This window comes from Myxine glutinosa, chromosome 11 (genome assembly GCF_964187855.1).
Source record: "Myxine glutinosa chromosome 11, kmMyxGlut1.1, whole genome shotgun sequence".
Lineage (NCBI taxonomy): Eukaryota > Metazoa > Chordata > Myxini > Myxiniformes > Myxinidae > Myxine > Myxine glutinosa.
In genome coordinates, this window is record NC_136271.1 from 42004490 (window position 1) to 42076578 (window position 72089).

Genomic DNA, 72089 nt, shown 5'->3' on the forward strand with positions numbered 1-72089 from the left:
AAAACAATCATTCATTCACTGAGCGTCCCATGCAGAGAAGATAGGTTGATGTTCTGTACATACCTATGTCTCTGGAAGTGCCATCACATCAGGAGGATGGAGTCATTCTCTTCTTTGTACATATTCTATTCTTAAAAGAACTCATAAAAACATCTACACCCTTTGATGATTAATTTTCGAATTTATAACCTAGCAACATTATAATGGTCATGCAACTTTCATGTATAGCTCCCATCACTCTCACCCAGCTTTTGTTTCCCTAGTTCCAACATTTACATACTATCGAACCACCTTTAGAGGCCATTTTTCCCCGCAGAGCAGGGGTTGGCCTTTTTCGGGCATCGTTGTCCCCTTTTTGAAGCAATGTTTTATGGCCGGATGCCCTTCCTGCCACCAACCCTGTTAGTCGCCTCTTGCGACACACAGGGAATTCACCAACCCTGTTAGTCGCCTCTTGCGACACACAGGGAATTACCAGTGAGCTGGTACTCAATTTGCCGACCTCAGAAGGATGACAGGCTGAGTGAACCCCCCTGGTGTTAATTCAGCAATCAACCGAGATTGGAACCCAGGATCCCAAGCCTGCACCCTAACCGCTAAGCCAACACCAGGCTAAGCTTTTACATACTATGTTAAATCTTATACTATATTTATCATCAAAAGGTTTGTTTCGTCAAGATATTTATTTTTCTCCATTTAAATGAGCCTTTTCGTTCTTGTAGAATTCCCAATCTACATCGTACTTTGCTCTGTTATTTGAAACACACCTGTGTTTGGCCTAAGCTTTAATGACGACAGAGGATGTCTGGCAGTGTCATAAATCGATCTGAGACTACTAAGTTCCAATGCATACATCTGAGGGACACAGAGCAGATGCATGCATGGCATGTGCAGGTGTCAGGAGTGGACGGCTTGGAAGGAGGAGGTTGACAAAATTTCCACCATGTTGGCAGACATATTACAATGTCCCTAAGCACCTCGTCATGGCACGATTTGAAGGTGCAAATGTGGAGCTGCACTCATACGAATTTGTCAGGCCACGATTAAACGACGTTGTCCATTTGAAGGAATATATTCTCTTAAGTTCCGATCTGTCAATTGAGAAGCAGCAGCAGCAGCAGAGTTGTTGTCGTTACCAGGTGGTGATAATACACCCCAATGGCAGAAACATGATTACCATTACACGCTTGCTGTCAAATTATCTGCTTCTCAGGACTTCCAGAAGTTATTGGACTCATCTAGAAAATGTCTGCAAGCATTCGTATATTGTTTCCTCGATGGGATATTTCCGTGTTACTTTCCTTTCCCCATTTCGCGCACACTTCAATCGGCCATCCAATCTTCACCGGGTATATATATATATATATATATAATATACACACACGTTACAGGATTCGGAAGACGTAGTGGAACCAAAGCTTTGCCTGCAGCCTTTCGGGCGCAATACGATAACCATGTGATGAGCAGATGTGCTCAATGTTTACTGCATAAAAGATGGATGAAAGCGAACGTCTAACTCTTCCAATAAACACCTGCCAATATCGCGATAATCCAGCAATAACTGCACGATACATTGCTCACCTATTGCGTCACTCTTACTCCCATGATTAGATACTTAAGAGCTGCAACACTTCTTCAAAAGAGATGCTCATGTACCTGCGTGTAATTAAAACATTCATTTACATAAAAAAAATTTTTTTAGTTCACTTGTTGCTTTTAAAATGCACCTTTAAAAGCTACCTGGACTGAAAACAGCGAAAATAAAGGAATCTTTTATAAACAGGAAAAAAACGGTCTTTTTAATTAGCCAGTCAGTTCATTTCATGTAGTGCTTTCAATTATCTACAGCAATTAAAAATAATGGAAGCCAAAATTACTTGCTTTAATTTCTTGCTTCCTGCACATTAGCGAAGCAAAATATAATTCTGCAAATGCCCCCATTATTTAGTTGCAAACTCTGCAGGATGGGATAGGCAGACTAAATAATGATGCTTCTGCAGAGGCGAAGAAGAAGCCTCGTCATGCTTCTCCAGATTTGATGGATTTCCCATTGCGCGAGTGTCTGCATCGCATGAAATCTCTCAGGACGAATAGATGCTCCACCAGGAGAACCGGAATGATTGGGGTATTAGGTGCAATCTCTTTCCATAATCAATGGCCCTTTTGTCAAGCGTGGCACGCTACATCTACTTTTCTGGGCCAATTAGAGGGATTGTCTCCTAATGCTTGTGTAAAAATGGCCGCCACTGCATCGATGCGCCATTGATCCTGCCAGAGACTTTTATCATTTAAACTTCACCTTGCCTCAGTGCAACCCTTTTCCGTTGCATTTTACCAAAGCTAACTTTAATCAACAACAAAAAAATCTAATCAGGGGTAAAGGCTTTACGCTAATACCTCCGAAGTACCTTGTTTGAATTCCACTGCTTTCACAAATTTGGAATTGTTTAGGATTCCATTTCCATGAATAACTCTTGCCAATCCACAATCCAATTCACCAACAAATCCTAAACCATGTTCCTTTACTTTTAATCCATAAAGTTTGTTCCCAAGTTTTTGTTTATGGGTATTAAAAACAAAATTCAGAATAATTGCTGCCAGCGCAAGCTCCATGAGGATGCAAATCGTGGTTTGAAATATTCTTCAGAAATACTTTGTTAGCTCACCTGGAAGGAAGTTCATGTGAGCTTATGCGATGGCACGTCGTCCGTATGTCAGTCTGTCAGTCCGTAAACACTTGCAACTTCTTCTCTGAAACCGCTGATGGGATTGTGACCAAACTTGGCACACATGATATTTGTTGTGTTGTGACTAAAGTTTGTTTACGGCATTAAAAAATGTCGGGGTCGAAGGGGGTTTACCGGGATCAAAGTGGATCCAGGAATGACCGCCAAAATAGGTATTTGCTTTTTTTATTTATCAGAAACTACACATACAATTTTGTTTAAACTTTACCACAACCTTCACCACCGTGAAGTACCAAAGTTTGTTCACGGCATTAAAAAAAAATCTGCCCCTTTGGGGGTCTACGGGGTAAGGGGGGAGGTTGCCCCCCAAAATAGATATTTGCTTTCTTCTCAGAAACTACACACACGATTTCGATGAAACTTAACCACAGCCTTCACCACCCGTGCTGTACCAAATTTGTTCATGGCATTATAAAAATCTGCCCCTTTGGGGGTCTATGGGAAGGGGGGGGCGGGTTGCCCCAAAAATAGGTATTTGCTTTCTTCTCAGAAACTACACATGCAATTTCGATGAAACTTCACCACAAACTTAATCACCCGTGATGTACCAATGTTTGTTCAAGGCATTAGAAAAATTGGGGGTCTGAGGAGATATATGGGGTTGGGGGAGGGCATTGCCCCCCAAAATAGGTATTTTTTGGTTTCTTTGTTTAAAGTCTTGCGATTATGTTGGTATGATTCTACATGCTGCATTGTCGTCCAGCAACCATAGAAATTGGTTTAAAATACCCTTAGTCGGTGCAGTACACTGTTTATTATACCAGGTGAGCGCCAGGGGTATTGCCCCTATGTTTTGTTTCCTTCAGGGAATCGCAAGAAAAGTTATGCATTTCTACAGGTTAACTGTAATCATCTGTTGCTGTTTACAATTTGTGTTACACTTTAAAGAGAGCAACAAGATAATGAAGCACTGAGAATCAATTGAACTCCAATGTTTACCTTCTCACAAGAAAAGTAAAACTTTCTGTAGAATAAAAGACTTCAGTTATTTGATTTAAATCTTCATTTTTTTCAATCTTGTCCTCCATTTGCCCTCTGTGGTTTAAAAGTGGGCATGCATTTACCAATGTGTTGTGCAGAGCATGTCTCTTGAGGTTGTGTACATTTGTTGTATACAAAACAAGCTAATTACTGTATATAAAGACTTCTCTGTTCCCTGACCTCTCACACTGCTGATCTATGGCCGACCCCACCGCACCTCCATCCCTAACCTTTACCTATTGGCCAAAGTCACAGACACGTTATGGCGAAACAGAACAGGTCTGGTTTCACAATGACACACAACATAAAGTAAAAGAGATGTTCTGAGGTTGCACACGTTGACTTTATCAGACATAACAAAACATGTTTCATACAACAAATATGGTAGTAAAGTTGGAAAGTGTATTTTTGGGGAGAATTACAAAAATAAAAAATTAAGATTAACATATAACATCAAATTCATGAAGCATCTAATCCCAGAAGGAAGACTGAGAATCAATGATATTTGTTCAAACATGCTCAAAAATGGGAATATCAAACAGACCCACACAACAGAGTCAAATCCTGTCAATCAATCTTTGTGAATATATGTATATATGGCTTGCAATATGTGAGGTGTGCAGTGCAAAGTAAATAAAGAATGGTTTTTATCGTTTGCCCATCAATATAAATGGCCTACACATGTTGGAGTCTCTTATGTTTTCGTCGTTGTGCCGTGGCTGGATGTAAGCGATGTTGTATGGCTGAGGGCAATGTTGCGGAAGTATGTTTCTGAACGATCTGTGACCTTTAAAAAAAAGTAAGTCACGTATGTTGGAATTTATAGTAAATTGCAAATAAAGGTCATGATGTAAATTGAATGCAGTTATAATAGGTTTTTCACATATTTAACTGCATGTGTACTTTGGGTGAAAAATAAGCTTTTCTTCTCCCCGATATTGTTTGTGTTTACTTGTGTGTCTGCACATTACTTGTGTTTCTGGAATCCAAAGATATAGTCTATTATATACAGTGCCCTCCATAAGTATTGGAACAGTGAGGTCAAATTTGTTATTATTGTTATCTACTCAAGAAATTTGGATTTGAGATCAAAAGATGAATACGAGGCAAAAGTACAGAAGGTCATCTTTTATTTATTGGTATATATATATATATATGTGTATATATATATATATATATATATATATATATATATATATATATATATATATATACACACAAAGAATTAAGTTAAGCACCCCTACACAACGACTTAAGGTAAGCACCCCCTAATATATATTCTTTGTGTATATGTATACATTGGCATATATTCTAAGGTATGTGAGATCAAATAATGATTGGTATGACATTAGCAATTATCCATTGATGAAATTGAGTGATCAAAGTGAAAAAAAGTGATTGGTTGAGTCAGTGATCCGATCACGTGGGTCCTACACACGTTATTGACGCAAAGATCGCTAGAGGTCTTCTCAGAACAATGACTGTACGTTAGAAAACATAAACGTCATCCACACTGTCCGTGATGGACCTATAGCTCCATACTTAAATTGAGGTGAAAATATGCCTAAAATTCCCAAAAAATTTCACCTTAAATTATTCAGAATAAAATATTGAAAACGGCATGATTGTTATGTTTTTATGTGACCATAATATCACTTCTCCAGAAAATATAGCAATATCATGGGTATATTACACTGTTTTGACGACAACAAACTTGTAATGTGCGAGGTTGTAAAAAAACGGGGGGGGTGCTTAACTTAATTCTTTGTGTATATATATATATATATATATATATATATATATATATATATACATATATATATATATATACGTAGGTATCATATTTCAATGTATATTTATTGGTATTTCTGATATTTTTTATCATTGTCGAATAATAGCACTTTTTATGTTCAGTCCCCCCATTTTAGGTAACTCAAAGGTTCATTTGAAAACTCAAAAGGTTTGTGGTTAAGAATGGGAGGATGCTCCCTTAACTTTAAGGAACAATTTAAGGAAAAAGTTAAGGATTATTACCTCCGCCACCAAAGGTGGATGGAGGTTATGTTTTCACCCCTGTCTGTCCGTTTGTCTGTTTGTTTATTTGAGAACATGATATCTCAAAAAGTTGTGGACGGATTCAGACAAAATTTGTCAGAGATGTAGCGTATGTGACAAGGATGAAATAATTATATTTTGGTGAAGACACGGATTCGGATTCAGCTACTAGAATCTTTTAAGTGATTCTTCACCATTGGGAGATAGGGCCAAAAACTATACATAGCAGGATATCTCAAAAAGTTATAGACGGATTTGGACAGAACTTGGTGGAGAGGTTGGGTGTCTGACAAAGAAGAATCGATTAGATTTTGGTGAAGATTCGGATCCGGATCCGGCTAATATAATTTTTTTTAATGATTCTTCACCATTGAGTGATATGGCCAACCAGGTGGAGATATGTACGTTCTCTACTGAGTGCCGTTCTAGTTCGTATATGCAACCATCATCAAATGAAGGATGTCCTTAAGGGAAAAGTTAAGGAAATCCTTAACTTTTCCCTTAAGGATGATTTATGCAACCGGGCCCATAATCTCTGCCCACCTTCGGTCACGGAAATAATAAAATTCTCAACGAGAATCAAATTAATTTTGCACAAAAATCATTTTATTCCTCGTTCATCCGTGAGCACGTGTTCCCCATGCAACATATCACAAATGTCATTTAAAATTACGTGTTCATTATGTGTTCTTACTTTCGGATGTCTCTTCCTATCTCTAATCTGATAGGTTGCCTAGTATAGCAACTGCTCCAAAGGATTTCCTTAACTTTAAGGAAATATTTATCCTTAAGGGTTGTTTATGCAACAGCACTTAAAGAAATCCTTAGCTAAGGAATTACAGCGTACCTTAAGGGAAATGTTTCTTTGAGGTTAAGGGAGTTTTATGCAACTGGGCCATGGGCCTCATACTTCAGGCCTCTGGTAAGTGCAATTGGAATATATTCAAACGATGTAACCACAATGTATTATATTTGCACATGGGCAGTGAACATGTTTTTGTTTCAAACGCGGGTTATTTTTTTATTTTTTGGAGCAATAGAAGCAGCCATCTGCTTTCCACTATTTTCTGTTTAAAAACTCCACCAGAGACCACACAAGAAAAAACATGTCTGATTTATTTAAGGGTCTTTATCTGAATAATTACAACTGGCTAATACTGCAACTGGCTCATCAGAAATAAGGTACTGTATGTATATTGTAACATATATCAAAGAAGATTCATCAGTAAGTCTGTAGCCTGACATGAAAGACAATGACAGATTGTGGCAAAATTATTTGATTGTTATGAGAATTTTTACTTACATTTTAACAACAATTTAAAACAGTTATTTATACATTTTATAACCTGTTACAAGATTTATTTCGTTTGGCAAATCAAAAAAAAAATTCCTTTGTGTTCAAATTATTTTCTCTGTTTTTGCAAATATATTTCAGGAACTTCTTGAAAGAAGCGTGGGCTTGCTTAGAGTGTTCAGAATGCTTACAATGAAAAGTGTTGCTTTTCCAGATCACTGAGCAGCTAGCTAGATCGTCGTCTTCTCAAAAAGCACAATGTTGCTAGCCAAGGCGCTCTTATATTGAATAAATCTTTACGCTCCGTGGAATTATTGATTGAAAATGGGAGTTTAACCAACCTACGCAGTCCAAGTTTCTTCGCCTAAAGCAGTGTGTTTGGAAGTTAAAGGGTCTCAGAAAACACACAAGTGGGATCCCTTAATTGTCAGTTTATTTTATCGTTTATTTATTTGCAAATTCCCAGTATGCCCTGAAAGAAGAATGTGAAGTGTCATTACCTTGATATTTTTCAGACCCTCCATACAGCTATTTTAAAGAACCATCGCCATGTTTCCGAAGTGTTCTTTTTGCCACTCAACAATCGCCTGCATTGATGTTTTTGTCCTCTTACAATTAGAGTTTAGTGAGTTTTAGTTGGGCAGCTAGATTACATCAGTGCTAACTGATAACAAAATGCGAATCTAGCCATCATAAAGATCATCTCAAGTACGTATGCGCCTCGATTTCATATTTCTTCGTGGAAGGTGACCCACTGACTTCTACACATCAGGACATATTGTTCTTGGTTTTTCTAACTGTTGAGAGACATAAGCTGTGTTAAAATAGTCAAACTAGTACTATTTTGAGGAAATTAGGTAATTCTTTATTCCAAACAAAGGTTGAACGAAACCAAAATGGTGCGATGAATCATCAGACCTTGATAAAAGGACAATCTCTTTCTGTCTCAAGTTGATCACATCTCAAGTCTGGGCTCGAAAATTTCATTGATCACTGTATCATTGAGTATGCAATTTTTTTTTTACCCCATAACTCGGTGTCATACATGGTGTTTCAATAATCCTATGGAATTATATGGCACATGCATGATCAACATCCATCATCATGATATGGAGACTACAAGCCCGCTGATTGCTCAATTGAGGCAGATTGTTGACTACTGTGATTGAATGATGACGAATCACGAGATAATTTTAATGCAATTTCCGTAATGGATTTTTCCATCATTCACAAGATTATTTTTGCAATTATTTTTTAAAGTTTGAGTTAATTTTATCTACTCGGATTTAAGGATTTGATGGCCTGCCTTTCAGTCAAACACAGGCATTAAACACTTAGTGGAGACATGGGTGGACTGTTACTTTCCAGTGAATCAAAGCAGCCTGGGGCCTGTGCTGAAGGACAGTTCCCTTGGTTTCTATCACCTTGCAAGCTCAAGGGTACATTGTCAATATCACTTTGCACCTGACCTAGTGCATGAGGGATTGACTGCCTTGACAAGTGCTGCTTTCCTTGTGGATGCATGTGGGAGATGGCTGACTTATCGTAATGAGCTTTCAATTGTTCTGCTGTTTGTGGTACAATTGACTTGGCTCTGAAGTCATGGGAAACTTCCGAGTTTACAGGGGACCTCTCACAGTACAGGTCCTCTGAATAACAAACGTTCTGTGGGAGTGGTACGTTCTCAAAATCAGCATGAAATGGTCGGAATCTCTGAGATGAAAAACGTGCATCGCAATGCCTAGCATATCGTGGAGGTCTTGGGAAGGCCCAAGGAGGGGGTGGACGAAAGGGGGAAAATCGCATGCGAGGAGGCCAAAATGCTGGATATCCAGGGTTTGGAAAAGGGGGTGGATTGAAAGGAGGACATGGATATCCATATGGTGCAGACCTAATAGTCTGAAATGGTGGTGGGGGTGGTGGTGGGGGTGGTGGTGGGGGTGGTGGTGGTGGTGGTGGCAGAGGCGGCTGGAGTGGCGGTGGCGTTAGTACTGGGCCGTGTCGGATGGATAAATCAGTAGAAGGTGTCGGAAGAAGACCACGGCTTTGTTTTAAAAGGTAGTTTGAATGAACCATCTCATCATATGATGATGAAGTGTGAAGGCGTTTAAGTGATGGCCTGCTCATGTTTTGCTGCTGCTGCTGCTGCCAGTCCAATTCTGAACTATGACTCATCTCCTGATAACTCTCCATCTGTCCTGTATCCAGCGTGTGTGTGGCTGTTGAGGCAGGTCTGGAAAAAGGTGTTTTCACCAATGATTCATGCTCTTTATTATATTTACTCGGAAGCTTTGATTGCAGGCCGTGCTGGTAATCAAATGTCTGATAGTCACCCAAGTTAAAGTTGTTGTCAGATTCTTTGCCCATCTCTGGGTCGCTGCTCCAAATGTGTTTGCTACAACTGCTCTTTACATCTTGCTCTACAATCTGTCCTGGAAAGGTGGCAGATTCGCGCAATTTGCGATCAATATTTTTACTCAGAAGCCTTTGAATTTCTTGCAGTAAATCAAGTGAAAGCCTCTGACCATCACCTTTGACACTTTCTGTACAAGCATCGTCACTTTGCAAAGAGTTTTGGGGCAGATAGCCTTCTTTTGTTAAGGTTAGCCGATTAATTCTCGGATCACCGACGGAATTTGATCTCACGACATCCCATTTTGCAAAATCAAAGCAATCACCACTTCCTTTTGCTTTGTCTTTCGTTTCCGGGTAAGAGGAATGGCTTCGGCTTTTGGTTATCGGAGCAATGGCAATGTCGGTTTCTTTAATAATGCGTTTCCCATCGTTTTGGTGGAATTTCGTGGCTATTCCTTCATTTCTCTCCAAGCTAAGTTCCGAACAAGTTTTACCATCTTGAAAACTGCCTTCCTGTGCATCCGCAGCGCCCCTCTTAGGAAATGTCGCCGCACAGTCACCCATCTCTGATGGACAGGAATACTCTGCCAAACTATGTTCAAATCGTACATTTCTGATCTCAGATTTATCAGGGCTCTTCACACTCTCAGGGCTTGACAGATCTGCTTTTCTAGCTGTTGGTGTTTCATTATGCATTGCTTTTTCAGCAGCAGGAATGGCATAATGGCTTTCGGTGGATGTAGATGACTTCGGAGCCTGCAGGGAAAAATAAATCGTGAAAATATTGATTGCTCATGCAACACTTTAACCTGAACTCAACAATTCTATAATGTAAGACAGACCAGAGATAAATGAGTACTAGACTGGCGACGATAAGCTGACGTTTCGGGCATTAGCCCCTTGTCAGACATTCTAATGGCACTGCAGAAATATATACCCTTCTGATCTGTACCATCCATCTGGATGAAAAAGAGGGGTTGTTGGGGAGAGATGCTGTCATGGCTGTACCTTGACATGGAATGTGCTGTGGCAGGTTGATTTACCAATGTGTTCGCCGTCCCTCGTATGGACGATAAACAGGCATCCCCGTCTGGTAGCATTCATTAGTGGACGTTAAAGATCCCATGGTGTCCTTCACGAAGAGTAGGCGGGATTTATTAATTTTTACTGGCACCATAAATAAATGCAAAATTCCTGCCCTAACCAGCAGGAGGTGGTGTATCAGCGGCACAGCCACGTCCTCGGCCAATGATGCTACCCCGCTCAAACTAACGAGTGGCGCATCAAGAGGGATACAGTCACGCACACACACACACGCACGCACGCACGCACGCACACACACACACACACACACATATATACACTATACAGTCACGTGAAAAAGTAAGTACACCCCGTGTAAAGTTTTGACTTTTTCAACATATTTCAACATACAGCTATTTGATCTTCATTTCAACAATATTGATAGATAAAGGTGATATAATATAACAAATATCATGAAACAGTTACATTTTGTAGTCCATTGTATAATTTAAATAAACAGAAATGCAAATTTCACATGTGGGAAAAGTAAGTACACCCCTACATTTATCACTACTTCAAATACCTAAAATTAGAATCAGGTTCCTAAAATTAGAATTAAAACTTCAAATACCTAAAGCTGAATGCCTCAACTCTGTGTTTGGCTCTAAATCTTGTGTCCCAAACCCATCCCTCTCTGTACCCACCGTACCCAGTCGTACCCAGCTGCTCCTGGACTCTGTGTCCTTTCCTCGTGACAAGGTGGAAAAGTTTCTGTCAACCCTCGACTCTGATTCTGCAACTGGTCCTGATGGCATCAGCCCACGGGTCCTAAAATCATGTTCTTCCGCTCTTTCACTCCCTCTCTCTGTTCTCTTCACCCTCTCTTTTGCTCAAGGTCATCTGCCATCTGCTTGGAAATCGGCCAACATCACCGCTTTGCACAAAAAAGGTGCAAAAACAGATCCCAGCAACTACAGACCAATCAGCCTTCTCCCAATTATCAGCAAAGTCATGGAATCCATCATTGCTTCAGATATGAAATCTTTCCTCTTCTCCAATGGCTTGATCTCTGATCATCAATTTGGTTTCAGACCTGGTCACTCTACTCTGGACATGCTGCTTCTGCTTTCTCAACAATGGATGGAGGTCCTCAACGCCAAACAGGAAATTAGAGCTGTCTCCCTTGACATTTCACGTGCCTTCGATACGGTCTGGCACCCTGCTCTGCTCACCAAACTCTCCTCCTTTGGTATCCATGGAAATCTCAACGCATGGCTGGCGGACTTCCTCTCTGGTCGTAGTCAACGTGTGGCCCTGAATGGGTTTCTCTCATCTCCTCTTCCTGTTCAGGCTGGAGTTCCCCCAAGGTAGTGTTCTGGGCCCTGTGCTTTTTCTGGTCTTCATCAATGATCTCTCTGACTCTCTTGAAAATCCTCTCTATCTCTTTGCTGACGACTCTACTCTCTGTCGCTCCATTCCTCATCCCTCAGATCGGCAGTCTGCAGCCTCCTCACTCTCTGCAGACCTGGACAAAATCACAGACTGGGCAAACAAATGGAACATGTCTTTCAATCCTGATAAATCTCACACTCTTACGATGTCTCTCCGAAAAGACCGACTGGAAAACCCTCCCATCCACTTTCTGAATAATCCTCTCCAAGAAGTTCTGTCACTCAAGCTTTTGGGTCTCACTATTTGCCATGACCTTTCCTGGGAAAACCACATTTCAAATCTGGCCTCCAAAGCCAGTCGCCGACTGGGCATCCTCCGTCGTGCGAAGTCCTTCCTTGGCACACCTGAGCTCCTCACCACATACAAGGCTTTCATCCGCAGCTATATGGAATACTGCTCTCCCCTCTGGTCTGGTGCTCCTGCCTCACACCTAGCCCGTCTTCACGCTGTTGAAACCAAAGCGTTCAGAATCATTGGAATCTCCCGCGATGAAGCTAACTCCAAGGGCCTTTCACTCACTCACCGCAGGCAGGTTGGTGGTCTTTCCGTCTTCTACCGTCTCCTCTCTGGCCTTGCCCCCTCCAGCCCTCTCTGGGCTCTGTCCCCCAAATATTCCTACAGGTCGCACAAGATCTGCCTGCAACCCTCTTATGGTTAAACTGCCAAAATCAAGACTTTCTGCTCACCTTCACTCCTTCATTCCTCTTTTCTCCCGCCTCTGGAACAAACTCCCTCACTCTCTTCAATCCCACTCCACCCTCCAGGTCTTTAAAACAGCTGTTCACCACCATCTCATCCTCCCCCATCCAAAACCTTGATCTTTTCTACCCCCGCTAATTTCGGTCCCCTTGTGTTTTATACCTCTCCCCCCCCCCTCCCCCTCCCACGCCTCCTGCCCCCAAGCCCTCTCCCTCCCACACTTCTCCCTGCTCTCAAATGTTGTGGTTGTGTGCTTCCCCTTCTCTCCCCATCTTGTCTTCCGCTCCCTCTTTTTGTATATTTTGTTTGTCTGGTTGTTTTGTTTGTTTGTTTGTGAAATAAATGTTAGCTCTTTCATGAGCCTCGATTCAGTATACAAAAAAAAAAAAAAAAGTGCACCAGCTCAGGTGCAAATGCTTAGAACATCGTCAGAGAGGATCTTGGAGGAACCTGTCTTATTTAAACCTCAGACATTTAGTTTGGTTTGCTCTTTGTTGTTGAAGTGTGCGGTGTCACCTTGCCTAGATCAAAAGAGCTCTCTGGGGCCTTCAGAAAGAAGGTTATAGATGCCCACGAGTCTGGGAAGGGATTTAAAAAGATCTACAAACAATTTGAAATCAATCATTCGACTGTCCGGAAGATGATCTACAAGTGGAAAAGATTCCAAACAACTGCCAAATTGTTCAGGCCAGGCCACCCCAGCAAGTTCAGCCCGTGAGCAGACCGCAAAATGCTGAAAGAAGTCTCGAAGAACCCCAGAATGTCATCACGGGACCTACAGGTAGCTCTTGCCACTGTTGATGTCAAAGTGCACGAGTCTACCATTAGAAAGAGGCTGCACAAATTTGATCTACATGGGAGGTGTGCCAGGAGGAAACCTTTGCTGTCCAGAAAGAACATCAGGGCAAGACTAAAGTTTGCCAATGAACACCTTGGCAAAGACCAGCACTTCTGGAACAATGTGCTCTGGACAGATGAGTCAAAGGTTGAGCTATTTGGCCACAGTAACAGAAGACATGTTTGGCGAAACCCAAAGACAGCATTTGACCACAAGAACCTGATACCAACTGTAAAGCATGATGGTGGAAATATTATGGTTAGGGGCAGCTTTGCTGCATCAGGGCCTGGGCAGCTCACCATCATATAATCCACTATGAATTCTTTATTGTACCAGAGGGTGCTTGAGGATAATGTGAGGCCATCTGTCGGAAAGTTGAAGCTCAACCGAAGCTGGACCTTTCAACATGACAATGACCCTAAACATACCAGTAAATCCACCAAGGAATGGCTGAAAAGAAAGAAATGGAGGGTTCTGGAATGGCCAAGTCAAAGCCCGGATCTAAATCCCATCGAGGAGATGTGGGGGATTTGAAACGAGCTGTGCATGCAAGAAACCCCTCAAACATCGCACAGCTGAAAGAATTCTGCATGGAGAAGTGGGCAAAAATTTCTCCCAGTCGATGTCAGAGACTGGTAGACAGTTATAAGAAATGCCTACTTGAGGTTGTTTCTGCCAAAGGGGGCAATACCACCTATTAGAGCCAAGGGTGTACTTACTTTTTTCCACATGCGAAATTTGCATTTATGTTTATTTAAATTATACAATGGACTACAAAATGTAAATGTTTCATGATATTTGTTATATTATATCACCTTTATCTATCAATATTGTTGAAATGAAGATCAAATAGCTGTATGTTGAAATATGTTGAAAAAGTCAAAACTTTACATGGGGTGTACTTACTTTTTCACGTTACTGTATATGCAATTTTGCCAGGATACTAGCTCATACTAGCCTATATTTTACATAGGTATTGTGCAATTCTAACACACATAGGTACAGCCATCTAAATGCCCCTCTGTAAGGATGGCATACACAACCCCCTCATTGGAAACATGAGAATGAGAGTACATAGTCTGATCCATCTCCATGATCAATCGTACCCAGAATGAACAGCCCAAAGGCTGTGCCATCTCTGTGAGAAGGAGATATTACATTAGTTGTGTATTCATTAAAAAGGATCACCTTAATTTACCCCAAAAATACCATAGTGAGATCATGAAACTACAATTGGCTATTAGCCTTTTTCATAAAATTATAGAAGTAATAATTGGGGTTAAAAAAACAAATAAACAAACCAAATGCAAAGCAGATTCTTTTGCCTTGTCTCCTTTTGCTGCTTTCTTTAATTCTCCAGCAGCAGATTCTGAGCCACCGATGGCACACACACTTGTTTCATGATGTTTGCACTTCCTGCTGGCTCGTGAAGTGATCTTTTGCTCTGAATAACCAGGTGTGCTGCTTTGTTCATCAGCAGGTTCTCTTCTGACACGCACCTGCACGAGAACTCCCAGGATGCTTTCCGAGTATGTGGCATCTAGGTAGAAAAACTGCATTAGTGAATATTTAACTTGAGAAACAGAACAAAGAAAATGCTTAAAGTTAAACAAAAGTTTGAAAATCACTATATTTGAACTATGTTTTAATTTACACGTCCTGAGGCTCATAGAAAAATAAATATTGTCACAGAGACATGATACAACACCAGACTTATCTTCAGACAAACAGCTGGTGACCTTGTGGAAAGTGACACAACTTCCCTTGTGCACTGTGTGCCAGCAATGCCAATGTGACATGCCGCTTTACGCTCTGCACTCATCCTGACAGTTAAAAACATTATCTCCTCCCCCCCCCCCCCCCCCAACTTCTTCGCCCCTTTCATCCCCACTCCCACTTGTATTGCTAACCTACGGGGTTTGTCCATGGCCTCTGGTCTCTAAATACTCAGCATCAGCAAAGGTCAGAATCAAATTGCTGGCCTATCAGTCAGAGCAGGCACTCTAACCACAATACCACCGACTTTGGTAATATATGACTATATGGAATAATTACAGAATCTGGTAATACATCATTATATAATTTTTCACTTTAAAATCTAAAGTAAAATAATGCAATACGGGGTTTTGCATCATGTTCATTTCATTTGTTCATCATTTGTTCATCATTTGTTCATCATTTGTTCATCATTTGTTCATCATTTGTTCATGCATCGAAAGTATTCGTATACATAATCGAGGCTTGTGGAAGAGCTAGTACACTGAACGGATCAGGGCGTAACAGGAGGCAAAAGGAACAGTAAAGAGAGGAGGAAACACCAACAGCAGAGTTGAAGGTCTAGGCCCTAGATAGTGGCAGACTTAGACAAGCAATGGGATCAGGGTGGTTTAACGAGGGTAGAAAATATCATGCTTTTGGATTGGGGATGATCCGAGATGGTGGTGAACAGCTGTCTTGAAGACCTTGAGGGAAGAATGCAGAGTTTGAAGAGAATGTGGAAGTTGGTTTCACAGGTTGGAAAAAAGAGGAACGAATGAGTGGAGGTGAGCAGTGGTTCTGGATTTAGGTAGTTTCACCAGAAGGGGAATGATGGTGGACTGTGTGAGCTCTGCAGAATCCTGTGGTGGACAAAGCACGGAAAGAGTGGAGGGTGCAATACCAGAAAGGCGGAGGTAGAAGACGGAGGCGAAGTTTTCACCTTCACTCTTTCATTCCTCTTTTCTCCCACCTCTGGAACAAACTCCCTCACTCTCTTCAATCCCACTCCTCCCTCCAGGTCTTCAAAACAGCTGTTCACCACCATCTTTTATCTTCCCCCATCCAAAACATTGATCTTTTCTACCCCTGTTAATTCACCCCAGATCCACTTTTTTGAAATACCGACTTCTTTCCTGGAAGTGCTAGCAGTGTCCATGTCCAATTTTACCTCTCCCACCCCCCCCCCCTCGCCCTTCCCATGCCTCCTCCCCCCCAAGCCCTCTCCCTCCCACAGATCTCCCGATGTCCCTGCTCTCCATGTTGTCTCCCGCTCCCTTTATCATATGTTTTATGTGTCCGTTTGTCTTTTTGTGATCAATGTTAGCTCTTACATGAGCCTCGATCTTGTATACAAAAAAGAAAAGAAAAAAAGTGATAGACCCATAGACTCGGCTTCAGCGTGGGAGATTCCAATAATCTTGAAGGCCTTGGTTTATACGGCATCAAAATGAGCAAGATATGAGGCAAGGGAGCCATTCCAGAGGGAAAAGCAGTACTCCATCAAGCTGCAGATGAAGGCCTTGTAGGTTGTCAAATGTTCAGACTGGTCAAGGAAAGACCATGCATGATGAAGGATGCTCAGTCAGTGGCTGACTTTGGAGGCCATATTGGAAATATGGTGTGCCCAAGAAATATCATGTCTGATGGAAAGACCCAAAACTTTGAGTGACCTAACCTCTGCAAGTGATTTTTTTGAGGATGTCGATGGGAGGGTTTTCCTGATGATCGTTTCGAAGACAAAGTGTGAGTGTGTGGCATTTGTAGAGATTGAAAGACATATTCCATGTGTTAGACCAGCTCCAGATTCTATCAGGGTCTGCAGAGAAAGAAGAGGCTGCTGCCTTCCTGGCTGGAGGATGAGAAATGATACGGCAGAGGGTGGATCATCACCCAAGAGATAAGCAGGATTTTCCAGGGAAATAGAAAGATCATTTATGAGGATTAGGAACAAGACGAGGCCAAAAACACGATCTTGGGCCACTCCAGCCTCGACAGGGAGAGGAGATGATTTCTACCAATCTATATAATAATACCGTAAGGACTCGACTTTGTTATCCCTTTTACGCCGCACCCAGTGAGCCGATGCCCACGGCACTAATGGATTTACGATCTACGAACCGCGCTCTTTGTTTATCACGTACAGCCATACTCGAAAAATCTGAATTAGCCGACGTTGGGGCCCAAAAGCATCCGATTAACTGCCGATACGACGCCATCTTACGACGCCATCGTATTGGCGTCTGCTGGGCGAAGGCGAAGCAAGCCGTCCGCTGATTGCACAGGCGAAGGCGAAAGCAAGCCGTCCGCTGATTGGACAATCCTGAGCATGCATTTGTGCCGGTGTCGGCGATCGTTGTTCATATACGCACTCTTCATTCTCATCTTTCTTCCTAATTCTTACTCGGACAAGCAAATCCCCTATGCCATCCATAATGGTACCCTCTATCCATACACCATATCCTCCCTTCCGTGGATGTTCCACGGGTTTCGGCTAGTATTCAGTATTTTGCCAGAGCAGTTTGTTAATTTATCAAGCAGAATATAGCAAATTATCCTCAGATATAATAAATCACAATTGCACATGAAAGAATAACATATCATTTGAGTGGTATTTTATCTTGCTGATATATATATATATAGTATTTATGTAAAATGGAAGTAAACAGAATTATTGTGCATGTTCTAAAACTCAACTTTTGAATATAAACTTTCCCATTTTATTCCATACACAATGTGCAAAGGGCTTTAGAGACGATGACAGCTCGAGTTGTGAAATTAAATATCATTTGCTTGGGGCAGGACCCCGGAGACGCTTACACGTTGTTGCAGAACAACAGTGCACACAGTCAAATTACTTTCATGAAAAGGTATCTTTTATACGTCAATCTGCTCCGTATCTTCCTATAATATCGATATCTATCTGCCTTACTTGGGGTGAATAAACGGGCATTTTAGACAAGCAGGAAACACAGCAAAACAAAATTCAAATCCGACTTACTGGCCGGGCTTTGTGGCAGGAGGTTCGCGGGAACTTCATTAGATGAGCCGTATGGGACAATGTACAAATCTTTAACAGCCTGAGAGCTGGCAGAGATGACGCCGCAGCGCTGACGTTTGCTCAGATATGTGAATAAGGAAGAATAGCCTTCCTGCTCGTCTTCAGAGGCAGGGTGGAAGTGAATGATTGAAATCCCCTGCAGAGAGCGAGAGAGGAACAGCTTGAGGGCAAGCCCTGAGGTTGGCCAAGTCAACCACTATACATAGACTTGGGGCCCCTAAGACTCATTAGTATCGCAACGAAGCTGCAGAAGCAGCAGAAAGCGACCCAAACCTGGATACCTGCCAGGGGTAAGATTGCACGTGGCATGTACATTTACACTGGATAAAGCATGTGCATGGGCAGTACATATGGAATGTCATGCCAAGGACAAGTGCATTGAAATAATATTAACTATTAAAAATCAGGGCGATTGTGGACTTCTCAAAGTGGCAAAGACAACACCGCCGAAAGAAAAACACTTACGCTCAGCATTTTAAACATCTATCTTGGACAAGTGTTTTTTTTTTTCTTTTGAGAATGACTTTTTATATAAATTGGTGAAAATACAAAGCATTAGCTCATCACATGCACTTGATGTCAACTATCAAAGTACGTCATGTGGTCCTGATAACTTTAGAGTACCTATTTTTTTATTTTTTTAAAAACATTTTATTATTATTAGCTCATCAGGAACGTAGTTCCGTGGAGCTTATGTGATGGCACTTTCGTCCATCCGTCAATCTGTAATCACTTGAAACTTCTTCTATGAAACCGCTGATGGGATTTATTTATTTATTTAATTATTTTTTGTATACAGAGTCAAGGCTCGTGTAAGAGCGAACACATTACACATGAGACCAGGCACAGACCCATAAAACATGCAATAAATAAAAGGAGCGGGAGACAAGACGGAAAGGGAGAGGAAAACATACAAGAACAACAACACGAGAGAACAGGGACGTCGGCAGATGTTTGGAAGAGAAAGGGCCTGTTGGGGAGGGGGAGAAGGGAAGCTGTACACGATATAAAACAAATCGACACACCTAGGAATTTCAGAAAAGAAGTTGGAGAATGAAAGAGGTGGGATTTGGGGTGTTTTAACGGGGGTAGAAAAGATCAAGGTTTTAGATGGGGGTAGCCATATAAGAGATGGTGGTGAACAGCTGTTTTAAAGACCTGGAGGGAGGAGAGGGATTGAAAAGAGTGAGGAGTTTGTTTCAGAGGCGGGAGAAAAGGGGAATGAAAGAGTGAAGGTGAGCAGAGAGCCGAGATTTTGGCAATTTCACCATAAGAGGGTTGCAGGCAGATCTTGTGTGTCCTGCAGGAAAATTTGGAGCACAGACAGAGCTGGGGGAGCAAGACCAGAGAGGAGTCGGTAGAAGACAGAAAGACCACCAACCTGCCTACGGTGAGAGAGTGAAAGGCCCTCGGAGGTAGCTTCATCGCGGGAGATTCCAATGATTCTGAAAGCTTTGGTTTCAACAGCGTGAAGACGAGCGAGGTGTGAGGCAGGAGCACCGGCCCGGAGGGGAGAGCAGTAATCCATTTAGCTGTGGATGAAAGCATTGTATGTGGCGAGGAGCTCAGAAGTGCCCAAAAGGACTTCGCATGACGGAGAGTGTGAGACTTTGTACAGAAAAAAGACTTCGTACAGAAAACATCCAGACGGCGACTGGCTTTGGAGGCCAACTTGGGAATGTGGTTTTCCCAGGAAAGATCATGGCAGATAATGAGACCCAAAAGCTTGAGTGACAGAACTTCTCGAAGAGGATTCTTCAGAAAGTGGATGGGAGGGTTGTCCAGTCGGTCTTTATGGGGAGACAAAGTGAGAGTGTGAGATTTGTCAAAACGGAGAACTTGCCAAATAAAACACAAGCATCTTTACCCCGAAGACCAAAATGATGGATTATTTTTCCAGTTGTTGTGTGTGCTTTCAGGTTTCATCAGCAAGAAAAAAAAATGCAAGACTGTCTCAATGAACTTGTATGCTGTCATATAACATGAACAGTGCTATGAAGAAAAAGGAAGTAAAATGCTTCATTTACACACAGGAAAGCTTCTCCAAGTAATAATACTCATCCACCTGGCACATCAAATCCAAAAAAACATGTCACGATGGGTTGAGAGACATCTTTCTTTCTTTTTGAAATACGTTGACTGAGGCCTGTAGTAGGGCTGACACGCACCACGTGCACACACACACACACACACACACACACACACACACACACACACACACACACACACACACACACACTGAGGAGACAAACACTTAACACAGCCACTGAGCTTGGGGGAAGTGGCATCACTGACGTCACTTCCCAGGATACTCTGGGTACCAGCAATGTCATAACAATGGCACCGCTTTTCTCACAGTACTCAGCGGGACATTTCCTCAGGAGGAATTTCCTCCTCCCCATGGATGTCAACCGATGGGGATTGTCCGTGCTCTACCTTTTCAAGCCAGGAAGCAAAACGTACCGTTTTAAAAGTCTTTCGTGTGACTTGAACCGGTCCAACCCGGATGGGTGTTTATTCGGAGACACTATCTCCTTACTGGATGGCCGTTGGCTCCCTACAGGAGCTCATCCTTCCTTTGCCAGGTGTTGTTTTTGGCCACAGGTCACCCACCCCACCTGCAGTGTTTCACAGTCACCCACCCCACTTGCAAAGCCAGTGAGGGTCGTTGGTTTAGTTGGCAACAACCAGACCATGCTGCAGGTACCACTGAGTTACATGTTACCAGAGGCAGTCCCAAAAGACTGACATCTGAAGAATTCCTTCAGCTTACTTATTGCCTTACTGAATGAACAAATGGATAATCACCAGGAAACTATCATCAAGGTTTTGACCCTTTATTCAGAGAATCTCTCCAAACAGCAACTCCACAACATAAGTTGAGGTAGAGAAAGGTACGGAGAGAAAAGAGAGACAGGTATAGAGAGAGGGAGAGGAGTACAAGGAGAGAGAGAGAGAGATCAAAAGACAAAAATCCGGAAATGGAAGGACAATGAGGAATATATATATATAACAATTATGAGGTGAGGCCAATAAAGCACCAAATGTGCAGAAAACATCAGCCACTGTTCACTAAATAGATGATACACTAGAACGGCACTCGGTATAGAGAGCATATGGCCGAATCTGGATCTGGACTTGAACTCAAGCTCAAGACATAGATGAATATTCAAGTCAATATGGCTGCGAACCACGGGACCGATGACGTCATTAATACACTTTTTATGAAGATCATGCACAATAAGTTTCAAACTGATCGGATCAAGTGTTATACTTGTCTAATTATGATGTCAAATTCAATACTCTCTCCTCTGGCAAGGGTAAAAATATGAGGGCTGTACCACATGACCGATGACGTCATTGTTATTTTTTTTTTCTCCACCAATTTATCCCGAGATGACGCTCAAGAAATTTTTATCCTGATTGGGTGAAGTTTTGTACTGGTCAAATTATGACGTTGTAGGAGTTGCGGATGACGAGAGGACGAGGCCATTTCTGGTTGTTCAAAGCTCCTTTATTCCAACAGAACTCTCTACGCGAACGGAACTCATACAGCTTTTATAACGCCAAAACCCTCTTCGGAGGGCGTGGCTCCAACAACCGCGCGCACGCCACGCCCACACCATCAAAAGCCCCACTGGCCCGTGCCCGTGGATTATGTCCCAATAAGGTAACCGCTACAACGTCATAATGGAGGCACCTATGACATCATCATTAACATATGCTATTCCCAATGGGGAGTTCTTTACAAAGAGCCATGTCTCTTTTTTTTCTACACAGCGCTTTCGGAGATATAGAGGTGCAAAGTTTTTCGTTTTTTCCAAGATGGCGCCCATGATATGGCTATTTCCAAGATATGATCCAGGATCATAATTATCATTTTAAAAATTCTACAGGAGGAGGCGCAGCTATGGTGGAACATTTCTGTTAATCGGACCAACTGTTGCAGAGAAAAGCATACTTATTCTGTGTAGACAAACAGACAGACAGACAAATGAAAAATCACTCATAGAGCGACACTTGGCAAAACAGTACATAGTGGAATGGCATTCAGTGGAGCATCCTTTTGACCTCAAAAATAGTTGGTGGTTGAATTCAGTTAGCTGATATGCAAATCCTTTTCAGATTTCAATTTAATCGGATGAAAATTGAGGATTTTAGACATTTGAAAAGGTTGTTGACTTTTGGTCGATGTTGACACTTTGACCTATGTTGATCTCAAAAATAGTTGGTGGTTGAATTCAGTTTGCTGATATGAAAATCCTATTCAAAATTCAAGTCAATCAGATAAAAATTGAGGATTTTAAAAATTTGAAAAAAGTGGTTGACCTTTCGCCTATGTTGACCTTTTGACCTCAAAAAAACATAGGATTTTGTCAGACCACGAACTCTACCATTTGGTGGTTTCGTGAAGATCGGTTTAAAATTGTGACCTGTAGGCAAGTAAAAGTGAGCGGACAGACACAAACTGGGGTGATCAACATACTTGTCAAAAAAAAAAACTTTTAACAAGTAACAAACGAAAAATCACTCAGAGTGACACTTGGCAAAACAGAACAAAGTAGAATGGCACTCAGTAGAGAATCCTTTTGACCTAAAAAAAAATTATTGTTGGTTGAATTCAGTTTGCTGATATGAAAATCCCATTCAAATTTCAAGTCAATCGGATGAAAATTGAGGATTTTAGAAATTTGAAATTGTTGTTGACCTTTGGCCTATGTTGACATTTTGGCTTAAACTGATCTCAAAAATAGTTGGTGGTTGAATTCAGTTTGCCGATATGTAAATCCTATTCAAATTTCAAGTCAATAGGATGAAAATTGAGGATTTTAGATATGTGAAAAAAAGTGGTTGACCTTTGGCCTATGTTGACCTTTTGACCTCAAATACATATAGGATTTTGTCGGACCACGAACTCTACCATTTGGTGAAGTTTCGAGAAGATAGGTTTAAAATTGTGACCTGTAGGCAGGTACAAGTGAGCAGACAGACAAACACACAAACACACACAAACCGGCGTGATCAACATAATAGCAAAAAATAATAATAATAATTGCCAAGAAACAAACCCAAAAGCAATACCGTCTCCTCTGGCGAGAGTAATGAAATAACAATGTTGATGCCTCATAGAGAACTTCCTGTAGTCTCATACTTGCCAGTCAAATTAGTCAGTGAGCTACATTTAACAATAGGCCTCAAAGAAAAGTTTGGCACAAACATAATTTAAACTGACAAAAAGAATACATGAAGAGGTTCATGACAGATAGATCCGATTACTATTTTTTATTATTTCATCACATTAATCTTACCTTTGTTGCCACAGTCTTCACTTTCTCCAGGTAATCCCAAACGATGTGTGGAGATATTCTTCCTCCGATTAAGATGGAGTCCGGTAAATCCTGTAAAAATAAATAACACCCAAGATAAATGGTGGACACAACTGAAGACTGAAGCACAGGTTATGATTGTTTCCACACACACAATGATACACTGATAAATTAAAAGTTATTTCTTAAGTCACACATTTTAAGTAGGGAGGCTGATAGAATACGAATAAATAACGATAATTTACTTTACCTTACTAAATTATCATTCCTATGTAGTGAGAGATTTCCACCTCGGACCCAAGTGAGCACTAAACTGCCCTCTTTAACTTTTCATGTGTGTATATGTATGTATGTATATGTGTTGTGTGTGTTCGTGTGTGTTTGTATGTATATGTGTGTGTATATGTGTGTGTATATGTGTCAAGTTGTAGATTTGTTATTGCCTAAAGTTCAGTTATAGACGTTGGTTGCTAATGTGTTATGATTTAAATGTTGTTTAAAAATGCTATTTTCATAAAGTTAATAAAGGGTTTTTGCTTCGTTTTAGTTTTGGATGAGGAAAGGCTCGCTTCGGTCGTGCTGGACAAATTGTATACGTGTGCTTTTTCGAGGCTAGATAAGGCCGGTCGTAAAACCACGCCCACATGCGCGTGATTTTGCGTAACGCTAGCAGAATGTTTAGATTGCAGACATAAACCTATCGTTAACCATATATATTTTGTATTAATCACAGCGACGCATGACTCTGTATAAACATGCTTTGAATTACTCATGTAAACAAACCCATAAAATATATGGGTTTGTTTGGCCAAGCATGCACTCTTCTCTCTGTGAGTTACATTTCTGTTTTCTCGGAGCCCAGAGAAACATTTGGTCCGAATGATAAGGAAGGGCTGACTCCCCCGAATGACAGCGGATGACGGTGGGGGCTAGGGATAACGGTGGAAGGGACTCTCGCCAGTCGCTTTGTCCTCTCGGAGATTTTCTGATAATCGTATTCATATATAAGTGAATGAGAATCAATGTGTTTCCAGGAAGGCTTGACGTGGCATGAAGCTGGTTCTTGCTGTAGATGTCTTGTCTCCTCCGGATCTGTATAAGTTGGTTTTAATAAAAAGCTGCGTCATTCAGGCTATTTGTGGACTTCCTTTCCAAACGAAGAGCTGCTTCTTCACAGATGGTACCAGGAGTGGGGTCAGCACCGGACGACGGGAAACGGAGCCCGAGGGACAGGAGGAAGGCTGCCTGAGGCCGGCGCCGGCACGCGGATTTGATTAAAGGTGGGAGTTGTTTTATATCAGAGGGCTATTATTCCAAATTCGTACCTTCCTCCCTCGAGCGGGTTCAGTCTCCCTATCTCCGCGCGGCCTGCACTCGAACAGAAATTGTAAGTAAAGGCTCATTTTAGGCCTCAGAATGACGTGGCTTTGTTAAAGCCAGGATAAACAAGTAAGGATACCAGTAAGGACTTAACAGTAAGCTTAAAGTTACAGTTAGCACCAGGAGGGGAAAATGAGGTCGGACAGCCATATAGGTTGAGCCAGGTGGCCAAGATTTTTCCAGGAAGGAACAGCCCAGAGACAAGATGGGGTATGCCATTGCATGCCAGGGAACGAAGGGCTGTGGCTAACTTAGAAGGGCCATAAAAACATGGCCAGTAAAAGGATTTGCGCAGGATATCGGTGAAGATAACGTTCGGTACAAGGGAAGGGGGAAAAGTGAGGTCGGACAGCCGTAAAGGTTGAGCCAGGCCGAGAACTTTCCAGGAAGGATCAGCCCAGAGCAATAAGATGGGAAGCAAGCTAATGAAAGAAGGGGAACCCCTTAAGGGAACCCCGGCATCTTTCATGTTTAAGAGGCATCATTTTGCCGCGGTAAGACCATTAAAGGACTGGGCTGTGTTAACTAAAGATTTAAATAATCCCTGGCCAGAGGACAAGTAAGTAAGCAGTTAAACAAGTAAATCAGCGAGTGATGCCGCTGGACCAGATGCCAGACCAAGACCCCCCACCCCCCCAAGCCCTGAGCCCTGTCCCAGGGCCACAGGCGCCACCTCTCCCACCCCCGCCCCTGTTCCCCCAGGGGTTAGACCCCCAGAAAACTAGACCAGCCGCCCCTCAGGTTCACCTTAGCCCGGGCAATCCTTTTAGAGGACAAGAAATTAATGGGGCGGACAGCGGGTTCGCGGCCCCAGAAGGGCTAGGAGTATTGTATTGTACCCCTCAGTGGAAGGGCTCACGGAATCGGAGAACTCACAGCCTACAATCGAGATGTGTCCCTTTAAAAAACCATTTGAAAGAACCAGATTTGGCGGCTATGCAGGAGCGGGTGAGAACCTTGCTGGCTGAACAGCCCGGTCACGTACCGGAACTTATGCGTTTGTGGATACAAAATACAGGCGCAGATTGGCGGGACGTCTGCCACATGGGAGAGGCTGTATTGCCAGCGCGGGTGTGGGACCAGGCCAAAGTACACGCACGCTGGCCGAATGTAGCACCAACCCCGGCCCAGACCCTCGACGATTGGGGGGCCCTGGTCGACCTGTTGTTGGCCGGGGTACACATCGCACTAAGGCTAACCGACCAATTAGATGAAGCGGCCGAGCAGTGGGACATGGGCGACGATAAGAAGGCCGATGTAAAGGACGACATGTTGCAAATGCTTGCCCAGGAATCCATAAGGGCCCCCTCCCCAAAATTTGGAACCCACAAGGGCCCCCTCCCCAAAACTGGAACATACAAGGGCCCCCTCCACAGCCGCAGAATTGGGCCGTGCAAAAGGACCCCCCACCCCCCCCCCCCCAAGACCTGAGCTCAGTCCCGGGGCTCAAGGCAACACCCCAACACCCCCCGCCCTGCCTTCCCTTTTTCACCTCAACCCACCCCCGTCCAACCCGTCCCAAAAAATCCTTTTCCTTGAATGAGAGACGTAACATGAATGAGCAAAGATTGTACATGAGAGTGGCTGGAGAAAGGCATGATTTGAGTCGATCTGAGTTTCGCGCAAAGTCTGGGAGACTTATATGAGTATATGAATGAGGAATGAATGTATATTGGGATGTTAATTGACGTGTGTATCTGGCCAATGTATTTGTCTGTCATCTGTTTGGGAGTTGTTTGGGAAGCGAATTGATATAAATCGGGTCAGGAAAGCACTCGGAGTGCCCTTGTCGACCTACTGTTGATATGAAGCGGTTTCTTGGAGATGGTTGCAGGATGGGCTGCTTTGTCTTTCGAGCGGCAGTAGGACGGAGGTTTGGAGTTTGTGGAACTGGAGGTTCAGAGTTTGGGTCGAAGTGTGGGTTTGACTGGAATCGAAGAGTTCATTCAATGGCAGATATTGTGGATTGTATGTGTGGGATGTATCGCTGAGGCAGCTCACCTTTGGAATTGGTGTCGTGTGGTGCATTTGGGGTCGGGGAGGTGGAGCGTCGGAGATCCTGTTTTTTTGCGATGTTTACGAGCTAGGGATGAGTTCTGACAGCTCACTGTTATGACGGCCCTCATTCGAGAGCGGCGTGCAGTTTTGGTTGCCACGGCTACGAGCCTCGCAGGAAACCGCGAGGCGGGAGTGTTGGGATTCGTGTGGAGGCACGAGGGTGCGCGCCAAGACGGGGGGCGGCGTGGCGTCGTCGCATTGAGATGGTTGTGCCAGGTCGATCGGCGATCTCTGAATTTAAATCGGATTTTTGTCATGTGTGTTGTGAAATTAACGTCTATCCGAGAATCCTGGCGATGTTCGTTTAATTAAAGTGTGGTACAAACCTGTGTTTCCGCCGTGCGGCTCCGTGGAAGTTTGGGTAGAGGGATATTGTGCGTTCGGGCAGGAGCCGAGCGAGCCGCGAGTCACGGGTGTGCTGTATGAGATTTGCTCAGAGTGCCGGCGATAACTCGCCCACTCTCAGAGGAGGAGGTGTGCCCAAATGCATTGTGGGTCATTTCGACTTTGCTGGATGTCGGACGTTCATGTCAGTATCTTGTCAGAATCTTCTTCTTCATGTCATGTCCTTCATCCTTCATCTTCTTGTCCTTCATCTTCATGTCAGAATTAGACATGAGTCATGAGCCATGTCAGAATAGTGGGCACCTGCGACATACATGCCATGCAATGTCACAAAAGGAATACGTTATTTAAAATGGATTTATATAAGGGGAAGAAACGATTTCCAAACTAAATTCGATTTCTAGAATGATTTTCTAAACGCTAAAATAAACGATTTCAAGACAGAGTAATTAATTTCCGGTGACAAGTTCCAACAGGAAGTCTTGTTCATACAGTAACAGTAAGTGAGGTACAGTGCGGAGTGGCGGCTGGAAGATGCATCGAAGGATTTGTGTTGATCGATGCGCCGGACAAAGGGTTTGCTGGCGAGCGATGCTGGTAAGGTTAAGTTATTAAAATTCAATAATTTGAGCAGAAATGTCACGTTTTCAACAGAACGCTTATCCGAGGAAAGAGGAATATCGAGGTTTCAACTGTCGGTATGTGGTGTGGCTGGTGCCAAGGTGTGCGGTGGTCAGGTGTGTAACGAAGCCATTTGTCCAGTGTCAGGAGTGGGATGGGAGCGGAATGAGTGTACTTGGGAGGATATTGTTCCAGGTACAAGACAAGATGCTCTTGCAATGACGGGGGGCAAGGAGACACCTAGATGTGCGAATAAGGTACGTCGAATGGTTGTCGGAGGTTGTGGTTTCATTGCTGTCTGTTCTGTGGAGTTATATTTCTGAGGCATGGATTTCAAGGAGGAAGTGTGTGCCCCGAGAAGATTGTGGGTCGCAGATTGGGCACTCTGGGTGGACACGGGGGTTGCAGTTGTGTGGGCGCGAGGAGGTTTGTTGATGAAGCGTTGTGCGAACGAGGAGGGATGTGCGAAAGGTGTGCACCAGGTAGAGAGGTGCTGCATTGTAAAGCACGCCTCGTACGGACGTTCCTGGGCGGATTGTGACGGTTGTTGGATTCGTAGAAGTTAGCATTATGCTATGTAGAGCCACATTAATGGTCATTTGTCCATTGTCGCCGGACTTGCATTACTTGTGGGATAATAAAGCGCTGGTTACCCCAATTTGAAGTTTGACCTTTCGAAGTTTATTTGACCTTTGTTCGAGATATGTAAGGGTAAGAGGTCAGAGGCAATTCACTAACCTTGGAAGAACGACAGGCGGAGTCAGTCTACAGGGTGTTGCTTTAACGACAGGATATAGAACTTAAATCTGGAGAGAATATCGGGACATATATTGTTGGATAAAACTGAAATCATGTACGTAATTAATGAACAGAGAATATCGAGTTCTGTTTGTCGTTGTAATTGTCGTTGAGGTCCCGATTCAGGGGTCTCAAGAAATAAACAGACTTCCGGTGCCGACCGGAAGCGTCAGGTACAGTACGCTTGAGTTTAATTTAACCGGGCCGAGCACAGTGACGTGCGTGATCGAGCAATGGGGATAGTCATGGTCAGTGAAATGCAGTGAAATGCAGTGAACATGCCCGATTTTGGCTTTGCGAGGCTCCGGATAGAAATTGGCATTTCGATGCTGTGGATTATATTGTGCCTGCCCGGAAAGGTGATGTCCTGTGCTGGGGCTGGCGACATGCCTCTGTTATTTGTCTGTCTGTCGGTCTGATTGTAAGTCTTTGGTACTGGGAGGGCTAATTGAGTGCTTAGGCGTCATTGTTCCATGGAGGCAGGAGCTGTGAATCACAAAATGTAAACGGGAACTTTGTGTAACTTTGCACCGGATCCACAAACAGAGAGATGGACAGGACAACAATGGAGTTTATATGGACGGGTTTGGGGCAGGTTCAATCTGACGATTACAGAGGGCTTTGTTCTGTTCACGAAACATGTAAAATTCATGGAGTTGAAGTGGTTTGCAAGAAGGCAGCAGAGTCAGTACTGGGATGCAACCTCGTCCAGGGGTTTTGGTCCAGCCTGCAAGGAGTCCAGGGGCTTGTTTCAGGGCTGGGTCGCCAAAAATGGGATGCTGTGCCCATCTGGATGTAAAATTATCCATCAAGGACGGGGTATAATGTGCAGTGTGACTGATTGGAGGTAATAAGGATTTGTGTCGATTTCTTGATTCGAGTTGATCTGGAAACAAAGACAGATGGGATTAATGTGTATATCAGGAACATTTTGGAAAAGAAATATGGATATATGACATTACTAAAATATAACCAAGCAATTGAGAGTTCTTGGGTTAATGGGATATAAATAAATGCATCTACAAGTTGATGGTTTATAAAAATTTAGTTCTGGATGATACTTAAACGATGAACAATGTTGGCAATATACAAAGAATGTGACTTGTTTTTTGGGGGGAAAACATGTGGTTTAAAATTGGTTGGCTAAGTTTTAAAGATGGAGATGTTTCGCAGAACTCTTATGATTATTTATATGAGTGGTGGACTATTCCATGGCGAAGCATTTTTCAGTTTATTGAAAGTTGGATTTTGTAAAATAATGGTTTAATATAACCACAGTAGAAAATAATATACAGATTTGGGACATTTTGTAAACTTTCGAATAATGAGAAGATTCATAAAATTCATTTTATTTATTTCATGGAAAATATTTGGGTTGCAAGGGGAGAAGCATGGTATGGTATAAAAATAAAGAGGGAGTATCCAGGAAAAGGATGTTCAAGTGAACTTTGTGCTGTGAAAAGAATGTCGAGTTAATGGAAGTGTTTTGTTCGATTAAATTTGTTCAATTTGTGTTCAAATGACCATCGATGTTGGGGGCAAAGTTATGGGTGGATTTGTTGAGTGGTTTTGGGCAAACGAAGATTAATTTAGATTTATCATAGTTAAGTTCGAGGAAGTTGATTTGAAGCCAGAATTTTATTTGGATGCAAGAAAGGAGAAAGGAGATGCTGTTGTCTACTCTGAATGACAGGTGGTGGTATCCAGGGCGCTGAGGAGTTTGTTCACGTTGTAAAGTTTGTTTATTTATTTGTTTATTTAGTTTGTTTATTGTAGAGAAGAGTGCCTTTGGGATTCCGGAGCCAGAGTGGATAATTTGAGGGTAGTAGGTGGAGTAGAGGACATCTTTGCAGTGCTGTAGGTGGTCCTTGTAGGCTTGGGAGTGAACTGATTTGGGTTTAATAGGCACAAGCTGGTCTAAACAGGGTGAGGAGGATGGTGTGATTGATGATGTCAAAGGAGGCGTTGAGGTGAGGAGGATGAAAATGTTGAGGTTGCCGGCGCCAGAGGAGAGAAAAGGTCGCTGGTGATTTTGAGGAGAGCAGTTTCAGTACTGTGGCTGGAGCAGAATCCGGATTGGGATGTTTCATACAGGTTATTGGCAGAGTGGTGATGTTTGAGTTGAGTGGCCACAGCACGTTCCAAAACTTTTGACAGAAAGGGTAGGTTGGAGATGGGTCTGAAGTTATTTAGGGTGTCAGGGTTTAGTCCAGGGTTTTTCCAGAATGGGGGTGAAGTTTCATGAGTTTTTGGGGAAATCGGTATGTGCCAAATCGGTATGTGCCAAATCGGTGTGCCAAAGGTTTCTGTGTGGTGGACACACTCGTTGGCTGTTGTCTTGTGTGACGTGGAGGGAGATGTATGTGGCTGCGTGTGGCTGCCTGGAATCGGGAAGGCGGCTACAGTGGTTGATATTGGTTGTGGATTGTCCGGGGTGCTTCGATTTGCATAGGGGGTGAAGATTGGGATATTACATTATTTTAAGTAAGTATTGGCATGAGTAATTACATAAGTAATTATGAGTTATTATGAGTATTAGTTATGAGTAAGTGATTATTACCTTCGCAAAAGCGGAAGGTTATGTTTGATCGCTGTGTATTTATTTGTATGTCTGTGTGTGTGTGTGTATGTGTATGTTATTCGCATAACTCAAAAAGTATTCAACCGATTCGCATGAAATTTGGTGGGATGATAGGTTATTATCCGGGAACCATTTGATTAGATTTTGGAATCGATCGGGTCAAAGGTCAAGGTCAAGGTCATGAAAAGGTCATGGATGTGATTACAATATCAAACTTTTGGCGGGATAGAATGGTTTAATTTGAAACAAATCTTCCCGCATGACAACGTAGGTGTGGCTTTGCTACACAGATCTTGTAGTCTTTTATTTTGGCAACAAAAGTAGCTGCGGCGAAGGTATGCGCTCTACCGAGTGCCCGTTCTAGTTTTAGTAAAGTTACATGTTTCGCTGTGTTGTGGATCTGGGGACAAGCTAGTTTGATGGGTACCCTGGGGTCTTCGGCGTGTCTATGTGTTTGGCTATCTGTTACACCGGACTCTTGAATGGGTTTTCATGAGACGAATTTCAGACATAACAGTGAGAATCTATTTTGAGCGAATCACAGTGGGTGAGGAAAACATTGTGTGTGACCAGACACCAGAACTGACCAGAATTGAAATTGGAAGTAGACCAGGTTATTTCTATTATTTGTTTATTCGTGAAAATAAATAAATAATAGGGGGAGGTTAATGGAGGTTAATGGAGGTTAATGGTGGTTTGTTTGTGTTAATGGAGGTTAATGGTGGTTTGCTTGTGTTAATGGAGGTTAACGGTGGTTTGTTTGTGTTAATTCTAGTTGAAACTCTAGCTGAAGTAATTTTCGTTTATTTTTATTATTTTATTGATTTTTTAATTTGATTTGAGATTTGAGATGATTGATTTTTATTAATTTTATAATTTTATTTTTATTGATGTTGGAAACAGGTAATGGGATGCTGAGAGAAGGATTGAATTTAATTTGAATTGGACTGGATTAAATGGGATTGAATTTAAAAATTGAATATTGGATAAAATTGGATCCACTTGAAAAAAAGTGGATTAGGAAATTGGAGAAAAGGTGTTCTATGAAACTATGAATTGAATGAATTTAATCTATGAATTGGAGACCTGTAGACCAGGCGTTCCCAGGAGACTTGTGGACCAGGTGTTCCACCAGAGGAAAAAGACCAGGTGTTCGTGGAGCACTTCACCTGCAAGAACGCCTTGGAACCAAGGTGGAAGGGACCAGTCCAGGTGTTGCTGACTACACCAACGGCAGTCTTTTGCGAGGGCAAGACTTCGTGGATCCACGCCACGCACTGTAAGTTGGCCATACAAGCACCAGACACTAAAAGTAGTGGGCTCAAACTCTTGGGATCGCCATAGATTAAAGAAGTTGTAAAATTTAATTTCCATTGGGAGTTGTTTATTCTGATTTAACACTGAAATATATTAATGTTGATTAATGCATAAATGAAGGGGGCAAGTACAAAGATGCATAGAAGGAGTGTCTTTGAGGGGTTGGGAGTTGGGAGCCTATGGGAAAAGGTGTTTGGTTTCTTCTTCCCAGGAGCGGGCACAGTCATGGATAGTTTCCGGATAGACAAATTGGCTTTGGCCCTAGAAAAGGTGGCAAACGACACCGCTACGGCTCATGACATACTATTGGATCGATCGGATCGCGCGCGAAAATTCTTATACATTTAGCTGGCTCACTGACTGGTTCCAGGGATGGACGGGCACCATAGTGAAGTGGTTATTGACCGCACTGGCTGTGATAATCGGGGTAGTAATTTGGGGGGCACTAATGAAATCTCTAGTCCTCCTCTGTATGAGAAAGTATTTTACAGGATGGAAAGTGAAGAAGCCGCCGACAACGACTATGGCTCTGACCACAGAGGCCGTCGACCTGAAAGGGTCCTTCAACAAGGCAGTTGCGACCAACGCTCCAGAAAATTGTATTGAATTTTGTGACGACTGTGATACTTGTGCGGATCCCATGTGGGAACTGGCTGCTGCCTGTAACGGTGTATGTGATGACTGTGATACTTGTGCTATAAACCCCTTGCGTGTACTGGCTAACGCTGCTTATGTATTACAAGCTGACAGCTGCACGCCCCCTTTCAACCCAACTATGGATCTGATTGCGACGCTGGGCCTGGCGGTCGAGGGACCCGACGTGGATATCCTAGACCCGCAAGCCGACCAGGCGCCCAAGGGAGACTTTGACATAAAGGAAGTTCCTCTCTTTGCTTCAAATGTTTTAAGTTCAAATGCTTCAAGTGAATCGGATTTTTACGCTCTGTACCCTGATCAGGAAATTGAGACACAAGATACTGACGACATTTTGTATTCCCCAGAACAGCAGCACGTGAGGGACCTCATGGGCATGATCGTTGATTAACTTCGAAGATCTGCAAGGACTGGGTCTGCAAAGGGTGGGGGGAGCAAGTTCCGCAGGGGAGGTGGTGGCCCTCTGGCGGAGCAGAACCTCATCTGGACCAGACACCTTCGTTGTGGATCCGAAACGTTAATGGACTTTCATGTTCTGAGCCCTCAGGCTCCGAGCACGCACCACACGACACGTTCGCCAAATGCACGGGCGAGGCGCTTTGGGCGCACGATATGCCCTTGGGAGATACCCGCATTACACAATTATTTTTCAATAAAGCCCGATGTGGCACGTTGTCTCTTAAGATACTTTGTCTCGACGAGACAAGAGGAAGGAATGTCAAGTTGTAGATTTGTTATTGCCTAAAGTTCAGTTATAGACGTTGGTTGCTAATGTGTTATGATTTAAATGTTGTTTAAAAATGCTATTTTCATAAAGTTAATAAAGGGTTTTTGCTTCGTTTTAGTTTTGGATGAGGAAAGGCTCGCTTCGGTCGTGCTGGACAAATTGTATACGTGTGCTTTTTCGAGGCTAGATAAGGCCGGTCGTAAAACCACGCCCACATGCGCGTGATTTTGCGTAACGCTAGCAGAATGTTTAGATTGCAGACATAAACCTATCGTTAACCATATATATTTTGTATTAATCACAGCGACGCATGACTCTGTATAAACATGCTTTGAATTACTCATGTAAACAAACCCATAAAATATATGGGTTTGTTTGGCCAAGCATGCACTCTTCTCTCTGTGAGTTACATTTCTGTTTTCTCGGAGCCCAGAGAAACATTTGGTCCGAATGATAAGGAAGGGCTGACTCCCCCGAATGACAGCGGATGACGGTGGGGGCTAGGGATAACGGTGGAAGGGACTCTCGCCAGTCGCTTTGTCCTCTCGGAGATTTTCTGATAATCGTATTCATATATAAGTGAATGAGAATCAATGTGTTTCCAGGAAGGCTTGACGTGGCATGAAGCTGGTTCTTGCTGTAGATGTCTTGTCTCCTCCGGATCTGTATAAGTTGGTTTTAATAAAAAGCTGCGTCATTCAGGCTATTTGTGGACTTCCTTTCCAAACGAAGAGCTGCTTCTTCACATATGTGTATATGTGTGTGTATATGTGTAGCCTGGTGTTGGCTTAGCGGTTAGGGGTATGGGGTGTAAAATCCTCGGCTTGGGATCCGAGGATCCTGGGTTCGAATCCCGGGCGATCGCTGAATTAGCGCCAGGGGGGTTGACTCAGCCTGTCATCCTTCCGAGGTCGGCAAATTGAGTACCAGCTTGCTCGGATGAATGATCACGGTGTGTACCCGGTTCAGAAATAGGTACACCGTATCCCTGCGCATCGTAAGAGCGTGACCAACGGTTGGCGTCAGGAAGGGCATCCGGCCATAAAAACATTGCCTCAAACAGGGAACCATGATTGTCATGGGGCCCACAAGGCTAACCCCCGCTCTAGCGGGGAAAATGGCCTTAAAACGATCATTCATTCATTCATATGTGTATATGTGTGTGTATATATGTGTGTATATGTGTGTGTATATTGTTACGTGCTCCTCCCCGACCCCCTGGTCACAGTGTACCTCCGAGCCCCGAGAGGAGTCACGGCAGAAAAATGTGTTATTCTGTGTGTCAAAGATCAATGGAGAAGCCACCCCAATTGTTAATCACAAACAAATATTGTATTGAGATCACACGAGAATAACGGTACAACAACAATAGTATTCAAAAGTACAATCAATATGTCCTATGATGGTACCATCAGTTTTGCAATATATAACTCACTGTGCTCCAAGTGAGTGTAACAAGAACATTCCCCAATGTCTCTTATTCCCGGCTCCAAGCCGAAGTTGATTCGCTCCAGCGATCGCTAGAACGATGTCCAAATGACCAGAATCCCGTGCGGATGGCCAGGGCAATCACACAGCCGAAGCTGTACAAAGGCGCCCTCAAGGCGACTGAGAAATCCAAAGGCGCCCTACAGGCGACCGAGAGACCACACCCTCGGGTCTGGACGAATTAGCCTTCAAAAATCCGCGTCACACACACGCCCCAGATCGACGTCTGAATGCGGTGAGAATTGTCGAAAAGAAACGATACCGCGAGCGAAGCACAAATCCTGCGCAAGTCAAAATGGCCGACGACCCGGTCTCGTGGCGCACGGCACGGCGATGATTCTCTCCTGAATCGATCGCAAAACCTGACATGCAGGTTGACCGGTCACAGCGATGACAACTCCGTCGTAGGAATTCCTCTCCCGGAAACCCGAAAGTTCGCTAGTGACTCTGGCTCGCCAACGTTCGCTTCAGAACCCGGAGCAACTCGGCTTTCTTGTCCGACTCATTCGCTCCGCCCTTTTTTCTCTTCTTCCTCGTCATCTTCCGGTTCCCGATCCGGTTTCATTTTTAAAACATTCCTTTTACCTTTTGACAATAATAATTGCTATTTCCCTCAAACAACAATAATAATAATACATGGAACCAGAAATGTCTCAAGTGGATGAAAGCCACCACAACGGAAGTGACGAATCCGTAACAGTGTGTGTGTGTGTGTGTGTGTGTGTGTGTGTGTGTGTGTGTGTGTGTGTGTGTGTGTGTGTGTGTGTGTGTGTGTGCGTGTGTGTGTGCAGGTCTCTCAATAAAAAAAAATTTATACAGACTTTGGATATCGAAAACTATACTAACCTGTAGTTCTGAGCTGCCTTATAGGTAACAGCTGACTGATGAGTGCAATTATTACATCACATGCGAACGCCATCTGTTAGGTATTAGTAACAGTCAACATTGCCCCCCCACAACCCCCACCCCTCTGCGATTTCATTAATTCTTCTGAACTATTCAACGATAATAAATGCATACTGTATATATGTCAAGTAGTAGATTTGTTATTGCCTAAAGTTCAGTTATAGACGTTGGTTGCTAATGTGTTATGATTTAAATCTGGTTTAAAAATGCTATTTTCATGAAGTTAATAAAGGGTTTTTGCTTCGTTTTAGTTTTGGATGAGGAGAGGCTCGCTGAGGTCATGCTGAACAAATTGTATACGTGTGCTTTTTCAAGGCTAGATAACATAAACCTGTTGTTTTTACCATATGTATTTTGTTTTAATCACAGCAACGCATGACTCTGTATAAACATGCTTTGGATTACTCATGTACACAAACCCATAAAATATATGGGTTTGTTTGGCTAAGCATACACTCTCCTCTTTGTGAGTTACATTTCTGTTTTCTCGGAGCCCAGAGAAACATTTGGTCCAAATGATAAGGAAGGGCTGACTCCCCCGAATGATAACGGTGGGAGGGACTCTCGCCAGTCGCTTCGTTCTCTCGGAGATTTTCTGATAATCGTATTCGTATATAAGTGAATGAGAATCAATGCGTTTTCAGGAAGGCTTGACTTGGCATGTTCTTGCTGTAGCTTGCTGTAGATGTCTTGTCTCCTCCGGATCTGTATAAGTTGGCTTTAATAAACTGCGTCATTTTTCAGGCTATTTGTGGACTTCTTTTGCAAACGAAGAGCTGATTCTTCACAGATGGTACCAGGAGTGGGGTGTCAACAGACGCGGAGGACGGGAAACGGAGCCCGAGGGACAGGAGGAAGGCTGACCTGAGGCCGGCGCCGGCACGTTGATTTGATTAAAGGTGGGAGTTGTTTTATATCAGAGGGCTATTATTCCAAATTCGTACCTTCCTCCTTCGAGCGGGTTCAGTCTCCTTGTCTTCCGCGCTGTCTGCACTCGAACAGAAATTGTAAGTAAAGGCTCATTTAGGCCTCAGAATGACGTAGCTTTGTTAAAGCCAGGATAAACAAGTAAGGATACAAGTAAGGACTTAACAGTAAGCTTAAAGTTACAGTTAGCACCAGGAGGGGAAAATGAGGTCGGACAGCCATATAGGTTGAAACCAGGTGGCCAAGATTTTTCCAGGAAGGAACAGCCCAGAGACAAGATGGGGTATGCCATTGCATGCCAGGGAACGAAGGGCTGTGGCTAAACTTAGATAGAAGGCCATAGGAACATAGAAGGCCATAGGAACATGGCCAGTAAAAGGATTTGCGCAGGATATCGGTGAAGATAACGTTCGGTACAAGGGAAGGGGGGAAAGTGAGGTCGGACAGCCATATAGGTCGAGCCAGGCCGAGAACTTTCCAGGAAGGAACAGCCCAGAGACAAGATGGGGTATGCCATTGCATGCCAGGGAAGGAGGGCTGTGGTTAACTTAGACGGCCAAAGGGACATGGCCAGGAAGGGTGAAATGCGTAGGTACCAGGTAGGTTTGACAAGAAGGTAGTGACAACTACGAGGTCAAGCCAGGAAGCTCTAGACTAAGTTCTAGACAAGAGGTCCAGATAAAGCAGGCCAGGATCTGGTGGACAAGAGAAAATAAATAAGCTCACAGGAAATGGGCCAGGTGGCCACAGGGTGAGAAGGACAGGTTAGGTTTTGAAATATTGAAAATTGAAGCAGGAGCTGCATTGTAGGAATTTGAAGCTTCAGAGCCAAAGGAAGCAAGTTCAGGAAGCAAAGTTCAGGACAAAACAATTAAGGAGGTAGTTAAACAAGTAAATCAGCGAGTGATGCCGCTGGACCAGATACCAGACCAAGACCCCCCACCCCCCCAAGACCTGAGCTCAGTCCCAGGGCTCTAGGCAACACCCCAACACCCCGCCCTGCCTTCCCTTTTTTTTTTCACCTCAACCCACCCCCCGTCCAACCAGTCCCAAAAATCCTTTTCCTTGAATGAGAGACGTAACATGAATGAGCAAAGATTGTTTGGGAGTGGCTGGAGAAAGGCATGATTTGAGTCGATCTGAGTTTCGCGCGAAGAATGGGAGACTCACTCGTATATGAATGAGGAATGAATGTATATTGGGATGTTAATTGACGTGTGTGTCTGGCCAATGTGTTTGTCTGTGTGTCATGTGCAAAGCAGAGGGTTTCGGTGTGAAACTTTGTAAGCGATCTGCTCGACTTGGGGGAAATTCAGGCCGGGAATGTCCATTTTAACGTCTATCCGAGAGAACAGGCGAGGTCCTGAACTGAGTCCGGATTTTCATCTGTTTGGGAGTTGTTTGGGAAGCGAATTGATATAAATCGGGTCAGGAAAGCACCCGGAGTGCCCTTGTCGATCTACTGTTGATATGAAGCGGTTTCTTGGAGATGGTTGCAGAATTCGAATCAATATGTGTGTTTTACTTGAATTGAAGAGTTCATTCAATGGCAGATATTGTGTATTGTATGTGTGGGATGTATCGCTGAGGCAGCTCACCTTTGGAATTGGTGTCATATAGTGCATTTTGGATCAGAGAGGTCAAGCGTCGGAGATCCTGTTTTTTTGCGATGTTTACGAGTTAGGGATGAGTTCTGACAGCTCAATGTTCTGACAACTCACTACATGTCAGGTCGCAGATTTGTTATGACAGCTTTTCGCACTTTGTTATGACAGCCGACTGCATGTCCCAACGTAAGGTAAACCCCGCCGCGAACGCGAATAGAGCGGCGTGCAGGGAGTGTTGGGATTCGTGTGGAGGCACGAGGGTGCGCGCCAAGACGGGGGGGGCGGCGTGGCGTCGTCGCGTTGAGATGGTTGTGCCAGGTCGATCGGCGATCTCTGAATTTAAATCGGATTTTTGTCATGTGTGTTGTGAAATTAAACGTCTATCCGAGAATCCTGGCAATGTTCGTTTAACTAAAGTGTGGTACAAACCTGTGTTTCCGCCGTGCGGCTCCGTGGAAGTTTGGGTAGAGGGATATTGGGTGTTCAGACAGGAGCCGAGCGAGCCGCGAGTCACGGGTGTGCTGTATGAGATTTGCTCAGAGTGCTGGCGATAACTCGCCCACTCTCAGAGGAGGATGTGTGCCCAAATGCATTGTGGGTCATTTCGACTTTGCTGGATGTCGGACGTTCATGTCAGACGAGCCATGTCGGAATAGTGGCCGGCTGCGACATATATGCCAGGCAATGTCACAGGACGAATACGTTACTTATAAGATGGATTTTTATTTAAGATGGATTTATAAGATGGATAGATGGATGGATTTATTTAAGATGGCTAAAATAAACGATTTCAAGACAGAGTAATTAATTTCCGGAGCCAAGTTCCAACAGGAAGTCTTGTTCGTACAGTAAGGTACAGTGCGGAGTGGCGGCTGGAAGATGCATCGATGCATTTGTGTTGATCGATGCGGACACAGATTTAGTATGCTGGTAAGGTCAAGTTATTAAAATAGGAAATTCAATAATTTGAGCAGAAATGTCACGTTTCAACAGAACGCTGATCCGAGGAAGGAGGACGGTTGAGGTTTCAACTGTCGGTATGTGGTGTGGCTTGTGCCAAGGTGTGGGCGCGAGGAGGTGTGTTGATGAAGCGTTGTGCGAACGAGGAGGGATGTGCGAAAGGTGCACCAGGTAGAGAGGTGCTGCATTGTGAAGCACGCCTCGTACGGAAGTTCCTGGACGGATTGTGACGGTTGTTGGATTCGTAGGAGCTAGCATTTTGCGATGTAGAGCCTCAATAAGGGTCATTTGTCTGTCTGGATGTGGTTCTTGCAGGGAATGACGCCGGACTTGTATTATTTGCGGAAAAATAAAGCGCTGGTTACCCCAATTCGAAGTTTGACCTTTTAAAGTTTAGTTGACCTTTGTTCGAGATATGCAAGGGAAAGGTCAGAGGTAATTCACTAACCTTGGAAGAACGACAGGCGGAGTCAGTCTACAGGGTGTTGCTTTAACGACAGGATATAGAACCTAAATCTGGAAGGAAAGGACATTATATTGTTGGTTAAACTGAAGTCATGTACGTAATTAATGAACAGAGAATATCGAGTCCTGTTTGTCTTTGTAATTGTCGTTGATGTCCCGATTCAGGGGTCTCAAGAAATAAACAGACTTCCGGTGCCGACCGGAAGCGTTAGGTACAGTACGCTTGGAATTTAATTTAACCGGGTCGAATACAGTGACGTGTTCGATCGAGCTGTGGGGATTTGAGATGGATTTGAGTCACGTTAAATGGAGGACATTTGTGAGGATGAAGAGATGCAAGTAACGTGGATTAAATTGTGGTATCACGAGTTGGGTGCCAGAGATATTGTGGTTATTATAACTCACTGATTATAGGGGGCGCCGGGCGCACCGAGTACAGATCGGGTTGCATGATGGAGCACGCATGCATGGATTTTGGCTTTGCGAGGCTCCGGATAGAAATTGGCATTTCGATGCTGTGGATTATATTGTGCCTGCCCGGAAAGGTGATGTCCTGTGCTGGGGCTGGCGACATGCCTCTGTTATTTGTCTGTCTGTCGGTCTGATTGTAAGTCTTTGGTACTGGGAGGGCTAATTGAGTGCTCAGGCGTCATTGTTCCATGGAGGCAGGAGCTGTGAGTCACAAAATGTAAATGTAACACAGAGAGATGGACAGGACAACAATGGAGTTTATATGGACGGGTTTGGGGCAGTTTCAATCTGACGATTACAGAGTGCTTTGTTCCGTTCACGAAACATGTAAAATTCATGGAGTTGAAGTCGTTTGCAAGAAGGCAGCAGAGTCAGTACTGGGATGCAACTTCGTCCGGGGGTTTTGGTCCAGCCTGCAAGGAGTCCAGGGGCTTGTTTTAGGGCTGGGTCGCCAAAAATGGGATGCTGTGCCCATCTGGATGTAAAATTATCCATCAAGGACGGGGAATAATGTGCAGTGTGATTGGGTAAGAGGTAAAGGCCATAAAACACCAACCCCATGAGGAACGAAATAAATGGAGAGATGTTGGGATCACATGATGGTTGGGATTGAAGAACAACCTACTGGGATTTCAAACCTGTGTTTGGGTCTGGGGCAACTGGGTGATGGGCAACAGTGTATGAGTGAGTAATTATGATCTGTTTAAGTGTAAGAGGCGGTGGAGAAGAAAGGGGTGATGAAAAGCTATTTGTTTTAGTGTGAAGTAGGTTGGTTGCTTATTTGTCACAGTAAGATGAGAGTTGTGTTTTTAAGCTTGGTCTTTGAATGAATTGTTGCTTGGAATGTGTTGATTGGAAAAGTGATTTCTGATCGCTGATCCGATCTGGTTTTGAATTGTTGATTTAATTTTGAATTGATTGGAGGTAATAAGGATTTGTGTTGATTTCCTGATTTGAGTTGATCTGGAAACAAAGACAGATGGGATTAATGTGTATATCAGGAACATTTTGGAAAAGAAATATGGATATATGACATTACTAAAATATAACCAAGCAATTGAGAGTTCTTGGGTTAATGGGATATAAATAAATGCATCTACAAGTTGATGGTTTATAAAAATTTAGTTCTGGATGATACTTAAACGATGAACAATGTTGGCAATATACAAAGAATGTGACTTGTTTTTTGGGGGGCAAAGTTATGAGTGGTTGTGGGCAAACGAAGATTAATTTAGATTTATCATAGTTAAGTTCGAGGAAGTTGATTTGAAGCCAGAATTTCATTTGGATGCCAGAAAGGAGAAAGGAGATGCTGAAAGCCAGAAAGGAGATGCTGTTGTCTACTCTGAATGACAGGTGGCGGTATCCAGGGCGCTGAGGAGTTTGTTCACGTTGTAAAGTTTGTTTATTTAGTTTGTTTATTGTAGAGAAGAGTGCTTTTGGGATTCCGGAGCCAGAGTGGATAATTTGAGGGTAGTAGGTGGAGTAGAGGACATCTTTGCAGTGCTGTAGGTGGTCCTTGTAGGCTTGGGAGTGAACTGATTTGGGTTTAATAGGCACAAGCTGGTCTAAACAGGGTGAGGAGGATGGCGTGATTGATGATGTCAAAGGAGGCGTTGAGGTGAGGAGGATGAAAATGTTGAGGTTGCCGGCATCAGAGGAGAGAAAAGGTCGCTGGTGATTTTGAGGAGAGCAGTTTCAGTACTGTGGCTGGAGCAGAATCCGGATTGGAATGTTTCATACAGGTTATTGGCAGAGTGGTGATGTTTGAGTTGAGTGGCCACAGCACGTTCCAAAACTTTTGACAGAAAGGGTAGATTGGAGATGGGTCTGAAGTTATTTAGGGTGTCAGGGTTTAGTCCAGGGTTTTTCCAAAATGGGGGTGAAGTTTCACGAGTTTTTGGGGAAATCGGTATGTGAAGCTGGATTAAGTTGGAACTGCTTGATGAGCCATGGAGATGGATTGGGTTTTGTTGTTGGTTGTCTGGGAGTTCGGTTGTTGCATTGCCAAAGGTTTCTGTGTGGTGGACACACTCGTTGGCTGTTGTCTTGTGTGACGTGGAGGGAGATGTATGTGGCTGTGTGTGGCTGCCTGGAGGGGAAGGCGGCTACAGTGGTTGATATTGGTTGTGGGTTGTCCGGGGTGCTTCGATTTGCATAAAGGGTGAAGATTGGGATATTACATTATTTTAAGTAAGTATTGGTATGAGTAATTACATAAGTAATTATGAGTTATTATGAGTAATTAGTGGTATGAGTATTAGTTATGAGTAAGTGATTATTTTAGTAAACTTACATGTTTCGCTGTGTTGTGGATCTGGGGACAAGCTAGTTTGATGGGTACCCTGGGGTCTTCGGCGTGTCTATGTGTTTGGCTGTCTGTCACACCGGACTCTTGAATGGGTTTTCATGAGACGAATTTCAGACATAACAGTGAGAATCTATTTTGAGCGAATCACAGTGGGTGAGGAAAACATTGTGTGTGACCAGACACCAGAACTGACCAGAATTGAAATTGGAAGTAGACCAGGTTATTTCTATTATTTGTTTATTCGTGAAAATAAATAAATAATAGGGGGAGGTTAATGGAGGTTAATGGTGGTTTGTTTGTGTTAATGGAGGTTAATGGTGGTTTGTTTGTGTTAATGGAGGTTAATGGTGGTTTGTTTGTGTTAATTCTAGTTGAAACTCTCGCTGAAGTAATTTTCGTTTATTTTTATTTTTTGATTCGATTTGAGAGTTGAGATGATTGATTTTTATTAATTTTATAATTTTATTTTTATTGATGTTGGAAACAGGTAATGGGATGCTGAGAGAAGGATTGAATTTAATTTGAATTGGACTGGATTAAATGGGATTGAATGAAAAAAAATTGAATATTGGATAAAATTGGATCCACTTGAAAAAAGTGGATTAGGAAATTGGAGACCTGTAGACCAGGCGCTCCCAGGAGACTTGTGGACCAGGTGAACCACCAGAGGAAAAAGACCAGGTGTTCGTGGAGCACTTCACCTGCAAGAACGCCTTGGAACCAAGGTGGAAGGGACCAGTCCAGGTGTTGCTGACTACACCAACGGCAGTCTTTTGCGAGGGCAAGACTTCGTGGATCCACGCCACGCACTGTAAGTTGGCCATACAAGCACCAGACACTACACCACAGCAACCACAGTAAGGATGGGCCTAATCATAGGTACAATACTATTGATAGCGACAGCAGCTAGGGGAAACTCCGATTCCAATAGATGCGAAAACGAAACCCGACACCTCACCGTAACATGGGGACAAAGAGTATCACTACCATGTTTCGAACAGAAAGCCCTGCACACAAATTGGGTGAACATAAATTGGCTAGCACTGTCGGCAGGGCCTGGACGCGTTGGCATGATACTACAAAAGCAACGAGAGTTCCGGGAAGACGGGCAAGCTAGCATTAAGACCTTGGCCCAACCAGGATACCAATGGGGAACCCCTGATTTTAAGCTACAAACACGCACACGCCTAGGGAAAGACATGACCATGCAGGTCCGGTGCAGCGTCTGGACCCCTGGCGCGGCCGGTGGCGAAAAGAACTACATACCATGCATCGAATACATACTCACGCCGCAACCCCAGGATAAGGCCCCAAAGAGGGGGGAAAACACATATTGGAAAGTGGCCAGGGAGGTGGCAACAATTCAAAATAGGACACACTGCTGGTCGTGCATGCGCTTTCCCCAAGCAGGCACCACAGGAATACACATGATAGTGCTACCTCTGTCCCTCAATGACCTCTGCTCACAACCTATCGATTCCCCATGTTTAGTCACCACGCTGGAAAGAGAAGGGGTTGACAACGGCAAGAGTTGCAATCGACAATTTAATTATCGCCCGTCAATGATTGCCCATGTGGCCGAGAGGCCTGCCCCCGTCTGGGTCAAACCACAGAAAGGGAAGGTCTGCCTCCAGGGTTCCGGCCACTTGCGTATGGGAGAATCAGAATGCGCCTACACTCTCCCCGGGAAGCTGGGACAAGGGAGCTCGGGGATTACATTACGAATAGTACTGCAAGATAAACGCAACCACAACATAACGGCTATAACATTCTCTAGGGGGGTTAGTAGGATTAATGGGGTGGTAAAGGGACTCCAGTGCTTATCCACCCACCTGGTCCCACCCCATGGGACAATGTTTATATGCGGCGACAAGGCTTACCCCTATTTACCAAATAATTGGGGGGGCACATGTTATCTGGGTTCAGTCCTTCCTGACGTTGAGATACTGGATGAGCTAGACCCAAAGTCCTTGGACAGGCGTTATAAGAGGTCAGTCATGAACGAAGATGGAACCACTAAACTACACGGGAGTCTATGGGAAAAGGTGTTTGGTTTCTTCTTCCCAGGAGCGGGCACAGTCATGGATAGTTTCCGGATAGATAAATTGGCTTTGGCCCTAGAAAAGGTGGCAAACGACACCGCTACGGCTCATGACATACTATTGGATCGATCGGATCGCGCGCGAAAATTCTTATACATTTAGCTGGCTCACTGACTGGTTCCAGGGATGGACGGGCACCATAGTGAAGTGGTTATTGACCGCAATGGCTGTGATAATCGGGGTAGTAATTTGGGGGGCACTAATGAAATCTCTAGTCCTCCTCTGTATGAGAAAGTATTTTACAGGATGGAAAGTGAAGAAGCCGCCGACAACGACTATGGCTCTGACCACAGAGGCCGTCGACCTGAACGGGTCCTTCAACAAGGCAGTTGCGACCGGCGCTCCAGAAAATTGCATTGAATTTTGTGGCAACTGTGATACTTGTGTGGATCCCATGTGGGAACTGGCTGCTGCCTGTAACGGTGTATGTGATGACTGTGATACTTGTGCTATAAACCCCTTGCGTGTACTGGCTAACGCTGCTTATGTATTACAAGCTGACAGCTGCACGCCCCCTTTCAACCCAACTATGGATCTGATTGCGACACTGGGTCTGGCGGTCGAGGGACCCGACGTGGATATCCTAGACCCGCAAGCCGACCAGGCGCCCAAGGGAGACTTTGACATAAAGGAAGTCCCTCTCTTTTCTCCAAATGTTTTAAGTTCAAATGCTTCAAGTGAATCGGATTTTTACGCTCTGTACCCTGACCAGGAAATTGAGACACAAGATACTGACAATACTATGTATTCCCCAGAACAGCAGCACGTGAGGGACCTCATGGGCATGATCGTTGATTAACTTCGAAGATCTGCAAGGACTGGGTCTGCAAAGGGTGGGGGGAGCAAGTTCCGCAGGGGAGGTGATGGGCCCTCTGGCGGAGCAGAACCTCATCTGGACCAGACACCTTCGTTGTGGATCCGAAACGTTAATGGACTTTCATGTTCTGAGCCCTCAGGCTCCGAGCACGCACCACACGACACGTTCGCCAAATGCACGGGCGAGGCGCTTTGGGCGCACGATATGCCCTTGGGAGATACCCGCATTACAATTATTTTTTCAATACCCGCATTACACAATTATTTTTCAATAAAGCCCGATGTGGCACGTTGTCTCTTAAGATACTTTGTCTCGACGAGACAAGAGGAAGGAATGTCAAGTAGTAGATTTGTTATTGCCTAAAGTTCAGTTATAGACGTTGGTTGCTAATGTGTTATGATTTAAATCTGGTTTAAAAATGCTATTTTCATGAAGTTAATAAAGGGTTTTTGCTTCGTTTTAGTTTTGGATGAGGAGAGGCTCGCTGAGGTCATGCTGAACAAATTGTATACGTGTGCTTTTTCAAGGCTAGATAACATAAACCTGTTGTTTTTACCATATGTATTTTGTTTTAATCACAGCAACGCATGACTCTGTATAAACATGCTTTGGATTACTCATGTACACAAACCCATAAAATATATGGGTTTGTTTGGCTAAGCATACACTCTCCTCTTTGTGAGTTACATTTCTGTTTTCTCGGAGCCCAGAGAAACATTTGGTCCAAATGATAAGGAAGGGCTGACTCCCCCGAATGATAACGGTGGGAGGGACTCTCGCCAGTCGCTTCGTTCTCTCGGAGATTTTCTGATAATCGTATTCGTATATAAGTGAATGAGAATCAATGCGTTTTCAGGAAGGCTTGACTTGGCATGTTCTTGCTGTAGCTTGCTGTAGATGTCTTGTCTCCTCCGGATCTGTATAAGTTGGCTTTAATAAACTGCGTCATTTTTCAGGCTATTTGTGGACTTCTTTTGCAAACGAAGAGCTGATTCTTCACATATATACATATACATATATGATACAAAGTACGAGCAGAGTACACCCTCCTTGGGTGGTTCAAGTTTGCACATTACCTGCTGAAAAGGTATGGTCTGTTTTGCAAAAAGACTATAGATGTTTGCGTGGTGTGCGACTAAAAGGTTATAGATGGTCTAAAGGTCTAAGGTGAATGTTCCAATAGTAGTCAGGGTTTAAGGGGTTGAAAGGGTCTAATCACTCAAGCATGTAAAACGGGTCTAAAATGTCTAAAGCTCCAAATGGTCATGGGTCCAAGCTGTCTCACATGTCTGAAGGGTTACTGGATCTAAATAGTGTTAAGGTCTATGGGGTGTAAAAGGACTTAAGGGGCGTAAAGGTCTAAATATACAGGTTTTAAGGGTCTAAAGGATATAAAAGGCTAAAAGGGTGATGGGTTCTAAAGGTGTTTGAAGTGTGGAAAGGGTATTAAAGGTAAAAGGGGTCTTAAGAAGTCTTGAAGGTCTTCGGGGTCATGGGTTCTTAAGGATATTGGGGGCCATAAGGATGTTACGTGTCTTAAGGATCTCAAGGGTCTTGGGGTCTAAAGGGTCTTGGGATCTTGTGGGTTTTAAGAATCCTAAGGATCTTCAGGGGTTTAGGCATCATAAGGGTCTTTTTTTTTTCCTTTTTTTTGTATACAGAATCGAGGCCAGATGTTGGCCAGTTCTTGTTACACTGTTAGTAAGAGCTAACACATTGAACATGAAAACATGCTCAGACACATAAAACATACAATGAAGGTAGCGGGAGACCAGAGGGGTTTTGAGGATTTGGTGTGTTTTAACGGGGGTAGAAAAGATCAAGGTTTTGGATGGGGGAAGATAAGAGATGGTGGTGAACAGCTGTTTTAAAGACCTGGGGGGAAGAGTGGGATTGAAGGGAGTGAGGGAGTTTGTTCCAGAGGTGGGATAAAAGAGGAATGAAGGAGTGAAGGTGAGCAGAGAGTCTTGATTTTAGCAATTTCACCAGAAGAGGGTTACTGGCAGATCTTGTGCATCCTGTAGGAATATTTGGGGAACAGAGCACAGATAGAGCTGGGGGAGCAAGGCCGGAGAAGAGTCAGTAGAAGACAGAAAGACCACCTACCTGCCTGTGGTGAGAGAGAGAAAGGCCCTCAGAATCAGCTTCATCGTGGGAGATTCCAATGATCCTGAATGCTTTATCGTCTTAGGGGGTCTTAGAGGTCTCAAGGTTCAAGGGCATCTTTAGGATCTTAATGGTATTGATGTTTGAAGGGTACTTATGAGTTTTGGGGGGACTTATGAGTCTTAGGGGTCTTAAATGCTCTTTGACATATTCAAGGGCCTTGAGGTTCTTAGGGTGTCTTGAGTGTCTTAGGGTTATTAAGGGTATCGGGAGTCTTAAGGGTATTGGTGTTATTTGAGGTCTTAAGGGACTTAATGGTCTTTGAGGATCTTAAAGGTCTTAGGGGTCTTGGAGGTCTTTCAGGGTCTTAAGGGTCTTGTGGGTCTTAATGTTCTGAGGAGGCTTCAAGGTTCTTAGGTTCAGAGGGTCTTATGTGTCTATCAGGATTCGGGTGTAAGGGGTCTAAGGGTATAGAGGGGTGTAAAGGATGTAAATGTCGAACGGCATCTAAAGGGTCTTCAAGGGTCTAAGGGGTCTAATCATTCTAAAGGGTCGAAACGGTTTAAAAGGTACGTTGCAATGGTATGTAATTAATAGCCGGCGAATCCGGTGTTGTGAATGCGTACGTATTATGTTGAAAAGCCAGATTTTTCTGGACCTTGAGAATTTCGAAGCTTTGACACACCAAATCGCTCAATGGAGGCCGCCATCTTCCGGATGCGGAAGTATGCATAACAAATTGAAAAAAGTTCAATAGGAGTTTGTTTCACCCGTCTTTGTTTGATTCACAATCTTATGCACCTCTAATTTGTAATGAAAATACTTTAAGACCAACCTCGGCCCGCACGGGCCTGGTTATCTTCAACGAAAATCGTCACCAAACACCGGAACCAATGAGATTCGAGCATTTGAAAAAATATTTCAAAAACCAAATCACTCGATGGAGGCCGCCATCTTCCGGATGCGGAAGTATGCATAAAAAATTGCGAAAAAGTTCAATAGGAGTTTGTTTCACCCGTCTTTGTTTGATTCACCATCTTATGCACCTCTAATGTGTAATTAAAATACTTTAAGACCAACCTCGTTCCCCGGGCCCACACGGGCCCTGGTTATCTTTAACGAAAATCGTCACCAAACACCGGAACCAATGAGATTCGAGCATTTGAAAAAATATTTCAAAAAAGCTTTTTACCACATTTCGGAGGCTGAAAACGGTGTGAAATATTCTAAAATTGACGAAGAATTATTTTTTAGAAATCTCGCGGCCGTAGGGGATAGTTTTTCACGGCCGGAAATATCCGAAGTTGAGACGGAATTCACCAAATTAATCAAGAAGGAAATTTTATAAATTTTCATCTCATCCAGAATGCAAATGGTGTCATTTTGAACTAGGTACGGTACCTACTACACCTACCTACTACCAACTACCTAACCTACTGATGCCATAGTGATGGGTAAAATAGTGGCAAGGGGCTTTGGCTTCGCCGGCTCATTGCGGCTTTGCAGTCGGGTACTAGTAGACGTAACATGTAGCCAGGATGCAACTGATGTTCAAAACAGTATGTAACTATGAGACATATACCGAGGCTTTATGGACGGCTTCATGGACGGACAGACGAACGGACAGATGAATGGACGGACGGATGGATAGACAGATGGATAGACGGGCTCACCGTGTTTTACGTTTTTGGAATACATACATACATACATACATATATAGAGAGAGGGTTGCTGTTGCAACTGAGGAAGTGATGTCATGGACACCAGCACAGTCAAAGCTCAACCCCTCTCCCAGCTGAGGAAGTGATGTCATGGACACCAGCACAGTCAAAGCTCCACCCCTCTTCCAGCTGAGGAAGTGATGTCATGGACACCATCACAGTCAAATCTCAACCCATCTCCCAGCTGAGGAAGTGATGTCATGGACACCAGCACAGTCAAATCTCAACCCATCTCCCAGCTGAGGAAGTGATGTCATGGACACCAGCACAGTCAAAGCTCCACCCCTCTCCCAGCTGAGGAAGTGATGTCATGATCACCAGCGCAGTCAAATCTCCACCCCTCTCCCAGCTGAGGAAGTGATGTCATGGACACCAGCGCAGTCATATCTCCACCCCTCTCCCAGCTGAGGAAGTGATGTCATGATCACCAGCGCAGTCAAATCTCCACCCCTCTCCCAGCTGAGGAAGTGATGTCATGGACACCAGCACAGTCAAAGCTCTCCACCCCTCTTGGTTAAGTTTGGATATTTTTGTTTCCAGGAATCTAAGGCTAATCCCCGCTCTAGCAGGGAAAATGGCCTTAAAATGCTTGTTGTTTGTTGTTGTTGTCTAACAGAAATCTAAGGACAGTTTTGTGAATTTTCCTGGAATATTGACTTCAACTTAAACCAGTGCACCAAGTTTCAACTTTCGAGCACACCAATAATGGACTAAGTATTTATAAGAGTGAGTTTGTGGTGGAAAGAGCTTTATATGTTAGATGTGCACACGTATGAATAACGTTGGCACATCTTGGGCTAAAACCTCATTCCAAAAACTTTTTCAATGCCCGTTGTAATTAATTTGAACATTCCACAGATCAGCAACGGCAGGGCAATTTCATTTTAACAAAAGGTATTGAGTGGTTGTAAAAAAAAAAAAAGGAACTGCATTTTTAATGTCTGAACCAGCCATGCACAAGAGGGTTTCACGATCACGTTGTACATTTACATATTGCAGGAACAAGCACGCTTCCCTCCATCACAAACACACATCATTGCTCATCCAACAGCAAATCTTTCCCCAACCAGCCCTTTCCTTTCCTAATGTCACGCCCCAGGGTGGACCCTCCACTCACCGGGGTGGACCTCAACGGTCCTAAATCTTTCATGTTCAATAACAAGAGATAAAACGTGTTTAAATACAGACTTTAAACATACCTTCATGAAAGCAGAGAACAGGCTTAGTTGTCTACTTATTACGTACGCAGAGTAAAAGTGTCACGACAACAAAGCGTTATCAATGCACTACGTTGATGAAATACCCTAACCGAGGGGCATCTGAAAGAACATCCCATCGGAAATCCCTGGGGCATGTAATAACCTTGTGTTCAAAGGGTTACATCAGTCCAACCACAGGTTCGTAACACTCCTACAGGCTGTACATAAATAATAATGTAAAAAAACAAAAAAACAATGCAAAATACTTTGTTCATGGAATTATTTTTTTTTAAGGCAGATAAGGAAGGCCAAAAATGGCCAAGGAAGGCCTTTTTTTTTTTGTATACAAGATCGAGGCTCGTGTAAGAGCTAACATCAATCACAAAAAAAAACGTGGACACACAAAACATACAATAAAGGGAGCGGGGGACAAGATGGGAGCGAGAGGGAAGCACACAAGTACAACAACAGAGAACAGGGACAACCGAAGATCTGTGGGTGGGAGAGGGCTTGGGGGGAGGAGGCATGGGAAGGCGGAGGGGGGCGGGGGGGTGGGAAAGGTATAAAACACATGGACACTGCTAGGACTTCCAGGAAAGAAAGAAGTCGGTATTTCAAAAAAAAAAGTGGATTTGGGGTGAATTAGCGGGGGTAGAAAAGATCAAGGTTTTGGATGGGGGAAGATAAGAGATGGTGGTGAACAGCTAGTTTAAAGACCTGGAGGGAGGAGTGGGATTGAAGAGAGTGAGGGAGTTTGGTCCAGAGGTGGGAGAAAAGAGGAATGAAGGAGTGAAGGTGAGCAGAGAGTCTTGATTTTGGCAGTTTCACCAGAAGTTTTAGCTTTCACAGATGTGAAATTTACACAAATGTGATCGAAGAAGGTTGAGTGGAAGTTGAGAAATACAAAGAGAGGGGAGTGGTGAAGGAGGTGGAATGGAGAGGGTTAAAAAACATTCTAACTACCTAACATCATGACCCTCTGAAAGCATCACAAGAAGCTGATACTATAGGTCCCCTGCCTTTTGGGTTGCATGAGGAATAGATATCTGCAATATGAAAGCTAAATGTTCAACGGTTTTTGAAACACCGTGTACACAAAAGCACATGGACATTCATTCATTCATATTCATTCCATTTTAAAGAGGAGACCATCACAGTGACAAGCACATCATGGCCAACCTTTTGTGATATAGTTTGCATCCATGGACTCCTATCCCATGTTTGAATCCTGTGCGTGTTCTCCATCACAGTATTGCTAGCTATATGCAAAGTGGACAAAAAATTCCCACTAAAAAAGTTGGACAAATATAATTAAAGCTCCATCTTTCAGTGTCGAGGACAATGCTTCAGTTTTGATTAAACCATTGGAGCTTCCCATTACAGAGTTATCAGCTCCTAATACAATTAGACACACAAGAGGCTTCCTTGCAAGTGACAGTCTGAGCAATAGGAAAGAAAAAGAGATCCAGCTTGGTCATTTCTATAATACGGAGACCAGGAAGCTGGTTGCAGCTGCAAGAAATAAAATCTTCCTCTTTAACTTTCTTTCTTTATATGGTTTAGCTCTTCCATGAGCCTCGACATTGTATATAAAAGGTGTTTTGTACATTCCATGGGCTGTTACGGTGCAACGTGCAACGTTGCCTTACCTCTGTCAGGTTGTCAAACAATCCCGTAACAGGGTACGCCTTCACAACTACCTTCGCCACGTTAGGTAGGCACAGGAATCCCTTCCAGATGTATCCACAGCCAGGTTTTGTATCCACAGCCAGGCTAGAGATACAAAAGAAGAGTCAGCCACTCGAAGTGTAGCGGAGTGCTTGCGGTGGCGCACACAGAAAAGCAGCTATAATTTTAACCAACAGAGCCGACACTTTTTGATTCTATCTCCAGAGCCTCCAGGCTGCCCTTAATGAAATGGCCGCTTTATCTACTTTTATCCCGTTTCCCAGAATGAAAGTCATTCCAAGTCCATAAAGAATGGCGAAGCGATATCTGTCAACCAGGCTTCTTTTTTGATGACAGTGTTGCTAGTTTAAGGAATGAATGCCATAAGTGAGGGTCTCCTCTTGGAGAAAATACAGCGACAAATCAAGATGGCGTCGCATATGCCAGAAAAAGTGCCCATGGCTGCTCATTACATGCACAAACCGAGTTGTGATGTATGTTAGAGCCAAAGTGTGCCAGTTGGGTGGTATGATGTTGGGAGAGATAGCTCGGGTCGTGTGTCGGTGTTTTGTAATATAATACCTGGGATGCTGTTCTTTGGCCTGAAGTACATTGGCTTCCTTGCTCAAGCTCCCTTGGGTGGCTTCAGGGCAGGAGTCATCATTTGTTTTCTCTTCACTCCTGTCTGTTCCATCTAACTGATTGTCTCCCGTTCTATCCGTTTGACAAGGCATTGACCCTGGCGAGGCCTCACACATCACACCCGATTCTTCGGCTTTACCGTGCTGTGGGATAGGCCGCGGAGAGCCGGGGCAGGCCTTCTCTTGACCACGCTCTTGCGGCGATGTTCTGCATGAGCAATCCGAATGCTCTAAAGGTTTTTCCCCGGAGATCTTTGATGTAGTGCCGTCGCAATCGTTGTCATGCTCAAATGATCCTTCTTGGCCTCCGGTCGCCTCCATCTTATTCTTGGCCGAGCGTTCCTTACCTACAGGCGTCGGGGGTCATCAAAAAATACAGTGTAATTTTTGCTGAGGTAAGTTATATATTACATTGAAATACAAACTGAGAAGATGCACACGAGTTGCAATCTAACGGCAAATTGTGATGAAGCACAGATTTATGTAAATTACAGTGTAGCTTCAACTCATGTGTGTAACTGCCATTTTGGAATGGAAAATTGACTTGCCTATTTCACCTGATGGGTCCAATCAACAAAACAAGGTCACACCAAAACTCAAAGTACAAAATTCCACCTTGTCGTACACAAATATCACTTGACTACCTGAAAGTCGTTGCGTGACCTTTAAACGATTTAATCACATTTTGTTGTCCTATACATTACATATTATTCTCCATATGTCGGACAGGAATGATTGCAGGTATCTGACTTTACTCTCATAAGTCCCGCCAACTCTGGGTTTGGTTCTCAGCCTGATAAACAGCCAACTGGTGGTTCATAGGGAAGGTGTGGAATCGACGAGGACCACTGTCCTTTGGAGGGAACTTTAATCCTGCTGTCTCATTTGCTAGAATTTACTTATGGACATTAAAGACGCCACAATACCTTTTGAAAGGTGATCACTACCCTGCGCTCGTGAAGCGAAAAACGGGGATAAGCGATCGGTTACGTACGTACGTGCCTGCATTTTTAAAATTTATTTTGTCGGCAACCGTTGGTCTGATAGATGCGAAATTTCCATCATAGTATGCGTCTATTCATGCAGAATGTTTTTAGTGATAATTATGACGTCATATGTCAGGTGGTATGGATGCCATCTTGCAAAAACGTTGCACCTCTAAATCTCCGAAACCGCTCAATGGGAAATATTGAAACATGGCTCATTATCAAGTACTCCCCATGGGGAATAAGATATGTTAACGATGATGTCACCGGTGCCTTAATTATGACGTCATAATTTGACAAGTACAATGCTTGATCCGATCAGTATGAAAATTTTTTATCTGCAACTGTTCGTCAGATGGACACAACATTTTCACCATAAGAGCAGTATTTCTGTATATTATTTAATGATAATTATAACGTCATAGGTCAGGTGGTACAGGTGCCATCTTGAAAAAACTGAAAAACATTGCACCTCTTAAATCTCCAAAACCACTCCATGGAAAAATTGAAATGTGGCTCATTGTAAAGAACTCCGCATGGGGAATAAGTGTTGCTAACAATGTCATTGGTGCCTTAATTATGATGTCATAATTTGACAAGTACAACATCTGATCAATTTGAAATTCAATGAGCATGACCTACGCAACAATTATATTGGAGTATATAAATTTATGATGTCATCGGTCACGTGGTCTGGCAGCCATATTGGACTTAAGCGAAAATCTTTGAAAATCTTCTTCTCTGAAAACACTTCACCGATCAATGCTAAACTTTAACTAATTGATTAACTACCCATGGGAAATATGGTTTGATAAAGATTAGTCACATGTTATCGGTCACGCGGTCTGGCAGCCACATTGGATCAAAGAAAAAACACCTTACAAAAACAGAGGAGTTGTCTCGCACCAAGTCCTCAAGACTGTGCGGCGTAAGTATTCCATGAATACCATCTCATTGTATATGGTGGTACTTTGATCAAATTCTGAATTCCTTCCCTAATCTACAGTGGTTATGCATCAACAATGTCGTTGCAGCTTTCCCCTAACCCCACTTCCCTACAGAAAATCATCATCATCATGATGATTAATGTACCCATATTCTTTACAGAGCATCGGTGCTGCTGAAGCTGTTCCTGGGCAGGGGCACACATTGATGAATTGCTCTGCCTACGAGACACCAGGATGACAGTTTATAGCTGGGTCAGGATTCGAACCCAGGCTAGACAACTCAGAGGTGACTGTGCATACTTCTAAACTATCTTTCCAGACCCTCCAGAGAATTCCTTCCCACTTCATTCCCACTTGATTGTCATATTTTCCTAACAACCTTTCACATCACATCTCCTATACACTTCTCATTCTCCCCCTCTCCCTCACCATTCGTGCACACTCAAACACACACCATCCACAACATTTTTATCCCTCTCATGCATTTCCTCTACTCTCATATTTGCTCTTCTGCCCTCACTTGAAATTCCTCCCACTTCCTTCATCCCAGCAAATCTCATCCTTATTCGACTCTGTCCTTCCCAAACAGCCTCCAATCACGCTCTTCTCAATTCACACTTGATTCATTCGATGAGTGTTTGAATCATGCATGAAGAATTTTTTTTTTTAATGACAATGCAAATGGGGATGGTTTGCAGAAATTGAACAGGATGAAAACACAATAAATCAGCATGACACATCCGGCTATGTTATTTACTTATTTATAAACTCAAGCTATACATTCTTATCTCCAGACACACTCCCACCCACAGCCTCCGCTCTGCTGGTACCAACCTCCTGACCCCCCCCCCCCCCATCCGGACCAAATTCAGATCCTGGGGGGACAGGGCCTTCTCCATCGCTGCTCCCACCCTCTGGAACTCACTACCTCACACCATCAGAGACTCCTCCTCACTCACCACATTCAAAACATCACTCAAGACCCACCTGTTCAGCACTGCATTCAACATTCAACTCACAGCATTTAACCCCTGACTATCACTTCTCCTTCTCCCTCCTTTTGCTTTAAATATTTCCCTATTGATTCTTGTCTTTTTGCAATTGTTGTTTTCATGTTTTGTTATGCATTATGTTTGCCACTCTGTCAAAGCGCCTTTGGGCTTCATGAAAAGCGCTATCCAAAATAAATGAATTATTATTATTATTATTATTATCTGACTTGAGTGTCAAGACTCCAGGACTGTAGAGCCTTCAAAAGAAGTCCGTTAATAGGTGTTTATAATCGGAAGAGTAAATCTTGCTTTCATTAACCCAATTTCCAGGAGATCATGTCAAATGAGAGCCTGTCTCCAAAGTAAGGTTAATGAGGGAAATTGGAATGCAAGGTCTTGGGGTGATTGCAATTTGAAGCAGCGTGTATAGTTGTAAATGTCTCAGCTCTGTGTCTGCAATGTTACCTTTGTGAAGCTTTTCGGTAAGTGGCATTTCTGAAGCACTTAGAGAATCCTGCAGGAAACAATAAAAGGATCATGAATCTTTCAAGGCTCCGTCAAAGACCAAGCCATGCTTGCGAAAAGCTTTTGTTTTCGCCCTTGATGAAACGCATTCATCTTTCTTTGGAAATAAATTGCAAACATCTTAATCTTTATCTCGCTGTACCTGCAAATCGACTATTGATGCTGGCTCTCCAATCTCCACCAGGCCTTTGTGGGTTATTTTTGTAGTAGGCCTGTGTTCTTTCAGCTGCTGTTCCTTTTCTATGAGTTCAATCATCTGAAAATGGAATTTTTGAAGCACTAGTACATCCGCTCACTACAGGAGCGGCAGGGGGTCATGTTATTCTCATTATTAGGGAACCATAGGTCCATTGGGACCCTATTGAAATTGCTAAGATTATTATTATTCTGATTCCTTGAAATTTGTTGGCGACCTTCAGGTCAAAACGTTCATCATAGGAATTTTGAAACTTTGACCATGTATGGTATACCACTTCACTTGATGCATAACCTAAGTATGACGTCATCGGTCACGTAACCTGGCGGCCATATTGAATTTATTGAAAATCTTTAAAATCTATCTCTTCCCTTATACATCACTTATACATATACATCTTCCCTTACATACAAACATAAGAAAACATCTTATGTTTTCACTTGATTGGATGCATATCCTAAATGACGTCATAGGTCACGTGACATGGCGGCCATATTAGATTTTATGAAAACCTTTTAAAATGCATCTGTGCCTTCATTTTTCTATCGATTTACTTGAATCATTGACCACTGAAAGTATGCTATGTGATTGGATGCATATCCTAAATATGATATCATAGGTCACGTGACATGACGGCCATATTGGATTTCATGAGAACCTTTAAAATGCATCTCCGTTTTCATTTTTAATCGATTGAGTTGAAACTTTGACCACTTAAAGAATGCCACTTTAATGGATGCATATTCTAAGTGTGAAGTCATAGGTCACGTGACATGGCAGCCATATTGGATTTCATGAAAATCATTAAACTGCATATCTTCCTTCATTTTTTGATCCATTCAGTTCAATCTTTAAACAATCGGATCCGGGCTGCCGTTGTCAATGACTCTGGCACGCACTTGTCCAATCAGGGTGGGGGCGTCTTTGTCCCCGGATAAATCACTGTCCGCAGTTTTAATTATTATTATTATTATTGCCAATTATTATTACTATTACTTATGTTAGATCATTTCATTGGAAAGATCAGACCGTGCCTCACCATTCTAAATTCCCGATAATCAAATATAATAAAATTTACTTCCATAGGGGTGTCGGGGGAAGGGGGGTAATCGCAAGTTACAAAGCCACTTTGGGAGGGGAATATTGTTGTTAACATTAATATTATACTATTATCATAACCGCTATTAATTACTTTTGTTATAAGAAGCGGCCTTGGAAAAATGTCACGAAAAACGCCATGTGAGAGGCAGGAAGGGTCATGGTATTAACCCTTGTCGGGTATATCGTTTACAGTAGATCTTTGCTCAGTTCCGCAAGTAAAATTGGCCTCACAGATGTGAGGATTCCACCAAATTTCTTTCAGTTTAGTGTTAAACAGTTTTAGCAACTGTTTCAAAAAGTAATCATACGTGTTTGTGGTTTATAATATTTTTACTTCTGGTAGAGGCCTTTGCTCCCACCAAAACGGCACAATAAGCCATTACTACATGTCAACACAGTGTTTGTTCAAGGTGGAAACACCCTTGAGGAGACAGGATATTATTAGTATTCATTTTGTTTTGTAAGAACATTAATATTTTTTTTAGTTATTACAAGCGGCCTTGGAGAAACGCCACGATAAAGCTATCTTAACACAGATATACACCTCAACACGCAACCACATTGGCAGGGTAAACCCCCTTGGAGAGGGGGCCAAATTAATTCCATACAACCTTCATTGTGTGACCCTTAGTGCTCCTGTCAAGTTTGGTTGAGATTGGTTAAGTAACGACCGAATGTATCACGGTCAAAAAATCGTCAGACAGATAGACAGACAGGCACCAATTTGCGTATTTTAGTATGATTCTCAAAAAATGTTTATCGACATTTATCGAATTTATATTTAATTGATTTATCGAATTTATCGACAAATTAGAACTTGTTAATGAAAAACAAAAAGCAGCAGTTTCCTCACGTGTTTATTTTCCCGGTTTCTCCAGCCCGCCAGTTCCGGTGATGCTAGCTGCTCTGGGGTGGCAATGACGAGTTCACGTGGAGAGATGTCACGTGTGAGAACCCGGAGAGACAAGCCCTGTACCATGCAAGGACAACATGCCATTCAGAATAAGAATACAACTGATCAGTGCCAAATCTGTCGTAGTGGCTTCAAACTCATACGTAGGCCTAGGGACTTCTGCTCAACTTGTTATGGCCAAAGAGTGACCACAATGAAATGAAATGAGTGATGCAGGTTTTATACGAAGCTGGCCAAATTAATTTACCTTAAGTAATGTACTGTATATGTTAGGGTGCATCGCACTTACGTCGATCAAATGGAAAATGTCAAAAGAAAAAAACCTAATATTTCCAGGAGGTAATGTATATGGCAATGTATATGGCAAGAGTGCTGACATGTGACATTGTATGTTCTTTCAAAATTAATTGCATAGGAATCCAAGGTGCATAAAAAGTAGATAAAAACAACTCAATTTTAGTGCAAATGAAGTTGGGTTTGGGTGGTTGGAGAGTGGAGAGGATGGGCAAAGGGCGGGTTGGCCAATCTTAGCTCGGTCGAGAGGCATTACAATGCAGCGTGAATCCCCATCTGTATGGCAGAGGGCTTGTCATGTGGTTTTTTGACAAAACGACACAGACACGAATAATGAAGTTGGAATTACCACTTGACTGTTGATATTAAAAGGGTGGTGAAGCAATGGTGTGTAAAATGAGCAGTACATTTTCCTTTTGATCCGCATCCCGTGTGGCAGCGTTCTCAGGATCAACGATGAAGACCGACCTTTTGGCGTCAGAAAATTGGGTCTCGCAATGTTCTTGATCCAGTACCAAAAGATGATTACAAATCGAGTGGTTTTTTTAAAGCTATTGTACAGGGCTGGCTGGAGAGCTCAGAGGAGTGTGCACTCAACTCTGAGCTGTCTAGCCTGGGTTCGCAGCTTGAACGAGCTAACACATCACGTCTGTTATTGACATTGCTGGGTTTCATATCCTTTCGGTATATGTGCGTGTGCGTGTGTGTGTCGGTCAATACCGATGGTGCATATCACCCTGGTGCTTCATAGGCAGATGCACAATAAGCTGTGTATCCTACTGTTCTATTTCTCAGCATTAGTTGGTGGACGACATAGATCCCACAGTGTCCTCATGAAGAGTAGGCAAGCTATTGCCGACTCCCTGAACAAATTGTAAATTCCTGCCACCTTCAGTCGAAGCTCAGGCCTGGCAACCCAAGTTAGAGAACGACTTGGCTCAAAAATGTGCTCACACCCTCACGATCCAATAATGTCCATATTCTTTTCGAACCACCATATGACCTTGACCTTCAACATTTATGGATAGATTGTAAATTAATAAAATGTATCCCATCTACAAAATCTATCCATAAAACTCAAATCATCAAAATCGGAGAAAAAATAAGTTATGATAAAAAGACGTTTTTTGTTAATTAAGGCGCAATCCGAAAAAAAATAGATCAAGGACACAAATCAAATATCAGGTGCACAACTTCAGTGCAGGTACACTATAATGATACAAGAACATCTTGGAAGGCCAAGTGTTCTCTGAGATTCCTCATTGGCAAAATTGTGCGATGACAAAAAATGTGTTTTTTTGGGGGTTTTTTCAGACCGCCATTTGACCTTCACCTTTATCCCGGGGTGGTATAATGTAAAATAAGCATAGATGCACCTTGATTGAAGCAATCTAGGGCGGACTATTTCATTCTGATCGGACAAGCCTTAGTCTAGTTATGGCAAAAAGTGTTTTAATATCTATAATTAGGTCATAATCTAAAATGTAGGTCAAGGTCAAAAAAATAAGTCACTCCCGTATACTTTTATTCCCATTATTGATGCAAAATTTCATTCTGAAAGTCCCAGAAAAAAAGGAAGAAAAACCAAAATGGTGGTTTAGTACTATTAAGAAACTGAGCTTCCATTAAAAATTGGGGGCACCAATTTTAGAAACAAACCCTACAATCGATATAAGCCTCCCTTATCCTACAGTGTGAGGCTTAACAACTACAATTATAACAACAATAACCAGAAAATGAATTTATAAAGCAACATTCGAATTGGCCCCTGAAAATGTGTTGCTGCAGGTAATCTCTCCAGGTTACTCTGGATAGTTTTGTGAGGATGAGGCTTCATAGAGAAAAATCATTCCGTGCGAGGCGCCACCACAAAGGGGCAGGGGCAGTAATTTCTACTCCCGCGTGCGAAATCTGCTCTCTCCAGTGAACCTTAAATCCAATAATTCAACAAGCGAAATTAAAAGCATACACCATCATGAACAATGTTAACCGCCCGATCATGATGAAAATACGGAGACACAGAAGTGTTATTAGCAAAACATCTGCACCACTCTCGTGTAGGGTTCGTGTCGGCACAGTTCATTTCGCAACATCATGGCATCACTCAGATGAATCGATAGTCTCTCGGATTGACATACAGGGTTTTTGAAGTCCTTGAGGTTGAACAATACACTTCTGTATTTCATTTTGTATTTGGCACTGGTGCTGCCAAAAAGGCTGTGCAGTTCCTTCTCGATACCGGCGGCGATTTTCATAACATCCTTCAGCGTGGTCGATAGATCTTCATTTTCCCTTAACCTAAACACGTCAAGAAACACAAACAACGTTTGGTCATTCCAGTGAAGCTCGACACAGGCAATGTCTCATTTCAGCTTTCATCCTGCTCTTCATTTGCAAACTCAGAACGCATTCTCCTATTTCCCCTTTGCTAAGGTGAAGTCTTTGGTAAAAAATAAATAAATAAAATAAACCGCTCGTACATGCAAAATGACATCAAACCATTCAATGGAGTTCTTCGCTTTTGTAATATTGCTATTTTCTGACAGTGTTCATCGAGTACATTTTTACCCTGCATCTGTCCGTCCGTCCACAAACGTCAGTTTATGATCAAGGACCAACTTCATTACAATTGAATGTTATATTTTGCACACGAATCGGGAAAGAAAACTCTAGTTTAGCATTACTTTGGCTCTGAATTTGCTCCAATCACCCATGCAGACAGACAGAGGAGTGAGATAATATTTACGGCATAGCCCATAGGGCATAGCTGTCTAGAACCATCCGTATGTATGTATTGTTACGTTTGTAGGGGGTAGGCAATGATTACCTTAGTCCGGGTAGAATTGTATAGGTAGTGTGCTCCGACTGTCATGAAGAAGAAGAACCCCCATGTACATGAGTAGGAAATTTGTTCACACCGGATGTCATGTAATCGCGTATATTCCTTCCCATCAAAAGGGGTGGGGTTATGTTAATTAGTTAGGGATCATGGGTAATTAATCCCCTGTATGTAATGGCCTCTGTTATTTTTCCTCTGTTCGTTATGACAACGCAGCACACACAATAGCAAGAAATCACGCATTAATAACACTAAATAAAAGCAACCGGGACAAGACATTCAACTACTGCTGGCAATGCCAGCCGTCACATCGCCACATCAAGCAGGCAGGGTCGTACGGCCATGCCCAGGAGAAGCGTGATTGGTCCGAGATTGATTGGAGCAAGGACTGCTAAGATGGGACTATTGGATTGGTGGAGCAGGCATGGTTGACGTCAGAGCCTTGAGTATAAAAGAACGCTCTCCCCAACATTTTCCCTTCTTGTGGCTTTTCTCTCTCCGGGCTGGACTCCATAGCGAACAGTCACATATACGGTGTGCTCTTGAGCGAGGGACATTCATTGAGAATGGTCACGATTTCATATCTCTCCTTGCTTCGGGATTTGACAACGAACAGTCAAAGTTCACGAGCGCTCGTGGCTTTCTCTCGGTTTCCGGATCTGGAGGTGGACGGTCGCCGATAAGCTTATTTCGTGGGTACAGTCAGTACGAGCAGTCCCGACATTTGCTGTAACTCTTCTTCTTCTCTCTGCTCGTCTCTTGGCTGTGGACGTTTATAGCGAATAGTCATGATTGTCAACAGGGGTGTGCCGAGTTCCTGCAGACGGTCGCGGCTCATGCATTCTTTCTTCTTGATCCGGGCGTCATCTGGGTGCGCTAAGATACGTGGGTGTTGGTGCAGCAGACGACGAAGACAAGCACGGCTGAGGGGGCGCTGAGGCCTACTTGCCGCTGAGGCCTGTGCCATGCCCGGATAGCGCGATCGGGCCTGGACGATTCACGACAGGGTTCAAGAGCCGCTCAGAGCTAAGTGCCCACAAAATAACACATATTTATTTTCCAGTTATTTTTCTCTTTGTTTGTATACTGGTCTGTATGTGGACGTCTCATTTAGGAATTCTAGCTTTATTGTGCATTATTTTGTTACCGGCATTTCTTCCAGAAAGCCGGTATTATTGTACATTTTAATTCCGTGTTGGTGTGAGTTAATTGTCGCAGGTTTGAAGACTGCCGGTGGACCTATGAAGGTAAGCGCTCGCTGCTCTTCCCCCACTCCCCCCACCCACCCCCTCCCTCCCCCACGCGTATAATGAAGGCCCGCCATTGAATTGAACGCCTCTGAGTTAAAGCTCATTTGGTTATTTGTCACCCTGCAGTGTTCACTACAGGGTAGACACACGACAGTATTGTCGTATTTTGATGTATGTATGTATGTATGTATGTATGTACGTATGTATGTATGTATGTCCCCTCAAACGTATACCAATCAGAGCTGAGGATCTGGTCACATGAAAGGGTGATGTGATTACGTCTGATGTCATTACGGTGATACGGCAGGTGACTCGGCACACTCCGGCATTTTGATTCCAATTTTGTTCAGGCCGAACATATCGTCGAACCTGTCATATAATCACAATCGCCATGCTCTGACCTTTATGTTTTTCATTCAGTGTGAAGCAAAAACAAACCGATTGTTAAAATGACCATCAAATATCGAACGCATCGGCGTTACAGCTCTTCCAACAATACGGTACGTATAGGCCTTAGGCTTCATGCGTCACCTTCGGGTCACTTCAGACAAATTAAGCCCAGATTTCTTAATACAGTAGTGAATCGTTTCAGTAGTATTGTTGTCGTAATAGTAATAATATTAATTTAGTAATTAGGACCATAACACTTTAATCCCAATGTCGTGAATACAAAGTTGATGGATTGAAGCAGTGTATGGTTCATGAATCAATGATAAGCGGTGTACGGTACTAACAACCGCGGAAGTAAGGAATCGCCTCGGTTTTTTGATAGCATGTTATTAACCCAATCCTTGTGAGGTATATAGATTACAGTAGATCTTCCCTCAGTTCTGTAAGTAAAACTTAACTCACGGATGTCGGGATTCCACCAAATTTCTTTGTTTAATGCTATAAACAGCATTAGCGACTGTTAAAAAAGCTAATCATATGTGTCTGTGGTTTATAATATTTTTCAAGCACGGCTACACCACTGTTAGACTTTCGGTCTTGTTTTACTCCGTCTGCATGTCTGACATTCAAACAAAATTAAAAATCATTCCAAACAGGAAATGTACTGTTTTAGCAACTTCATAAAGGACACAAACAACAGGTATGAATAACAATTTAAACGTGTTAAACAAGGTGGTGTAAAAGACACTGCATCACTGGCAGTAAACTTACAAAATTTGTTTTCTACACCCTTTAAAATCTCTAGTTGAACACGAGAACAGAATTTGCCGTACTTTCAAACCCCGGGATTCCGAACCCAGGATCCATAGGATCCCAAGCCGGCACCCTAACCGCTAAGCCAACACCAGGCTTCAAAACTAATTTTCACGCTTTATTTTAATTGTATGGGAAACATCAAATAATGCTGTGATGTTTGGAAACATCTAAACCATCAGGCGTGGATCCAAACATCCAATAATATAAAAAGGCAAAACACGGTGCTGTATTTACAGGACCTGCAATAGGTGAAGACCCTTCGAAGAGCATACAAGACCAATTAATGTCTACGTCGAACTGTAAATATGTACGAGTTTGCCGTTGGCCTTGATGTTGGCCAAACTTGTGCTGCAATAAAAGTTCAAATTGGAGTGACTAACAGACTTCGAGTTTTACTCAGTAAATGACACCAACCTATCTGTGTTTGTAGCTAATGTTTCTTCACATCAAACCAAAAACATTTTCTTTATCTTCTATCCCAATATGTGCACATACAAATTATAACAAGCTTTTTCACATCATCAAAGGGTTTTTGTTTTCCTTAGATCTCGCATTTCAAACATTTCCATGCATCTAAATTACACATTTGTTTAATCACCAGCTTTTGATGTATTATTTTACCCATATTGTTGATGTGCAATTAATTCTCCGCATTTGCACGAAATGCTTTCTTTTCAGCCAGGCCGAGCGAACTCACGAGCATCGCCACGTTTTTATTTTCCTGGCACAAGCTCTCGGATGTGCAGTGTGTGTGAGAGCCCAATATCATGGTTACCTTTGGGAGAGGATGTCTTTTAATCCACGTCGTACAATTTGACGGGAAGACAAATCTCCCGTGTGGCTGGACGTGGAGGCGGGTACGTTTTCCTTTTTTTGTTCAGCATTTCCAACGTTACTTTTGCTCCCTTTCTCTTCCACGAGGAGCAGCCGAGGTTTCCTTTCCATCGATGGCTTCCTGAGGTGTAATACTGCACCTGTTCCCAGCTCCAAACGGCTCTGGAGGCAAAGCTTTTTACTTTTCTGCAATGCTGCAAAGCCATGGCACAATAAATTGGGAAACATGGAATGTTGCATGGACACTGTTTATATCATGATCATCATTCATAATCAATAACATGAAAAAGCGTGTTCATTTATATCAATACCCTATCCAGGGCACCAGTGTTCCTCAAGCTGTCTCTTGGCAACGGTTACACAAGGTGGTTTGCCATGGCATTCTTAACACGGGTCAGATGAAAAATATGGAATGTGACCAGGCTGCTGGTGATAACTTGCCTGCTCTTTATCGAAAGGTACCATTGGATACTACTTATGTCCACTCTACCTGGGTTTACCTATAGCAGCGTCCAATATATATATATACACACAAACACACACACACACACACACACACACACACACACACACACACACACACACACATTTAATTCTCCTCGTGAAAATAGTAGCATCCCTTCCCTGTAGTTATTCTCTACAGACTACTGTAGTTAGACCTGTAACCAACTATGAAATACAGTCACGTGAAAAAGTAAGTACACCCCATGTAAAGTTTTGACTTTTTCAACATATTTCAACATACAGCTATTTGATCTTCATTTCAACAATATTGATAGATAAAGGTGATATAATAAAACAAATATCATGAAACATTTACATTTTGTAGTCCATTGTATAATTTAAATAAACATAAATGCAAATTTCGCATGTGGAAAAAGTAAGTACACCCCAACATTTATCACTACTTCAAATACCTAAAATTAGAATCAGGTGCACCAGCTCAGGTGCAAATGATTAGAACAACGTTGGAGAGGATCTTGGAGGAACCTGTCTTATTTAAACCTCAAACATTTAGTTTGGTTTGCGCTTTGTTGTTGAAGTGTGCGGCGTCACCATGCCTAGATCAAAAGAGCTCTCTGAGGCCTTCAGAAAGAAGGTTATAGATGCCTATGAGCCTGGGAAGGGATTTAAAAAGATCTCCAAACAATTTGAAATCAATCATTCGACTGTCCGGAAGATAATCTACAAGTGGAGAAGATTCCAAACAACTGCCAACTTGTTCAGGCCAGGCCGCCCCAGCAAGTTCAGCCCGAGAGCAGACCGCAAGATGCTGAAAGAAGTCTCTAAGAACTCCAGAATGTCATCACGGGACCTACAGGTAGCTCTTGCCACTGTTGATGTCAAAGTGCACGAGTCTACCATGAGAAAGAGGCTGCACAAATTTTATCTACATGGGAGGTGTGCCAGGAGGAAACCTTTGCTGTCCAGAAAGAACATCAAGGCAAGACTAAAGTTTGCCAATGAACACCTAGGCAAAGACCAGCACTTCTGGAACAATGTGCTCTGGACAGATGAGTCAAAGGTAGAGCTATTTGGCCACAGTACCAGAAGACATGTTTGGCGAAAACCAAAGACAGCATTTGACCACAAGAACTTGATACCAACTGCAAAGCATGGTGGTGGAAATATTATGGTTTGGGGCAGCTTTGCTGCATCAGGGCCTGGGCAGCTAACCGTCATATAATCCACTATGAATTCTTCATTGTACCAGAGGGTGCTTGAGGATAATGTGAGGCCATCTGTCAGAGTGTTGAAGCTCAACCGAAGATGGGCCTTGCAACATGACAATGACCCTAAACATACCAGTAAATGCATGGTGCGAGCGAGCTGTGCATGCAAGAAACCCCTCAAACATCGCACAGCTGAAAGAATTCTGCATGGAGGAGTGGGCAAAAATTTCTCCCTGTCGATGTCAGAAACTGTTAGGCAGTTATAAGAAACGCCTACTTGAGGTTGTTTCTGCCAAAGGGGGCAATACCACCTATTAGAGTCAAGAGTGTACTTACTTTTTCCACATGCGAAATTTGCATTGATGTTTATTTAAATTATACAATGGACTACAAAATGTAAATGTTTCATGATATTTGTTATATTATATCACCTTTATCAATATTGTTGAAATGAAGATCAAATAGCTGTATGTTGAAATATGTTGAAAAAGTCAAAACTTTACATGGGGTGTACTTACTTTTTCACGTGACTGTATATGAGTACAACTCTCATATACCATAGTTCTAACTATTCCATTTTTGCCTAGCCCCACCAGCTCATGCGATCAGATGCATCCTAAAACCGATGTCCATCCAACAGCCATGCCTGTTAAGCACCAATCTTACAGTTGATATTTGGGTTGAGAATTGATCCCAGGCTAGAAATCTCAAGGGCAAGTGTGCTACCTGGCACCATCCTGTCGGCCATATTCAATTTTATGTGCCCTACATTTTGCAGAGCGTCGGTGCTGCTGAAGCTGATTATTGGCAATAGTTATACTCGGTGGTTTGCCATTGCCTTCCCAGCGTTATTTGTCCATGTTCTATCCTTTAACTGCTGAGCGTCAAGCAAGGAAGCAGCACGTACCATTTCTAAAGTCCTTCATATGACTCGGCTGAGGTTTAAACTGCATGCCGACCTCCAATACTCGGATTGGGGAGATGCGCTAATCATTTCACCACCCAGTCTGGTAAGTCTAAGAATCATGTCGGTGTCCGGCTTTGGTTTGGTGTTATCACTAGTGTTAATAATAATAATAATAATTCATTTATTTTGTATAGCGCTTTTCATGAAGCCCAAAGGTGCTTTGACAGAGTGCAAAACATAATGCATAACAAAACATGAAAACAACAATTGCAAAAAGACAAGAATCAATAGGGAAATATTTAAAGCAAAAGGAGGGAGAAGGAGAAGAGATAGTCAGGGGTTAAATGCTGTGGGTTGAATGTTGAATGCAGTGCTGAACAGGTGAGTCTTGAGTGATGTTTTGAATGTGGTGAGTGAGGAGGAGTCTCTGATGGTGTGAGGTAGTGAGTTCCAGAGGGTGGAAGCAGCGATGGAGAAGGCCCTGTCCCCCCAGGATCTGAATTTGGTCCGGATGGGGGGGGGTCAGGAGGTTGGTACCAGCAGAGCGGAGGTTGCGGTTGGGAGTGTGTCTGGAGAGGAGGTCAGCCAGGTAGGATGGGGCCAGGTTATGGAGGGCTTTGTAGGTCAAGAGGAGGATTTTGTACTGGATTCTCTGGGAGATGGGGAGCCAGTGAAGCTTGTAAAGGACGGGGGTGATGTGGTCACGGGTCCGGGAATGGGTGAGTAGACGGGCAGCGGAGTTCTGAATGTATTGGAGTTTATTGGTGATTGTTGAGGGTGAACCATAGAGGAGGCTATTGCAGTAGTCCAGACGGGAGGTGATGAAGGCGTGGATGAGGGTTTCTGCAGCCGTGGAGGAGAGGGATGAGTGGAGACGGGCGATGTTTTTCAGGTGAAAGAAGGCTGTCTTTGTGATCTGTGACTAAATCTGCACTAAACGTTAGTGTTAGTGATACGTTCAGGCCAGAGTTAATGTTAGTGTTAGAATTACATGATAAAGACCAGTCTTATGAGGATACATTGTTAACATAACATTTAATGGGAAGGTGAGGTTCAATGTTAATATTAGGGTTCGAGACTTGAGTTAGTGTTAACACTAAGGTTCATTCTCGGATTAAAGTTGATGATAAAAATCTGGTTCTTCTTCTTCTTCTTCTTTCGTATGCACCACATGGCTGCGGGTAGAATCATTTTCTGGGGGCACATGCTCGCAGACCGGACATCCGGTTTAAATTCATTCGAATGACGGTACACACAATGATGTATCGCCCTGCCTGCGAAACACCAGGATGGCAGTTTACAGCTGGGCCGAGATTCAAACCCAAGCTAGACAGCTCAGAGGCGAGTTTGCATACCTCTAGGGCCCTAGGCTATCGTATTCAAGCCATCACAATACTCTGCGCAAAGCTCAGATTAAAGTGACCTCGTGATAGTGCTTACGTCAGGGTGAGGGTTTGTTAGGCCGTCCGTGCACAACAGGAGACAAGGTTTTCTAATTGTGTGTGTGTGTGTGTGTGTGTGTGTGTGTGTATGTGTGTGTGTGTGTGTGTGTGTGTGTGTGTGTGTGTGTGTGTGTGTGTGTGTGTGTGTGTGTGTGTGTGTGTGCATGCCGTAACTTTTTTTTACCATTTTACCATCACATAAAATAATCAATTTTTTCATCCAATTGACCTGAAATTGCAATTTATCATTTGAGTTTTATCATCAAATTTTCATCAAAGCTTTATTACAATATGGAGAAGGAAAATTAATAATTTGGTCAAAAGGTTAAAGGTCAGCATCACATTAAATCATCAATTTTCATCCAATTGACCTGAAATTTCATTTTACCATTTGAGTTTTATCATGAAATTTTCAACAAAGCTTTATTATGAGAATATGGAGAAGGAAAATGAGTAACTTGGTCAAAACTTCAAATGTCAGTATCACATAAAATCATCAAATTTCATCCAATCGACCTGAAATTGTAAGAATTTGGGAGTCACTAGGTATGTCCTATGACATATGAGGAGTTCATAACAGTGAGACTCTAGGCTGGTACCTTGTATGAGTCAAATGGGCTGAACCATCTCCTCTAATTTGAACTCTTTTCTGGGTTATAGTTTTGAAAAGTGCACCATGAGGCTTCACGAATACGAACTCTCCAAATCATTTCCCCTGATTTCTAACGAGCTTCGAGCTGATTTATTGCTTTCCAGCTCATAGGAATGTGCAAATGTTTCCATTGGGGTTTCAATTAAAACACTGATGGGCAAAGAAAGAAGCCGGTTGGGTGGTAGGAGTCGGGGTGTGTGTGTGTGTGTGTGTGTGTGTGCGCGTGTGCACTGAATTGGTTACAATCAAAAGTTACAAGCTAATTGTCTTTTTTAAATCAAAAGGTCAAAGGTCAAGGTTGCATAAAATCACCAATTTTCACCCAATTGACCTTAAATTTAAAACATTTGCATATCGGGTCACTGAATTGGTTCACTAATCCAAAAAAGGTGGGAGTCAATTGTTGTTGTTTTTAGATCAAAAGGTTAAATGTCAAGGTGGTATAAAATTGTCAATTTTCATTTTGTATTTTTTTTTTTTCTACTGTTTTCGTTATTTTGAGCCTACGGAAGAAGATGTGTGAATCCAAACAGGATGGTCTTTGCATTTGCAGATGCTTTCTCGTTATACTTTTAGAGCCAACTACCTAATTTTAAAATACTGGCAACGGTACCCACCCTATGGGCGGGTCTTCAATTGGGAGGCCCAAATGAAAAGGCAAAATATCAGAAATTGAAGGCTTTTTTATTTTAAACGATTTATATAAACATCCGTTAAATCATATCACACGCAAATCATCAAAATCTAAACAGTATTTGTAGAATTTCAACAGAAGCCACATCACTGTTCATATCGGTAAATATTATTCCATCGTGTTTGGAAAAACTGGAAAATTGGAAAATTGGAAAAAAATTGGAAAAAAATTGGAAAAACAATATGGCCTATTTTAGTTCAGGGGGTCCCAGGATTATCCACCCAAAATTTTGTTGCGATTGGTTCAGCCGTTTTTGCGGTACATGGGAACAGACGAACAGACGGACAGACAGACAGACATTTGGTGAATTATAGTAAGATTCTGTCGAAAATTAAATATTGCACATATATCCTGCATTGTGCAACTTCATATCTGGGTGCTCGTCCTATCGCAAAGATTATATGGCCTATTAATCTTGCAAGCTCCATCACATCACGAAATGAAACATACCTGTTTTGTAGAAAGATGATGTAGGAATTCCATTTTTATTAGGTTTACTTTTGGGCTGTGCCTGCTGCACTTGAGCAGTAGCTGAGACACTGCAGAAACCAGTTGCATCATTTTCCTGGGATATATCTCCCAGCAACTGTAAATTCCCTGCAGTACCATTCACGATAATGTGTTTGCCATTAACCACTTCCTTATCCATTCGTGTATCTCTTGGTGCATCTTCCTTGTCGTTGCAGACCTGAGAAGGTAAAGAATTGAAGGTTGATTACTGGGACAGATAACACCATCAAGAGGCATGATATTTATATGCCGGAGCTGTTTGATTCGGAGGCCTGCATCTGACTACAACCATCATTTGTTGCATTTGCAGCAGCTCAGCTGCAGCAGTACATTTTAGGAGATTAATATGACTATCCCATCTGCAGTGTTAAAAAAAATCCATCACATATGAGGAGTTCATAACAGTGAGACTCTAGGCTGGTACCTTGTATGAGTCAAATGGGCTGAACCATCTCCTCTAATTTGAACTCTTTTCTGGGTTATAGTTTTGAAAAGTGCACCATGAGGCTTCACGAATACGAACTCTCCAAATCATTTCCCCTGATTTCTAACGAGCTTCGAGCTGATTTATTGCTTTCCAGCTCATAGGAATGTGCAAATGTTTCCATTGGGGTTTCAATTAAAACACTGATGGGCAAAGAAAGAAGCCGGTTGGGTGGTAGGAGTCGGGG

At 43.0% G+C, this 72089-nt stretch overlaps 2 protein-coding genes and 1 long non-coding RNA gene across 3 annotated transcripts in view; 1 reads left to right on the plus strand and 2 right to left on the minus strand.

Moving 5' to 3' along the window:
• Positions 1-7923: 7923 nt before the first annotated feature.
• Positions 7924-18575, minus strand: LOC144888274 (uncharacterized). The gene is made up of 4 exons (XM_078765920.1): positions 18542-18575; positions 18201-18434; positions 14746-14984; positions 7924-10188 (listed from the first exon to the last, which is right to left on the minus strand). The coding sequence occupies exons 1-4, from the start codon at positions 18573-18575 to the stop codon at positions 8404-8406; spliced, it is 2292 nt and encodes a 763-aa protein (XP_078622046.1). The 3' UTR covers positions 7924-8403.
• A 23557-nt stretch (positions 18576-42132) lies between these two features.
• LOC144888292 (uncharacterized) lies at positions 42133-43745 on the plus strand. Its single transcript, XR_013620889.1, has 2 exons — positions 42133-43483; positions 43544-43745. It is a non-coding gene; the product is annotated as an uncharacterized LOC144888292 (long non-coding RNA).
• Positions 43746-70879: 27134 nt separating this feature from the next.
• The window catches only part of LOC144888293 (uncharacterized), a 104294-nt gene continuing 103084 nt past the window's right edge, over positions 70880-72089 (minus strand). Inside the window, exon 7 of the mRNA XM_078765959.1 lies at positions 70880-71596. Coding sequence (XP_078622085.1) covers positions 71336-71596 — 261 coding nt within the window. The 3' untranslated portion in view covers positions 70880-71335. The remainder of the gene's footprint in view (positions 71597-72089) is intronic.

Excerpts from the sequence above, each read along its gene's own strand:
- LOC144888274 (XM_078765920.1), bottom strand. The coding sequence starts at position 18,575 with ATGTACATGCCACGTGCAATCTTACCCCTGGCAG. Across the intron at positions 18,435-18,541 it reads TGCAATCTTACCCCTGGCAG|GGCTTGCCCTCAAGCTGTTC; the intron begins GTATCCAGGTTT and ends GGCCAACCTCAG. Across the intron at positions 14,985-18,200 it reads CCTGCCACAAAGCCCGGCCA|ATGCCACATACTCGGAAAGC; the intron begins GTAAGTCGGATT and ends TTTTCTACCTAG.